Consider the following 72,089-nt stretch of genomic DNA (forward strand, 5'->3'; position numbering starts at 1 on the left):
GATAGTGGCACAAATTAACCTGCAGCTAAGACGAGAGGAGCTCCAGATACAAGCTGAGGCCGAAGCGAGAGCTGCTGAGGCTGCCGCGAGAACTGAGGCCATTCGAGCTGAGGCTGCCGCGAGAGCTGAGGCCGAAGCGAGAGCTGCTGAGGCTGCCGCGAGAGCTGAGGCCATTCGAGCAGAGGCTGCCGCAAGAGCTGAGGCCGAAGCGAGAGCAGCTGAGGCCGCCGCGAGAGCTGCTGAGTTCGCACTCAAAGACGCTCAGTTGAGGGCTGAACAACGTAAAGAGGTAGTTTTAGCTGAATATCGATCAGAGGTGGGCTCTCGGCGTAGCTCTAAGAAGGGCTCTTCTAGGCATTCCAGAAATGAACATCAATCGCAGTTTAATTTACATAACCTTTTCCAAACGCCTGTTCAACCTGTGAGTGGACCAGGGCAATCCACACGTTTTCCAGCTGTTTCAGGAGGTCTCGGGGCCGCGGCTAAGGGTTTTCCGAATGCTGTAGAGCCAAGGTCTGCGAATTACAACCGAACTTCTCCCCCAGAGCGTACAGGTCACGGGGCCGCCATTAGTAGTAATGCTTTGCCCCCTTCACAGTTTTCTGCGCCGCTAGGTTTTGATCGCCCAGCTACACGTAATTTGAGTGGTTGTGAGAGGCGTATCGCGTCTCCTGATTTTAACGTGTGTGAGGATCGTGATCGGGCTGTGCATGTGACTGAGCCCACTCAGCCCAAGGGATATAGCTTGTCTTCTCCCGCTAAATCGAGTTCTCAACAGCAGGATTGCTTTTTTGAATACCAAAATAGTAGGACGTTTTTCGATAAGGCGGCCTTGATTGGTTACGATGGTAATAATATGCCATTTATCTTCTTTAAAAATCGTGTTACGGCTTTAATGGCAGCTTCGCCCTTTCAGGGGACTCGTTTGACTTTGTTACAAGCAGCTTGTGTTAGGACAGCTGCGCAAACGATTGCTTTTGGTTTCTGACACCCCTGGCTTGTCAGAGGAAGACAGGATAGAAATGTCGTTAGCTCGCTTGTCCCAGCGTTTTGGGGTTCGTGGAGGTCTCTTTGCAGAACCGGAAATTAGAAAGTATCGCTATGGTAGCAAATTGACTTCGACCTCTTCCAGTGATCTGAAAGAGTTTAAAGATGAATTATCGCAGTGTTTGCTTTACGCGCAAGCTTATGGTCAGCGTGACAAATTGGAAGGACGTTTTGTTTTGGATTTGGCTAAGCGACTCCCGTTTGACGCTAAGCAGCGTTATCTTGACTTTTTAGGTGATCAGTATGGTGGCACTGATGAGCCTACTTTTCAGAGTTTGTTTGAATTTGTAGTACGGGAGGAAACGCGTAAGTCGACTGATTTTAGCATTATGCTAATGGGCGATTCTGGTGAGTCGCAGCATTTTAAAAAGTTTGGCAAAGGAAAATTGCCTTCATGTCCGGTTAGGCAGACGTCCGTAAAACCCCATGATGATGTGATGTCAGGGAGTTCGCAGTACTCGACTGTTGTTGGCCCACCGCGCGGTGGTGAAGCCAGACGTAAAAACCTACCGGCATGCATTTGTTGTTCGTCACGTGGTCAAGTTGAATATCATTTTTTGTCTAATTGTAAAGAATTTTTGCGCTTGACACCTAAAGATCGGAGAGATGTCATTGTGAAAGCTGGCAAATGCTTGAATTGTTTGCGCCAGCATATGGTTAGGGATTGCGTTCATGCAAATAACTGTCGTAAGTGTGGGCCTAACAACGATAGGAAACACTATTTTCTTCTGCATGATTTTTATGTGACGTCACATGATTCTCTGGATTCTGTTGGCAAAGATGATGCTCGTGCCAGAGTTCCTGTGCGTAATGTTAAGATTGGAAATGTTAAAGCAGCCTTTAACCGCGTTACTGCTGCTCGTGTTTTGAATCCAATGACTGGCAAATCGAAGTTGGTGTATTGTCAGCATGATCCTGGTTCGCAGTTGACGTTTGTTTCGAGTGATTTGGTGTGTGAACTTGATCTTAAACCGTACGATAAAGCGTCGTTTAAAATGGATACCCTGGCTGGTCAGAAATCTACTTGTGCTGACCTTGTCAAACTCAACATCCAGTCGTTAGAGACAGATGAACTGTTTTGTGATAAAACCTCGGTGGTTAACCCAGCTTGGGCTGATGATGTTAAAACTTTACCGCATAAACAAGATTTAAATGGTTTCCGTCATTTTCATGACGTGAATATGTTTCATTTGAATGATTGTAGTACTGTAGATGTACTGATTGGCAACGACAACGCTTATGTGATGTGTGCAAAAGAAGAGCGTGTTGGTGAAAATCGTAGTGAACCGCATGCTTTACTCACTCCTCTCGGTTGGTTGGCTTGTGGTGGTAAGTCACCCTTAGATGAAAGCGTTGCTAACGTGTGCAGAGTGCAGACGTCTTCAGAGTCGGATGTCATCTCTGGCTTTCAGCGTAAAATTGAGTCTCGTGATATGGAAATAGCAGACCTGAATAAAGTCATTCAGGATTTGACTTTGCAAAATGAAACCTGTGAATTGTCTCGCAATGATAAGTTGGCTAGAGAACTTGTTGAACCGAATATTGAGTTGAAAGATGGTCGATTTGAGATACCTGTTCCGTTGAAGGAAGATATTGATCTACCTAACAATTTTGTGTTGGCGTCAGATAGAGTTGCTGCTTTAAGGAAGAAGGCTTTAAAACAACCTGAACTTCGTGATTTCCTTACTGACACCATGAAAGATCTTAAATCAAATGGCTATATTGAGCGTATTGGTGAAGCAGGAAATGTCAAGGGATTTGAATGGTATTTACCATACTTTGTTACGTCACAATTAAAAAAGCGCATTGTTTACGATGGCAAGTCTGAATTTCGAAGAACTTGTGTTAATGATGTAATGTTTTCGGGTCCTGACTTGTTAAACCCTCTGGTAGATGTCTTGGCTAGATTTCGGCTTGGTAGATTTGGTCTCATGGCTGATGTGACTAAATGCTTCTTTCAAAAGAAGTTACCCGAGTTGATAGAATCAGCTGAATTTCACAACGCCCTGAGACAGAGAGAGATAAACTGGGAATTTATACCTCCGTATGCTCCGGCGCAAGGTGGCGCCTGGGAGGCAATGGTTAAACAATTTAAAATTGCATTTTTTCACGTTTCGGACTCTTCAAGTCGTAAGCCCAATTTTATTGAACTGCTTACGTACACAGGCAGTGCCGTTCGGATCGTGAACGAACGCCCTTTAGTACCTTTGAGTGACGACCCTAGGGATTTTACTGTCATCACCCCTGCCTCACTTTTGACCCCATACTTAGACCCATACTGTGCTGTTGGGCAACCACATGATCGTGACCAATTAAGAAGGGATTATCGGTTCAATTTGTCACTTTCTCAGCAGTTTTGGAGTAAATGGATCGATTTTTACTTGCCAGGTCTTCAGGGCCGGAAAAAATGGCTAAAAATGGCCGAGAATTTGGAGCCTGGTCAACTTGTAGTGGTAGGTTTTCTCCAGGACATTGGTAAACGTGGGAAGTATCAACTTTGGAGGGTGCATGAGGTAGTTCCACAAATTAGGAAAGGGAAGCCTGTGGTTCGTAGAGCTAAAGTTGCCGTCTGCAACTATGATGAGAGTACGGGGAAAGTGAAAGTAGACTATGTGTTGAGGGATATTTCGTGCCTCGCCCCCGTAAAGAACACCTAAGTGTTAGGGTTTGAGCCTGGTTTTGTCTGCGGTGGCCGACACTTGTCTGAGCCCAGAACAGTCGGTTATTATCGCAACCATTGTATATAGCATCATTTTTGCGTGTACCTACTACCTATGGTACCAATTTCATGTATCGTCGTGTTTATTCTTATTGCTGTTCATTCTTTGCATGCCCTTTGTATTTGCGTATTAACTTAAACGTGAGTGATTCAAACAATTTGTGTATCATGTGTTTTTATTCATTGGCTCACAATTGTCGTCAATTCTTTTTTAGTTATGCCATGTCAGACTGTCATAACTAGGGGCCGCGATGTTCCAGACAATTGTTCACCTAATCAAACGTCATATAAAAACCGTTCAAGTCTACTGAATATTACGTCATGGAAATTCCTAAAACATGAGCCAAAATTGCGCCATCGTTCGTAAGACCTGTGTCAAACTTGTTGAAACCTGTTTAAACATGAAATATTGCGTCACACGAACTACTGATGTGCCTTTGAGTTATCACAAATTTTTCTGATTCATTCTTGAAGTTGTGTGTTGGGAGTCGGTTGCACATTTAACTGGTTTATTTGGTGCTTGCTAGCTGGACAAATTCTCCGTCTTTTATCCAAGTAATCTGTATCGTAGTGACAGTTTTTTAGAGGTGTAAGGCATTGCATCTCGATTTCGATAGCCGCGGGCTAATTTTACAGGAATACACTTATTGAATAGACGTTTCAAGGAGTGTTTCTTTTCGGTCACTACATGCAGACAAACGGATTCGGGAACTTTATGTTACAATTTTCCCACGAAGAGATTATGGTTTACCGCTGTGACCACTACCTCTATCAGAGCTGGATAGTCTGAAAGCCCTTGATGAAGATATAACTGTATGAGCTCCAATTATACGCAGGCATCCAATAGGCTACGGCAGTAGTTCTCAAACTGTGCGTCGCGACGCCCTGGTGCGTCGTTTCAATTTTCCAAGGGCGTCGCAGAAGAGTTTCGTTTCGTAGCTGAATTCAGTTTATCTTATAAAGATGAGGTTAATCCTTTGATTAGCAGTTTCAGTTGTCATCAAAGTTGTTAACTTCATTAAAACACGCCCACTGAAGTCAAGAGTTTTAAAAAAACTTTGTAGAGAAATGAATGCAGCGCATCGGAGTTTGCTCTTTTAAATTTCATCCAAGTGGCTTTCGCTTAGAAAATCCTTTGAACGCTTCTACGAATTGGTGGATGAACTTCAGGCTTTTTTGTAGCAAGAAAATAATCTACTTGCAGATTGTTTAGCTCAGAACAATTTCTTATTGAAATTGGCTTACTTTACTTGTGTGATATCTTTGCCAAACTGAACATTTCTATGCAAGGGCCAAATAAAAATGACATTTCAGATAAAATTGCAGCATTCGTTAAAAAGCTGCTATTGTGGAAGGAAGATATAGCAAACCTGTCTGGAAGCTCTCGATACTTCACTTTCTTGTCCAATTTGCTTGAAAAGAAAAGTATGACGCTGCCTTCAAATTTGTGAAGCATATTTGGGCAACATTTGTCCAAGCTCGAGTCGAAATTTACAAAATACTACCCGAAAAATTTATCAAACTACGAATGGATTCTTGATCTTTTCGTCCAACCTACTCCACTGTCTTTTACTGCACAAGAAAAAGAAGCCTACATTGACCTTTCTTGTGACAATTCCCTGAAAAGGATGTTTAATTCAGGAAATCCGGCAAATTTCTGGATTTCAATGAATGGCGAGTATCCAGCTTTGGTGAAGAAAGCACTACGAATTATTATCCCATATGTCACGTCATATTTATGTGAAGCAGGATTTTCTGCCTTGGCGGTGATAAAAAGAAAATTTCGATCACCAATAAACACTGAAAGAAAAATGCGGGTGGCAATTTCAAAAATTCTCCCAAGATTCAATGAACTTTGTAAAAACAAACAAGCCCACACGTCACATTAAATAATATGCATTGCTTTTTGTTGTTGTATCAACAAACAAAACTTTAATAATAAGTTTCCTCATTAACTTTTATTTGCTGGTGCGTCGCAAGTCCAGAAAACTTTTCCAGAGGCGTCGCAACAAAAAAAAGTTTGAGAACCACTGGGCTACGGGTCGACTATACACGACCGAAGTAGTCCAAAACTAACCTTCGGCCTTGAGGTTGCAAACTTATGATCCTATTCAAACTACAGCAACAATTGATGATAGCAACAGTCTTTAACTTTCTACAATTTTTAGGCCAGTGTTCGAGTTTTTAAAAACAAAAGTTTGCAATACCAATTACCTTTCGGCTACGCTAACCACTCGGCCACGCTACCTTTCGGCCACGCTACCTTTCGGCCACGCTAACCACTTGCTAACCACTCGGCCACGCCGGCAGCAGTGGCCGAGTGGTTAGCGCGTTGGGCTCGCAGTCGAGAGCTTGCATGTTCGACTCCAGCCACCCGCACTTGCTGTTGATTGATTAATTGAATCTATATCCTCGGACTGGGAAAGCTTCTTACAGAGCTTATTCCTGGCAGTTTCGCATACTTGTGAGGCTTTGAATCACTGACGCAGGCCCGGTCACAGAGATTGACAGAGTGAAGTTTCCGATTGTTGAAGTCTTGTTGCCGGGGAACTATTCCATCCATTAGATGCCGCTGAATGGAGAGCAGCCCTTAAAGTGCGTTGCTCAAGCGCACACCCCTGTTGTTTCTCTGGGCAAGAAACTTTACGATAATTGCCTCTACCCAGTGATCGATTTCGAGTAATGGGTAGTACCAAATTTAAGTCATAAGTAGAGTAGACAACCGGAAACAGACATTGCAGTCGGCTGCAGCGTGGGTCAGGTGTACGTCGGAAGGCGTACACCGATGCATAGCGCTCAAGTCCGCTTTCCCGCAATGCAGAATAAAGATAATTAAACAAACAAAAACCTTTAACCAGGTTGCTTATGAATAAAATTTGTTTTTTTTTGCACCCCCATCGATCAAGAAGTGCATTTTCTCTACCCTAAAAAGTGATCTTGAAAGTGATCTTGATCTTCAAGATCACTCTGTTGGGTGATCTTGATCTTCAAGGTAATCTTGATCTTCAATCTTGATCTTGATCTTCAAGATGCGGTAGTCGTAGCTTAAATAGCAGGTCAGCTAATTCCTCGGTCAGGTCAGGTCAGGTCGTCAGGTCAGGTCAGGTCGTCAGGTCAGGTCAGCTCAATCTCGGGCGTGGGTCCAAAGGTAGCCTACCCCTTGAATACTAGTGCCTGTGCACTGTGCAGCGTAGGCTACATCACAAAATTCCTTGCCATGTGAGAGAGAAATTACTTTATTTGCCTATCTGATTCTATAATAGTGTAGGGACCTGAATGAATTTCCATTGTTTTTAGCTCTCTACAAAATGTAATTCTCACATAACATTTACGTTTCTTAAAAACTCACTGAACCCAACAGTGAGAATAAATAGGCTAGTTGCGTTTCTTAAGAAAACTCACTTGTTGTGCACTGGGATAATTTTGATGAATCATTTTTTACTCAAATAACCTACCACCCGCAGCTTTCTCAAGTGAGTCTGTTAAAATGGCCATTTATTGCTTATTCAGTATATCCGCAGTTCACCTCTGTAATGGAATCTCACTAGCAGGAGTTCAACCTAGTTCGTAAACATTGTTGGAATTTGCCAATTTTAAATCACGTAACTGTTTGCTTTTTTCTTTTCTGAAAGTGGTTTATATACCTCTGCACAAAACAATTTTAACTCAGACTCAGAGAGACTCATAATATTACTGAAAATTAACTCAGACTCATAAGATAACTTTTCAAATTCCAAATCTAAATTCAACTCGAACTCACGAATAAAAGAACTTGAGACTCATCGTGTTACCTTTGTGCCATCGAAGCTTTGTTACGCCAGCAGCGGTTCTGCTGTCATCAGAGGGGAATAAACTTTATAATACAAAAAAAACCGAGAACCCCTGCAATAGTACACCATAAGCTTATATCACCATCACATACAATTCATAAACTTGGAGAAACGCAAAAATGACTCCGTGTTGAACCATTCAATCTGATTTGCCAAAAGCAACGAAAAACCATTTGATCGTTATCCGTTTTTCTTTTCTTTCTTTATTTTTTTATTTTTATTTTTTTATTTTCCCTTTACATCTTAAATTTTTCTGAAGGTGTTGCGACCGTGCCAAATTTTTTTCAACTCAATAACTTACTTTGGTCACAAGCACGTTTTAACGTTCGCGTTTTGTCGCTTCTACCTTTTTCTCGACCTTTGCTAATGTTGGCGTGTATTGTTTTTGATATGATGGTCAGAAATAAAAACAACTGAACTGAACTGAACCCGATACGCTTTGGGCCGCTTGCAAATTATGATTATACTGTAATTCTTATCTGGCATTTTTAAAATAGGAACTCAAAGGTATCGGTATTTTTATCTGTTTAAAACACTTTTTTATGAAACAAAATTAAAATCAATATAGCCTACCCCTATTCAAAGTAACACCATCATCACTCCGTTAATCCAGGTTTCCTTGATATTGTCCTTTTTTTTAGAAAATATCCGTTCATCCAAGACCAAATCCGTATTCTATTCAGCAGAGTTACCAGGTTGGCATATTTTATGCCAAATTCCACAAATTTGGTCTTATTTAAAGTGGTTTGGCATCGAAAAATGCTGTTTGGCATAGCCTATACGTCATAGTTCGGCATATTTTTGGCCGTTTTATTGTTGTTGCCATCAGGGATGCCAGGTTGGCATTTTTCTTATGTTGTTTGGCATGAAAAAATCCTGTTTGGCATTTTTTCAAAATTCTTTCTTCTGAAGAATACTCTCAAGAATGAAGATATCTAGGTTGTGCAATTGCAGCAAGTGTAGGCTGAGCTTTGTTGCAGTTTTATCCATTTTCACGGTCCATTTTTTACCGAATCCATTACATATTAATGAAGAAACCTTTGATTTTGCAGCGTTTTGCCTATTTGGCATTTTTTTAGGCCATTTGGCATTTTTTGACCAGTTGTTTGGCATTTTTTCCATAAGTGGACTTGGCAACTCTGTTATTCAGTATTCAGCAATAAGAATTGGAGAGATAGACGATTCCATTACCACCGTCATTCTGGCAGAATAACTTTTCCGCTTTCCGCCTAAAAAAATTATCCGTGAATAAGTGCTAGGGACAGTAGATTACCGGGACGCGCAACTCCGTTGTTCTGCCAACATTAGAAGGGTAAATTGCCAATTTGACATTTTTTTCACGCTTTGCTGCTGGCTTGCTTTCAACTAAAAACTTTAAATTACTTCAAAACCAACTTCACTCTTTTTATATAACCCATAAAAAATACATTATTTTGTAAATAAATAAAAAAATTACCCTTCTAATGTTGCGGATGAACGAAAAGCGGATGTAGTTACGCATCCCGGTAATCCACTGTCCCTAATAAGTGCGAGGCACAAAATGCGACATGACATAAGTTCGAAAAATCTTAAATAAAACTCTAATCCACAACATGTGCCACTTAAATTTTACATGCATTAGATTCAGTATTAAATTACCTTTCCACGGATGTGCACCAATAGGATGGCATTTGGAAGGAACTCCCAGCAGAACGCTTCAAATATGGAGGATATATTTACGATAAACAATAAAATATTAAGATTTTTGCAGAATCGACACCTCTTCAAACATCTTCAAATAAAACTATAATCCGCAATACGTGCCACTTAAATTTTACATGCATCGGATTCAGTATTAAATTACCTTTCCAGAGATGTGCACCAATAGGATGGCATTTGGAAGGAACTCCCAGCAGAACGCTTCAAAGATGGAGGATATATTTACAATAAACATTAAAATAATAAGATTTTTGCAGAATTGACACCTCTTCAAACATCTTCAAATAAAACTATAATCCGCAATACGTGCCACTTAAATTTTACATGCATCAGATTCAGTATTAAATTACCTTTCCAGGGATGTGCACCAATAGGATGGCATTTGGAAGGAACTCCCAGCAGAACGCTTCAAAGATGGAGGATATATTTACGATAAACATTAAAATAATAAAATTTTTGAAGAATTGACACCTCTTCAAACATCTTCGAATAAATCCATAATCCACAATACGTGCCACTTAAATTTTACATGCATCGGATTGAAGAGGTGTCAATTCTGCAAAATTCTTATTATTTTAATGTTTATTGTAAATATATCCTCCATCTTTGAAGCGTTCTGCTGGGAGTTCCTTCCAAATGCCATCCTATTGGTGCACATGCCTGGAAACGTAATTTAATACTGAATCCGATGCATGTAAAATTTAAGTGGCACGTATTGCGGATTATAGTTTTATTCGAAGACGTTTTAAGAGGTGTCAATTCTGCAAATATCTTATTATTTTATTGTTTCTCGTAACTAGGCTATATCCTCCAGCATCTTTGAAGCGTTCTGCTGGGAGTTCCTTCCAAATGCCATCCTATTGGTGCACATCTCTGGAAAGGTAATTTAATACTGAATCTGATGCATGTAAAATTTAAGTGGCACGTATTGCGGATTATAGTTTTATATGAAGATGTTTGAAGAGGTGTCAATTCTGCAAAAATCTTATTATTTTAATGTTTATCGTAAATATATCCTCCAGCATCTTTGAAGCGTTCTGCTGGGAGTTCCTTCCAAATGCCATCCTATTGGTGCACATCTCTGGAAAGCTAATTTAATACTGAATCTGATGCATGTAAAATTTAAGTGGCACGTATTGCGGATTATAGTTTTATTTGAAGATGTTTGAAGAGGTGTCAATTCTGCAAATATCTTATTATTTTAATGTTTCTCGTAACTAGGCTATATCCTCCAGCATCTTTGAAGCGTTCTGCTGGGAGTTCCTTCCAAATGCCATCCTATTGGTGCACATCTCTGGAAAGGTCATTTAATACTGAATCTGATGCATGTAAAATTTAAGTGGCACGTATTGCGGATTATAGTTTTATTTGAAGATGTTTGAAGAGGTGTCAATTCTGCAAAAATCTTATTATTTTAATGTTTATCGTAAATATATCCTCCATCTTTGAAGCGTTCTGGTGGGAGTTCCTTCCAAATGCCATCCTATTGGTGCACATCTCTGGAAAGGTAATTTAATACTGAATCCGATGCATGTAAAATTTAAGTGGCACATATTGCGGATTATAGTTTTATTTGAAGATGTTTGAAGAAGTGTCAATTCTGCAAAATTCTTATTATTTTAATGTTTGTCGTAAATATATCCTCCAGCATCTTTGAAGCGTTCTGCTGGGAGTTCCTTCCAAATGCCATCCTATTGGTGCACATCCCTGGAAAGGTAATTTAATACTGAATCTGATGCATGTAAAATTTAAGTGGCACGTATTGCGGATTGTAGTTTTATTCGAAGATGTTTGAAGAGGTGTTTTTTGTGTTTTTTGTGTTTTGTGTTTTTTGTCCACAGAAGTTCTACAGAGTCTGCAGAAGATTTTTCCATCTATTTTGACCAATCTCCATCTTTCGGTGAAGCGGTGGCCATGTGCTCCAACCAGTTGTTTTATTTCAATATCTTGGACTGGATCGTCATGCTATTGTTTGATTGTTTATCTATTTTTTTAACGTAATATGCCAAATTGGATATTTTTTTGTCACTTTAATATGGTTTAACGTGTAAAACATACGGTAACCCAAATTTATCATATTACTGGGACATACCACTACTACATCCCAGCTGGCGATGACTGTCATTTTTGCATTAATTCAACGTTAGCCAACGTTGGATCGGTGTGGAAGTGGCGAGTTTAGCTGACAGGGGTCTAAAATTATCGCTTTATCAACGCAACTTTTATCAAAGCACGCTTGATATCTTTAAGACATAACTTCCCTGGGTATAATTGAATTTCCGCAAGATGATGATGTTGTTTTTTGCTAGTTTGTTTTATTTGTTTTTTTGTCATTGTTTCATGTCGTCAAGTTATAGCCTATCTATTTTGTGATTCGTGCAAGGCCTGGTGCGTTGCGCTTGAAATGGCTTTGCCCGTGGTAGGATTTCTTTGTGGGGTTTTCTTTGCCTGCCTTGCTCTTTGTTATGAGCTAAACGCATCAAGACGTGTTCCCCTTACGACCATCAGCACTTTTGATAACGCACCATGGCCGATCTTCATAGCAACTGTCCATACAAATCTTCAATATATCAGCTAAAGTTATGTAGGCTAATAAAGTTATAGCCTATATATGTTTATTTGTTTTGTAACATTTTTTATTTTTTTATTTTCCCTTTATATCTTAAATTTTTCTGAAGGTGTTGCGACCGTGCCAAATTTTTTTCAACTCAATAACTTACTTCGATCACAAGCACGTTTTAACGTTCGCGTTTTGTCGCTTCTACCTTTTTCTTGACCTTTGCTATGTTGATGTGTATTGTTTTGATATGATGGTCAGAAATAAAAAAAACAACTGAACTGAACTGAACTGAGGTGTCAATTCTGCAAAAATCTTATTATTTTAATGTTTATCGTAAATATATTCTCCATCTTTGAAGCGTTCTGCTGGGAGTTCCTTCCAAATGCCATCCTATTGGTGCACATCCGTGGAAAGGTAATTTAATACTGAATCTAATGCATGTAAAATTTAAGTGGCACATGTTGTGGATTAGAGTTTTATTTAAGATTTTTCGAACTTATGTCATGTCGCATTTTGTGCCCCGCACTTATTCACGGATAACTTTTTTAGGCGGAAAGCGGAAAAATTATTCTGCCAGAATGATGGTGGTATTCCATCGGAAACCGGAGATGAGCAGGAGCCGGAGTCCGACTCTTTTCAAAGGGGGCGGATGGGAAGATAGATAGATGATACATTTTACAAGATGCAGAGGTAAATTTTGCCCCAAGCAACAGGATGCGGAGTGAGTTTACCTCAGAAGCAGAGCGGCTGTGCAGCCTAAAAATCTAGACTGCCTCTACAAGTATGCGAAACTGCCAGGATTAAGCTCTGCAAGAAGCTTTCCCAGTCCGAGGATAAAGATTCAATCAATCAATCAAGACTCCGATTATCTTTGCTGGAGGCTCAGCCTCAGCTAGTCAACTTTGCAGCTTACAAGTAAGCTATCAAAAAGCGTTTTGCCATGGTAATATGATGAGGATTGACTAAAAAATGCTACAACTGAGAACAAAGTGTTCGTATTGGACCTGATACAGCTATTTTCCTCTGTGTTATTGTTAGGCAGTGGCTATTTGACCGGCGCCGGTCTTTGAATCTGAAACACTATTTGACCGGTCATGACGTCACTCTATAGGCACTTCTTTCTTTTGAGAATTTCTCTGGATAATTTTCCGTTCGTCATAAGAGGATGTGACCGTGTTTGCCGAACGACGCAAAAATGTAATGCGTCGTTCGGAAAAACGATGTTTTCCGAACACGATGTTTTCCGTGATCGGAAAACACGGTCACATCCTCTTATGACGATCGGAAAATTATCCAGAGAAATTCTCAAATTCAAGAAAATTAAAAAACTCTGACTTTATTACTCATAGTTGAAAAGACATAAAAAATTGGGCTGTAGGCTTCCGAAAATAAAAATTGACCACAAAAATGCAGCAGCCTAACGGTTGAGTCACTTCGGGTCAAAATTTAGTTAAAAATTAAAAAAAGACGCTTCCGCGAAGTATCGAACTCATACCCTCTGAAACACCAACCAGAGACGTAACCCACGCGCCATCCAATCAGTTGAAGATAATCGTCAAGTTTACAAGTTATATACGCACTCTTCTCGTCTTTTGCTTTGAAAGAGAAAAAGAAAGAAGTGCCTATAGAGTGACGTCATGACCGGTCAAATAGTGTTTCAGATTCAAAGACCGGCGCCGGTCAAATAGCCACTGCCTTATTGTTATGCATACAGTAGCCTAATAAAGTAGCTATTTTTACACAGTTGTTGCCATGGTTACAGTCAGGTGTTGCCAGAGTTAGGATTAAAGTTTGGAAGGGTGAAGGTAAGGGTTAGAGTTAGGAATGAAGTTAGGGTTTTGATCTTTGCCCAGAATTACAAAAAAATTTCCAAAATGCAAGTTTTTGTTTTAACACCTTTAAACTTTAAATCAATAAACTTTAACCATGTAAACTTAAAAAAAAAATTACACTATATAGTGTAATAATAGCCTCAATAGTGTTGCCAAATAAGGAATACTGCCCTAATTTGAGAAAAGTCTAAAACTGTTGAAAACAAAAACTTGTATTTTGGAAATTTTTTTTAGTCTTGGGCAAAGACCAAAACCCTAATCTTATTCCTAAATCTAACCCTTCCCAACTTTAATCTTAGCTTTGGCAACACCTGATTGTAACCGTGGCATTAAGTGTGGAAAAATAGCCACTTCCTTAATTTATCAATTTCTTACCGCAATAGTATTTGGGAATCGAGCTTTAGTGGCATGCAACAAGGAAAAGATGAAGGTTGTTAGCTAGGTGAAGTTTTTAAATTTGCATTGGTGAAATTCTTTTAATAGCATCATACAAAAATAATTCATGCTTTCTCTTATAAAAAATTGTTTTCAACTCTACTAGTTACCTTGACAACATCTAAAAACTTTAGTTAGGTTATATGTAGCAACTGTACATGTTTTTTTGTCTTGTATAATTTAATGTTAAACACTGTAGTGTACGCTGAATTCAAAATTGCAATTTTTTTCTATTGATTTTAGATAGGCTAGGATATTCATTTCACATAGCTTAGGCTCATTTTAAAAGGTCAGAGTTTGGAGTGTATCTTGTATGTTCTTCAATTTATACTCAAATAATTGCAATTATGATGCAGACAAAATTTGTTAAGCGCATACTGCTTAAATGTATCAATCATTTTATTGTATTAAAATCTGAAATCCCAAATCAAGTCCTATCTAATGCTAAGTAAAAGTATTGCAGGCCTCAAAACTGAAGGCGGCCATCAGGGCCATGGTCGCGATTAACCTACAAAAACCGACATTTTGTCCGCTGGGTCTCGCCCTTCTGTCGGCCGCATTTGTCCACCGTGAAGTTTCGAGACAATTTTACGCAAGCGGCCTAGTGAATAAAGTACTTTGCAACTTATAATCACAAAGGATTAGGAAGCAGTCAAAGCACCCGATAAATCACACTACACACTATGCTTGAATTGTTAACATTATTGATTGACCAAGCAGCTGATGTCTGACGATAAGCAGGATGCAAGTGACATCACAATGCACTTTATTGATGCGTGTCGAAGTTCTGATGGCCACCATGTGCTGGTGATTGGCCGCCGAACAGCTTGCTTCAGTTGGACATGTTGGGCTGCCGGGAAAAATTGTTTTGATGCCTGTATTGGTTTTACATATTGCTTGTAAAGGAATATATCGGATAAGTGTAACAATATTTGCTTGTCGTTATCATACTTCATTCATTCATTTAATCGTATCATTGTTTTTGTTTACAAACATCTAAACAAAAACAATGAATCATATAACAAATGTCTGGACTTCGGTCAGGCTATAGAACAAACAAAGAAAATAATTCCAGTGCAACAGATCTTAAAATAGCAGCTTGCAACAAAGACGCAGATGGTCAAAACTCGTCTTGTGATGTCACAAAAAATGGTAAAAATACAAGGAATCTGATTGCTGCAGTTTGCCGGAAAATGCTTTGATTGTACAACCGATCGCTGGCAATGCACTGTGTTGTGTAACGAAGTACTAATAGTAATAAACTCATCTACAGTACTGGACAATTTATTATGGATTTTTTTGGACAATTTTACAGCAAATTTCAGAGTTTTTTTTGATTACTGAGAGCACTAAAGTAAATGTAATAGTGGTTCAAAGCAAAGAAGCTGCAATTCTCCAACATCGGTACCATATTCAACATCACGTAGTAATGCCGCATTGTGACGTCATAATGACGTAAGGCTCTAGTACAATGCCAGCGGTTCAGTTGAGCCTACGGTGTAGTTAGAACTGTTCAGTGGACTAATTTAACATGCAATAATTTGCGTTTTTTGTTTGTAGACGGAGTTTCAAGATATTTTAAAAGGTATATACCATAACCATTCAAAGGAATAGGAATAAGCCAAAGACACTAACAGTTCAAACTAAACAGGCTCAACTGAACTGCTGGCATTGTATTAGTGCCTTGCGTCATTATGACATCACAATGCGGCGCTGTTGAATACCGATTGTGTAGAATTACAGCTTCTTTGCTTTGGCGCAACATTACATTTATTTTCGAGCTCTCAGTTATCAGAAAAACAAAACAACTGAGATTTATTGTAAAATTGTCCAAAAAAAAAAAAAATTCGCAATAAATTGTCCAATACTGTAAATTTAATTGGACTTGCAAACAGTTGTAGGATTAAACCACTCAGTTGTGAAGCCCAATGCAACCGAGTTAGCACACGCACAATCGCACATTTCCAACAATAAACCTCTTTTCTTGACCAAACTGGTTAAATGTATCAATTACATAGTCGCTTCAAAACGTTTGGCAAGTGACTGATACCATTAATCGATTTCATCTGTATGTATATTATGAATTATGAGTTCTAATATTTTTTTACAGAACATTTGCAGTTTACTTTGTCATGATTTTTGTGCTGTCATATTAAAGACTTGGTTATGTCTCAACAATCGATGAGTCGAAATAATTCTACTAACTTATCAGGGGTGTTTCGTGCGCCACTGCCAATTTCTTCAGCAATTTCAACGGAAACTTCAACTAAGCCTTTAAGATCTTCCAAGTTTTCCTCAGAGCCATCAATTGCTACTCCCAATGGATCACGAACACGAGTTTCAAAGTTTTCTAGTCACCCCCCTGGGACAATTCCACCTCCTGGTGTCGTAGCAGCTCAAGCACTTAAAGTGGATGCTGTTGCTGCCGCTGCAGCAGCTGCAGCAAAAATCAATGCCAATCTTCGAGCAAAGGGCAAATTATCTGATCAAACATTACTTAAACCTATTGTTAATCCTACTTCTAATTCACCATTAAGTTTAATCAAAATATCTGAAACTAAAAAAGTTTTCAGCAGTTACATTGCCAAAATTGATATCAATGATCTCCCTTTAAATATCCGAACACATTTCACTCAAGTCAGCATTCAAGAGAGCATCAATGCTCAAACAGGAGCAGCCATCTCGACTAAAGGTCAATACCTCACAACTGATGAAAAGAAACATTTAGACGGAATTGAAAAGCAACTACATTTGTGTATTCAATCACTTTCACAAGAGAAAACTGATGCTGCTCTTGCTAAAGTAAAAGAGATGATTGCTCAATATAAACCTTCCACTCATTCTACAAGTAACATTTCTCCTGCTATCATACCTGCTGCAGCACCAGCTGTGCCTGTTCGGCCTCTACCGATTGGACAACCATCTCTTCCAACAGGAAATTTTGTTCAAGAAAAAGTTTTTGTTGGCATGGATTATTGTGTACCTGAATTTGATCTCAAAACAAAACTAATTGGAATGAATTACGCTAACTTTAATTTTGTAGCAAATTCTACTGGTGCTAAAGTAATCTTGCGTGGTAGGGGATCTGGCTTTATCGAACCAACTTCTGGTCGAGAAGCATTTGAATCAATGTATGTTTTTATTAGCCACGTCAATCAAAATGGAGTTGATTCTGCTAAAAATCTTGTTTACAATCTAATATCTACTGTCAAAAGTGAATACAGCAGCTTCATGGCAAAAAAGATGGGAAATCCTCCTCTGGGAAATTTTCCTCCTCCAACTGGCCAATTTCCTTCATACACTCCCCCAGCTCCAGTGAATCCTTACAATAATGTGGCTCCACCTTCTGTTAACCCATATCTTCCAAATCCATACGCAGTACCACCTCCTTCTGTTCCAGCAAATCCATATCCAATCACCCCTATTCGTAATCCATACAATCCTCAAATTCCTCCTCCCCCTATATCTTACAACATGCCTCCTCCAAGTGGTAGCTTTGCATCTAAACCTAATCATGATGTACCAAAAGATGTTAAATCTCTTGAATCTAAACCACCACCAGTTGCATCAGAACCGAAAACGAAACGGCGGAGGTTTCAAGAGGAACAGCCTGACGACTCCAATATACTTGGGTATAAACAATACTCGTCTTCTCAAATAAACAATCCCGATGACTCCAAGCGACTGAAAAAACGGAATGACAAAGCAAACATTGATGAAAAACCATCTGAAATATTAGAAGAAAAGAGAACTAATAATTTACCTTTTTGGATGTCACATGACTGACTGTTATAAGTAATAAGTACTTAGTAGGTAGTTTAGAAGTGCTTTTCCTTCAATCATAAATTGCACGTGGACAAATCATTGCTTGGAGCAAAAACAGGTTTATGAGGTTTTTTTAATTTTTACAATACACTAATCATAATTCATTGTGGCTACGTATTATGCTCTTCGTGTAATATGGATCCAAAAACACAAAGAGATTTTCGAACTGAGCATTTCAAAGGTATATTACTTCTTGATACAATGCATCATTAGCTTTAATGAGTGGTCTTCTTTTAGCAAATTCAGGAGATATATATTATATTACTGTTAGGGCATTGTGAGTCCTATGTGTCAACAATTATCTTACAGTTGTTGAGTAATTGCTTTAAGTCTGATATCCCAAAAACTTTGATGACGACTCTTATAAACACATTGGCATTTTTGTTGCTGCTGTTTTGACTTGTGACAATTTAAGATTGGCAATTCAGAAAACCAGGTCTACATAGATTCGACTCCAATATTAATCAGTTCAATAGTATGGTACCTTTTTATGTTGCCATGCTCCGGCCCCGGCTTTAATTGTTTTTGATCACTTATGCTTTGGGCAACAATATTTTTACAGTAGCATGTGCTAATCAGCATCAAAACTGCCCATTTCACAGTTTTCCTTGTGGAATTGGTCTGGTTTGAGAGTTGTAAGAATAAACAGTAATGTGTTGCGAGTTTTTAGTCAATGATTTGTTAAGGACCTGATTCAAGCTTTAAACATCTTGTCAAATTGACATGTAATTGATCAGTTTAGTCTATCCACTTATACTTTACAATGGTGAAGTTGATAAGCGATTTCATGATATTTATTTCTGTGTGATTTTACAAACTTTGATGTAATTTTAAGTTTTCGAACGATTATTGAAGTTTACAAATATTGAGATAGAAATGAGCCAGAAGATAGTTGCAGATGCATATAATACTGTACTACATAAATTATTTTGAAATACGTTTGGTTTGAACTTCATACCCCCTCCGGCCTCCGATACTAATACCATGGTCAACAGTAAAAACTTTTAAAATGAAATATCCCTAAATGAAACAAGGTTACTGAATTCGATAATTTTGCTTCAATTTGAAGACCCTCAATTAGCTTTAGTTTTCAAGATGTCAAATGCCCATTCCTAGTTACGACAAGCTGTATACATCTTTTTGTTTTGTTGCAAGAAATGCTTTGCATGTGTAATGTGTATTTGTGTAATGTTCCATTCCGCAACACCAATGTGTTATACTACGTCAGTGTATGTAAGCTGCTACTACAATTTAAATTAAAGGACTGATTACGAAAAGCGCTGAAGTCACATTGGAATATGGTAAAATAAATTTAAAGCACTGTAACCATTTGTAGAATCAACACTGAACATATTGTCAAGACATCTGTACTGGGAAAAGTGCAACCTAAGTGTCCAATGGTAGCCTACCTTTTGTGGTGTAAATATCCTGCCTGTAGATTTAACTTTTGTTGTATGAATGCTCAGAGTGCTTTAAATTTGTTTTACACCATACTTTTCATAATTAGCTCTTCAATGCTGTTTACAGTGCCTTCATTTTTCCTATCCTCACTTTTTGTGTTGTGTAATAAATTACAGGCCAGTGAATTAATATTATGTGTCGTGATCGCAGTGGGCTTATTATAAATACTGTACTTATTTGTAAGGTTTTTATATAATTGCCTTTTTTCGTATTCTGCTCTTCCAGACCTTAGCTGCATGCAAAGATATACTACCATTCCATCGGAATGGCCCAATTCAGTGAGTCCGATTCGGTGAGTCCGATTTGGTGAGTCCGATCCCTATTCAGTGATTTTTTGAATTTTTTAAAAAAATTATAGGGTACCGTAGCCTAATTATCATTGCCGTTTTAGGGTTAGAAGTTAGGGTTAAAGGTTAGGAACTCACCGAATCGAACTCACCGAATAGTAGCAGACCCCCATTCCATGGTGGTGGAAATCAAAGTGGTCATTTTGCCAATACTTTCAAATGCATTGTATTGTGATAAAACATCTACAATTCTCCAACAGCCAATACTGTAGTTTCACAAGGTACCAACATTTCTGACAGCAAACTACATCTTGTCAAAACGGCAGCAGCACATTCTATTGCCTCTAAGCATCCTGCCTTTTCCCTTTTGCCAGTAGACCCTATTGAACACGGAATGACCCGTTTCAGAGAATCCGATTTGGAGAAATTCAGATTCGAAGACAGCCTTTTTTTGGAGAAAGCCCTTTTTGAAGATTTTTTGAAAATCCAACAACGCCTTCTGTTTATTTAGAGAATTTTGTTTTTTATTCAACAATATCATTTCTTTTGCATTCGGACAAAGAAAAATAAATTGAATTGAAATTTAGCGAAAAATAAAAAGTGAATTAGATTTTATGCTTCCATTTGGAAATTATGGCTGATACCACATAGGAAGTCCCACATGGACTGAGGTGGAACATTGCTATGCCCATCGAAGCAAACGACAGGTTTCTTGATGCGGTCGTCGGCATCCCTATATTTTTTCAACTTTTGTGGCAGACTATGGCCGGCTATCACCGTATGGTGTGCTATTATCACGTAGGCTATAAAAACACCTTGTTAATCTTAATGTTAAGCAACAGAAAGCAAGATTGTTCAAACTAACTTTTAAATTGGATGATCAACTGATCATTCATTTTATTCATTATCATTCATTTCTCTATTGTAAGCTAATTCCATTCAATATGTACAGACTGTATGATATATAATACATATGCTGCTGTGATTTTACATTTTCCGAAAAAGGCTTTCTCCGAAAAGGGCTGTCTCCGAATAGGGATTTCTCCGAATTGGAATCTCCCAATAGTAGCAAACCCTATTGAACACTTAGTTTTTTTGGTTGTATTCCATCAGTTTGCGATGAAGAATTTAAAACCTGTGAAGGTTTAGTGCAGAAATTGCTATAATTCTAACCTGATTGATTAATGATTAGAGGAGTATTTTTAGAGGTAACGCATGCTTTGCTACAAAATTTTACCAAACTCAATAATGAAGGAAATTTATGATATTATAGTACTGTATGTTGTTTTATTTTTTTTATCTTTGACAAATAGAAAACTAGTATCCACTTCTTGAAAATTGAAGTGAATTTGTTCATTTCATTTAAATTGAGAGCTACCGGTAGCCTATTTGTTATGTTGGTATTATTGATGGTGTTAACATTATCAAATGCTTTTGCTTGCAATACAGTTTTGTATATGTGTCATGCGAAATCTACATGATGTAAACAAAGCTTAAAAATTTCTAAATTTGCACTTTTAGCGATGATGAACTCTATTTAAAGTCTTAAACCATTTTGAAACAAGTATCATAGCGGACATAACGCAAGTTTTGTCTTTCATTTCAGAAACTACAACATAAAAACAGTTTGACTTTGTGCATGTACTATAAAAAAGTTTGGTTTGCACAACTTTACATCATAAGTCTGCTAGTGAATACATTACTGTTTCGTTTTATATTTTGACCAATTTAGTGCATAGCAACATTAATAACAATGCTTTCCATCATTCATTGTCAAAAGAATTATGCATTTTGAAATAAATGTAAAAGGACAGGTTGTTGATTTGTCTAAGTCACTTTATCTATCTAATTCAGAAAACCGATGTTAAAAATTGAGTTGCAAATTCACATTTATGACTTAGTTTGGTCTGTAGCAGAGTTTGTCATGTTCTATGTCACTTTGAGAAGATTATAACAACTGAATGTTTTTCTGTGTGTATTTCGGTTCATTGAAATACCGTACTGTAAGATTGTTTGACACGTGTACCGTGGAAATGCTTGTCTCATTTCTGAGTCAAATGCCCCTGTCATGGTTTTATTTTTTAGTTTCACATAAGACTAGATAATGGCAATATATTAGGAGTGAACTACTTGTGTCGCTATGGCTACTGGTGCACCAGTGATAGACCAGCATCCTGGATTCATCGAAGAAATAGGGAGCGATGAGCTTGAACTTAAAGAGGCAAGTGTTTTGCATCAGTTTAAAATTTGCTTCGATGATAAATTTGTAATTTTACTGTAATATGTGCAATTGTGCATTGTACCGGTAACTGGTATCACATTTGCTTATATCCACATAAATTATTCTGTAGCTCAATAAAGAAGACGACTACTTACAAATTCAAACTTTTAGCTTTTTAAATGTTTTTTTTTTGATTTGTAATAAAACTCATTGCATTAACCTGTACTTTTGCATGATTAGCCTGTACATGAAGTGTCTGCTATCTGAATTCGGCTTTTTGTAGATCATATTTACTGAGAAAGAAAGTTTTTATGAACAAATTTAGTAATGCTTTTCAGCTTTGTACAAAAATGTATAGTGAAATGATCTATAGATCAGGTTAAATTTTGCATTGATCTTTATGCAGATCCAGAGATGGTTTAGAATGTGAAAGATGCATGAAGTTTGAAGAAAGAATGGTTGGTCCTTTTGAAAAGCTAAAGGACGAAGTTGAATCAGTGAATGCCTTTTGCTATGTATGAGATAGATTAAATGCCAGTGGTGGTTACTGGTTATGAAGTGGCAGTGACTGCAAGCGTAAGGTTTGGTTGGGTAAAATTCAGAGTGTCGAGTAGGGTGGTTTGAAAAATATTTTTTTGCCATTTTAACATGGGGGGGTTCTGAAAACCTGGCAAACCTTTAAAAAATAATATTTACACACCTTTTTTTGGTAGGCCCCAAAACCCTGCCACCTACCCCCCAATAAAGGTCACGAAAGGTCAAATTTAGTTAAAAATCCTCTAACTTGCTCACTACTCATAGTAGAAAGTCAGTTTTTGTGTCAAAAGATGCAGAATACCTATGTTTCTATGTGCCATAAAAGGAACTTTTTCTCTAAATGCACTAGTTTTTGCGATAATTGAAAAAAATGCATTTTTTAGGGTATTTGGGTCATTCCATGCCAAACGTTCTGAAAATCAGAAAGTTCCCAGTTTGACCCACTTCGATTTTGCTCTAACTAGGTCAATATGTTATTTGGCATGATATAGCCATGTATTACAAATTTTAGCTCAATATCTATTATAGTTTTGGAAATATGATGCTTTAAAGTTTTAGGTACCCCCTAAACTTTTCCGCATTTGTTTTTTTGGACCATTTTCAATTAACCATATCTTTTGTTCCAAAGGTTATATAAAGTTTATGTTTGGTAAAATGGTTCACTCTTAATATTACATGATTGCATTGTCAAAATGCAATTACTTTGCAGTATAGTGGAATAATCAAGCCTCAAAGTAGCTCTTTTCTTCACCAGACAAATTTTGTGCCATATTTGGAAGTCTAACTTTTTTATGAAAAGCAGGATGGTTATTATATTTATCATGAATGTTGTTTCCTTACCAGATAACAACTTCACCAAGTTTGATAAGTAACACTACATTTATTGGAAAGTTACAATGCATCAAAATATGCACCCAAAGCAAAAAAGCCAAAATAATGCCATCTTGTGGTGTAAAAACACCCCCGTAAAAAAGTGTTGACAAAACAATCTTTTTTTACCTGTTGAAGAACATTACCTAAGGATGAAGAATCAAGGAATATGACACTGCAAGGATGTGTCAAATATTCCGTTCTTCATCACAAATATGTTTAATTGCAGGGGGTTCTTCTATTTCAGCCAAGTTCATGTTTACCATTTTATAGTAAACTTTTGCCTTGTGGTAGAGTTTTGGTCTGTGAAAATGACGTATATTAACACATCCTTGCAGTGTACTCATATTTTTTGATTCTTCATCCTTAGGTAATGTTCTTCAACAGGTAAAAAAGATTGTTTTGTCAACACTTTTTACGGAGGTGTTTTTATACCACAAAATGGCGTTACTTTGGCTTTTTTGCTTTGGGTGCATATTTTGATGCATTGTAACTTTGTTACTTATCAAACTTGGTGAAGTTGTTATCTGGTAGGGAAAGAATATTCATGATAATATAATAACTATCCTGCTTTTCATAAAAAAGTTACAGACTTCCAAATATGGCATAAAATTTGTTTATGATGAAAAAAAGAGCTACTTTGAGGCTTGATTATTCCACTATACTGCAAATTAATTGCATTTTGACAATGCAATCATGTAATATAGTTAAAAGTGAACTATTTTACCAAACATAAACTTTATATCATATAACCTTGGAAGCAAAAGATATGGTTAATTGAAAATGGTCCAAAAAAACAAATGCGGAAAAGTTTAGGGGGTGCCTAAAACTTTAAAGCATCATATTTCCAAAACTATAATAGATATTGAGCTAAAATTTGTAATGCATGGCTATATCATGCCAAATAACATATTGACCTAGTTTGAGCAAAATCGAAGTGGATCAAACTGGGAACTTTCTGATTTTCAGAACGTTTGGCATGGAATGACCCAAATACCCTAAAAAATGCATTTTTTTGAATTATCGCAAAAACTAATGCATTTAGAGAAAAAGTTCCTTTTATGACACATTGAAACATAGATATTCTGCATCTTTTGACACAAAAACTGACTTTCTACTATGAGTAGTTACTAGTTAGCAAGTTAGAGAATTTTTTTACTAAATTTGACCTTTCGTGACCTTTATTGGGGCGTAGGTGGCTCGCATAGGCGCCGGGTTTTGAAAATTGCCGGGGGGGCAAACTTTCTAGCCGACTGATTGCTTACATTCAAAATGCTGATGTTTGTTTGTCAGCATTGATGTTTGTTTGCGTCTATCTGCCATTGTATATCGCCAAGCTTTATAATGTAGGCTCAGGCCTCGAAATTCACGGCGGACATGTCCGCCGTCACAGCATGTGATGTCCGCGGGAAGTACCATCTAGATCGGTCATATTTGTCCGCCGAGAAATAACACAGGAACTAGCGATACAAATCGTCATTGCATAGCACGAACAATTGTTGCAATAATATATTTTCTAGCGCATTCTAGCGCGCATTTAGAAAATGTGAATACTGTATCCCTTAGCTTCCATTCAAGGAGGAAAAATTTCGATTTTTACGTTGCTTCAATGATTGATGACATTGAATCAGCGTAACAAAGGTGAATTCTTCGCTAGGAATCGATAGGAGTACAGGTAGTTCTACGCTAATCACGCGCAATTTAGTTCAAGTTTTACGTCACAATGTCTGGCTTTGATCTCCGAGTAATAATGATACGGCAAGGTTGGTTACTAAATTAGATTATACGAGTAGGCTATTACAGCAAGATGCAACAAAATTTGTTAAGTTTTGGTATTACAGTAAGAAAGAAAAGACCCAAGGAAAATTCACTTTCGCTCACATGACATGCAAAAATAAACTTAAAGAAAAAAGCCTGTGAAACTTTGCACAGCAGAAAATAGTAGCGTTGGTGTAGAAATTTTCCGACTCCTTCCCAGAGTATTGTGACGCAATAAGCCACACGACCTCGTTCGGGGGAAGTTAATCATTTATGTGACGTATTGACCAGCTACACGGCGCTTTGACTCTTTAAGCGCAAGTCGTTGGTCTAATGAAAGCCTTTCAGAGTGACTTTACTGATTTTTTAAAAAGCCTTCTAAAACCGTAGTTATAGTTCTGAAATGGCGAAGAATTATTATCAAAATAAAGTGATTAAGCATGACGATCGACGGCTAAAATTGGAGTGTCCGCCGAGATACCTGCTCAGACCGGACACATTTGTCCGTCGTAAACAAAAACGAATTTCGAGGCCTGTAGGGTACTTCGAATTATATGCTAGGCACTTTGAACTTTAGCTCTTAATACGCGTAGATACTAAACTGAGCAAACTGCACCTCGTTATTGACACTCCCAAGAAAAAACAAAGCGGAAGAAACCAAGAAAAACGTTTTTCAATCATTGTTACTATGCTTCAACGGCACCGTCCATGCTGGCGTTTATCAGCTACCGTACTTCTGTTTCTTTTGTTATCTTAGGAGCAGCGCTCTTGTTGCAACAAGTAGATCTTCTAATTGAGATCGATCCGCAATGAAGGTCAAACTAACGCAAATTTGAACTTACAAGTATTTGCAATAGGATTTAAAAAAAAAAAAATTTGCGGGGGGGCAGCCACCCCGAGCTAAATTCACGGGGGGGGCGCCGCCACTCCGCCTCCCCGGAGTCGGCGCCTATGGGTGGCTGGGTTTTTGGGCCTACCAAAAACAAATTGTGTAAATATTATTTTTTAAAGGTTTGCCAGGTTTTCAGAACCCCCCCACATTGCAATTGCAAAAAAAATATTTTTCGAACCACCCTAGTGTCGAGAGTTGTTACGTGGTAGAAGATTTCTGTTGAAAATGAGAGGAAGAATTTATATTTACTAGTTGTTTGAGATTTCCAATGCGAAATGGAAGTGAGACATAGTGCTTACAGGAAAACAAATTAATAGGCAATTTTAAGAACAACTGAGAGAGCAACGGTGAGGGCAATATGTGGTATGAAGCTGATGGACAAAAGGAATACTGAAGAACTTATGAACTTGCTTGGGTTGAATGAGAATGTTGACGAAGGTGGAAAAAGCAAGTTGAGGAGGAAAGCAGCAAGGTGGGCTTGACAAGAGAGGTTGTGTTAGACAGATCGATGTGGAGGCAGGATGTGAAGGCAGGATGTGAAGGCAGGATGTGAAGGCTCGGCACTTGGAGGTGAATCCGTCGTACCTTTTTAAAAAAAACATTCTGAATTTTTTTCTTTGGCGCTACGGGTCGACCAATGTTACAGGCAACATGTGCAGCCTATTCTTGCATTACTGCAGTATGACAATGATGCAAAAAATTCTATTTATCCAAGGTTATGAACTTGACCACAGGCACACACATAGCTTGCACACACCTCCGGGCCAGAGCCACCATCACCTCCGGCCGGAGCAAGAGTTGAAACAAATGGCTGGAGATGATTCCATCACTAATGTTATTACAATATGGCCTTATTGAATGTCGAAGCAATGAAGCTCTGCTTTGAAATGCAATTTCAGTTTAAAATATTTCTATTTTTTGCTTTCCTATTTCACGTGTCACTTGTTTATATTTCAGCCGGTTGGGAAAGGTTCATTTGGTGTGGTATACATGGCCATATGGAGAGGAATTCATGTTGCCGTTAAAAAGATCGAGTCAGAAGCTGAGAGAATATCATTCATGACAGAACTCCGGCAACTGTCTCGTGTGTCACATCCCAACATTGTATGTTTGTACGGGGCATGTCGTAACCCCGTTTCTCTCGTGATGGAGTTTGCAGAATGTGGATCTTTGTATTCTTGTAAGAATTTTGTTTTGTAATACAATAGTAATTGTATAACAGTATCAGTATGTACCGAACTTCAATACGGTACCTTAATAATTCAATGAACCAGTTGTTTTCAAACTTTTATCACTGCAGCGCAGTACACTCAGAAAATTTGTATGGCCTAGTGTTGCGACCCAACAATGACTTTGTTGAGACTCAAAACTTTGCTTATAAAAATAACAAAGCAAAATATCATCATCATCATTGTCAGCCATTGTTGTTCCACTGCAGGATAAAGGCCTTCCCCATATCATTATAATTTTGTCTGTCTTTGCACGTTTGTGTCCAGTGTTTGTCGAATTGGTAGAGTTCGTCTCGCCATCTTGTTTTCTGTTTCCCTCTTTTGCGTTTATTGTCAAGCGGTATTCAGTCAGTAGCTCTTCTTGTCCATCTGTTGTCAGTTGTTCGCATGATATGTCCTGCCCAATTCCACTTTAAGCAAAATATAGGTCACATCAAATGACTGTGATGGGAGAGCTTCCTTGCTGAAATAAGTTTACCAAATTACATAAGGATTTGCGTGACTGCCAGTTACATCTTCTTCTGATGTTTATTCTACAACTACTTCAGTTCAATCACAGCCATGACAGAGAATTCTGCTTGGCTTAAATAAGACAAAAGGGAAAGTATTTGCAGTGCTTTCTTAGCTAAGCCTGATTGAGTGCTTGCTATTAAGTTAATCTAAAAACGATGTGCCTTCTCCATTCAATTGCTTTGCAAAACTTATGCACTCTTTTACTGGGTCTGCTACTATTCGGCGAGTCCGATTCGGCGAGTCCGTTTCGGCGAGTTCCCTATCCGGCGATTTTTTGAAAATCCAACAACGCCTTCTGTAAATCCAACGACGTGTACGACGCCTTCTGTTTATTTAGAGAATTTCGTATTTTACTCCACAATAGAGGAATATATCATTGTATCACAGCAAAAATTGCTTTGCTGCTTCTTTGTTTGACTCACTTTGGGTTTAGCTATATGCCTTTTTTCTTTTCCTCATTTGAATAATGATATTTGTATTTAACTGTCGAAAGTGGCAGGTTCATGAGGCATTTAGAACAAAGGTTGTTTAGGCTTTCAAGCATGGACTGTCAACATCGCACCGATTCTTTCCATAAATTTATTAAATCACATCTTTTTCCTACCTTTTTTCATTCTTTTGACTGAATGAGAAGGAAAAATAACTTGACGACTTCAGTGGTTGTCTTCACCTGACGACTTAGAATTGTTTAATGTAAAAATACTGTTGGTGCTTACTGACACAGCTTACTTTGCAGTGCTGCATGGACCTGGGCCGCAACCTCATTACACATCGGGTCACGGAATGAGCTGGTGCTTGCAGTGCGCCACTGGCGTTGCTTATTTGCATGGAATGAAACCTAAGGCTCTCATACACAGAGATCTAAAGCCACCAAAGTAAGCTATCACTTTTTTAATAGTCGTTTCGTGATTTGTGGTGGATGCTTGCATAGTTTTTAGTAGTTTGGTAACGTTGTACCAAGATGTAGGATAGTTTTTAGTATTCTGGACTTTGTATTTTGCAGCATGGTTTTGTGTTGTTGAAGGTAATATTTGTTCTGTTTGGTATACGAATTCCGCATAAAAATCCTGTCTTTGTGTTGTTTTAGTGTGTGAAACCTAGAAAGACATTTGTGTATTATTTTTAGCTTGCTGTTAACCAACAACGGAGTTGTCTTGAAAATTTGTGACTTTGGAACGGCTTGCGACCAGCACACTCACATGACCAACAATAAGGTTGCTGTTTGATGCATGAGCGTTTCTTCACATTCTCGTCTGTTTTTACTGGTCCCCAATTTCAACAAAAGAATTTACTAGCCAATACTTTGCTGTGCTGTTTCACGGTAAAACACATGCCTTATTACTGCTGGCGTGAGATGGCATGTCAATGTTTTGCTTATGAACTTTATTATAATATATCAAAGATTAAGAATAAAGCTTCCTTTGAGATTTCTAACGTTATAGCGGGATTTCCAGTAACCTACTTTTTTCCACACATCATTTCAGACTAAACTTCAAGTTCAATATATATATTGTAGAAAGCAGATTTTTTATGACACATTATTTTGATAGGTATAGTAGCCCCTACCCTTTTTAACTTTTCTTTATGGCTGGTTGCACCAAACTTATGGAACTTGGAAACTATAAAATTCTATTTGTCACTACTAGTGTCAAAGACCATGTACACTTGTACAGTATTATATAGGGACAAAAATACTGTTTTGTATAACATAAAACTACCTGATTTATTTAGACCTATATAGTCTTTAAACTGTAAAACCCATTACAAATTTTTGTACACCAATTTCTGTGCTTGATTGTTGCGCATGCCTTGCTTAGTGTAGACTAGATATTAGATAATGTAGATATTTTTTTGAAATGTTTTATAAAAAAATAGTGGAAATAAAACTGTTTTTCTTAAAAATTTGTTCCGTTGAAGAAAAGGACTCTCATTTTTTTTGTAGTGTACCTTTATTTGAAGTTATTTAATATGTACCTTGGTTTAGTTTACATCTTAAATTTTTCAAAATACAAGTACTATCATGTGTAGCATCTTATTTGCAATCCATTTGAGAACATAAACGCTGCCATCAGAAAATCAACAAAAAACGTGTAGATTTGACCTTTTTATCAAGTATTTTTAATCAGGGTTCAGCAGCTTGGATGGCACCCGAAGTGTTTGAAGGCTGCCAATACAGTGAGAAATGCGACGTATTTAGTTGGGGAATTATTTTATGGGAGGTACGTTGCATTGGTAGCAGTAACTGTTTTTAACGTTGTATTCATGAACTCCTTTCGAACAATTGTTTTGCAAATCCCCAAACAACAACAAAAAATTTGGCCATAACAATGGGGGTAAATTTCTAATAAAGATAGATTTTAGTGCTTAAATGGCAATGCGGTTTCCTAAAAGCAATGCAATTTAGGTTTTTCTCAAAAGCTTTTTTCAGAATCACCGCTGCATAGTTTGAGCTAGCTTTCTGTGTTTTAAGTATATTAGTGTCGTTTTCAGGTTTGAAATACATCACTCATCAAAAACGTACCCCCCTGATATTTAAATACAAACCATCAGTACGGTAACCAAATCGTATGAACACCACTGGGGCAAGTGAAAGGTTGAAAATCTCTAATAAAACCCTTACGTACGTGGTACGTCGTTCCACACGTTCTCTTACATAAGAACAAGGCAGCGTGAACTACAACATTTAGTCACAAAACGACCGAGACTTTCATTTATGTGTTTCATGGTAGAAGTTATTCATCGTTTTTACATTTCAAATTGGAATTAATTGATCTATTAGGTGCTCACTAGAAAAAAGCCCTTTGATGACCTTGGAGGGCCCGCCTTTCGTATCATGTGGGCTGTACACACTGGTGCCCGTCCTAATCTCATCCAGGGTTGCCCTAAAAGTGTGGAGCAACTGATGACGAGGTGATGCTTTCAATTCTATTTGTCATAAGAATGATGAAATTTCTTATTGATGCTGTTGTTTATCAGGGTTAATGCTGTGATTCGTGCATTGACGACGCAGTACTGAACATTGACAAGTTGTAAAAGGGTTAAGTTGCAAAACCTAAACACCTTGAAGATTTGTTCAATATTTTTTTTTTTACGTAGCTTTGAAAATATTTTGACAAAAAATTAAAACAACTAAGCTGTGAGAATCTGGCAACACTACCTTTCAATTCGACTTGTACCGTAAAACTCTTCCAGTGTCTTTTCTACTCAATGCATATATACTATTGTGTCACTAATTTTGAAAACTATCAATAGACAAAAACAATCACATCGATATTGACCATGCGTTTTGATGTAGTTTTACTATGGTTTCAATATGATTATTTTGGAATTTTGGGAAGGGAATACAATAGATAACGATATTTCCACACCAGCAACAAGAATTATACACCATATACACAAATCAGTACTTTTTTATATCATTGGAGAATAGAACTGGTTTGCTGGCTATGCCACTCCCCTGAACAAGATTGGGTTTAACCACAAAATCTTGAGTATCGCTCTCAGGCTAAAGTTAAATCCTAGTCTGTCCGAAACAGTGGCATTCTTCACCACTACATCATTACACGTCTCATACCCAGGTAACAAAATCACTTTTTACTTCGATTCAACGGCACTTACTGCAATCTTGAAACGCAGTAAAGAGTGATTTTGTTATTCCAGCTCTGTAAAACGTTTCCTGTTTCAGCTGTTGGTCCGCCAAGCCCAATGAAAGACCCAGTATGAATGAGGTGGAGGATGCGATGAATGATCTCATGACGTTCTTCCCTGGAGGATCTACTCCTTTATCCTTCCCATCTCACGACTACGAGAGCAACTCTGAAGCGAGTTCTGGTTACGAGCTTAGCATGGCTGACAGGTGGGAAGTTTAACATCACATTGCATCAATGTTGTATCAACATACCAGTATTCTGACCCAGCCGAAAAATCACTTCTTTTTGTACATTGATCCAACGCGTAGGCTACAGAATACAGATGTTGATTGTTGAATCAGTGTAAAATGGACTGATTTGTTGGCTAGGAAGAAGCGCGTCTCAAGTTTAAGGGGACACTCCTGATGGAAATAATTTTTTTTACAAAAAAAATATTAAAAACTGTCCACTGTCTGTAGTGACTTTTAATAATGTCTTTTTAAACATTATTTCTAAACAAATAAAAAGAAAGTCAAAAGTCATACAAATTTCACTTTGTGTGGAGATACATGCAGTTGAGAGGTTATTGTTATTTCCTTATTCACTTCCAAAATTGTTTACCGGCAAAAATAGTGAACAATTGTTAATTATGACGTAGCAATAAATGGTAAAAATGTTATCTCAAATAAACAAAATAAACAGTGTAAAATATTGAATTGACATTCGTGACGAAATTGTAACATATCACATAAATTGGGTAATAATGATTTGAAAACGAAGGTGTAAGAAGTTTGAACTATTTAAAGTTTTTTAATTTAAATTTATTTCTGTGTCTGCAACTCTGCACTTTGGAATTTTTGTCTCTTTTGTTGATGCAATGAAAAGCTTTTCTGTCAGGCACAAGTCGCATCTTCTTGATCAACATCTGTATGGCTTTGAACTGGCGATAATTTTCCATTTGATTGTGAATATTTTGTTATGATTTTTCAAAGACCAGATTAATTTAGAAAGTTCGGTATCATTTTTGTATTTTTAATTGTTGAAGGACTTTATGTGGTTTCTAAATCTTGTTTTAAATTGACTTTCTGTGAGTCCAAAATATTTTGTTCAGTGTTTGAATGAATGACAATGACTGTAGCTTGATAGACGATGCAGGTTGCAAAACAATTTCCGTTCAAAGGGGAATTCGTTTCATCTCGGCAATTGCACTTTTTTGCAGGAGAGGATTCAAGATCATCATTTAAAACTTTACACTTGTTGCTTTGTATGAGATCAGAGACGTTTTTTATGCACGAACAGCTGAGTTTGATGGTGTTGCGATTAAACAGTTTAAACTATTTGTGGTTCGGCGTGAAACGTTTTTTAGTTTCGAGGAATAAAAACTGTTTTTCAATGTTAGTTTCAACATTGGCGCTAAACGCCAAATAATCTTAACAATCACTCAGTGCTCAACTGTAGCTTTCTTGGGTTTCAGCATCAAGGACAGTCATATGGGCACCATCAGTGATACCATCAGAAAGCCATCCGTTAAACCCGTTCATCCAGCTGCTCCGTCGCTTAGCAAGGCACGCATGGGCTCCAACTCTCCCAGTGGTGTCCTCCAAAGACCGAAGGTACAACAGAGGAATAAATAGATCCAAGAAATACAAAGTTTTGTTGTTATTATTTCAAAGGGTGGCCAAATTTGATAAAAATATTTCTTGTAAATAATTGTGGTTAAGAAGGCATGTTTTTTATTATTCTAAAGATCTATGCAAATCAACGTAATTTACTTTTCTAAATGAAAAAAACTCGTAATCTAATTAATCTTGATCTTTAGGATTTATCGTTAGACACCAAGTCACTATCCAGGCCTCGTTCACATAACACTCCTAGGACCCCCTCAGATCCTTTTGGTGAGTCGGAATAAAACTAATTACAAATTTGAATCCACTTAGTTTGTTTCATCCCTGGTGGAGTTTTTAGAATGTTTTTATTCAAGTTGAAATTTAATTCTAAAAATAATGAAGCTTTAGTTGGCGCTGCTTGGCTGTTTGCTTAGCATTGAGCACTCTTTTTTGTGGTTTTAAAAACTCATACATGTTTTCCGTATTCTATAGAGCTTGGTCACTTGCGTTTAACAAATAAGTTGTTTATTTTCGGCCAAACCTTTCCAAGCGAAGATGATGCAGACATGCAATTGTGATATTGAGAAAATGCAAAATCAAGAAAATGTCTGGTTTAGCCATTTTGTTGTTTGACGTAAATAGCCCACTCCAATTTCTTGGATACAAAGCGACAGGTTTATTTTTAAGGTTTGCTTTGGGTGACCGCTAAGTAGTTTTAAGAGACCGCAAGTGTTTCATTTAAATACCAAAAAATAGCCATATTTGTTAAAGACATAGCGAGAAACAACCATTACTTTTCTACTGTAGTTGCAAGTCCAAATTTTGGGAAACCGCTGGAGAAATTTGGGGAACCGTTTCGGTCCCCCAAAACACCTTAAAAAAAACACTGCAAAGCGAACGTCATCGCTGGTATAACTTTTTTTTAAAAGAACTTTACTGGTTTTGTATGGTAGTTATTGACAACAAACATTGTGTTTGCGTGACAGATGTGGGAAGAAAAGGCTCACCCGCCGACGGTGCCTTTGTTGACTTTGAACACTCCGGGATGTTTAGAACCCCCGAAAGACCCCACTCCTCAACTCCCACAGCAACAAAGTAGGTCTTGGTGTCATTTTATGTTTAATTTACAATTAAGCAAAGGCGCTTCATTTCCCTGTTTGAGAAGCTTTAACTTCTTTATGATTTTTTTGTCATTAATGAAATTTTTGTACTTCAAGAGTTTTTAATTTCTATAAAAACGTTTTTTGTAAAATATTATTGCAATACCCTAAAATTTAGAGATTGTTCAATCTTCAATGTTCAAGTCACTTTAAGTTTTGCAATTTTCGCACAGGCGACAAAAGGGTTCTGTGCCCTAACGCGACTTTTCGGTTTTGTTTCAATAAATAACCAACCACATTGTAGAGCATGGACGACTTCCATCAGTTTACCAATGCCTACCTAATACCTATATGTATTTATAATAATGCGTCTAGTAATTAGTACGCTATTTCAAAGTGATGGTACAGCTAGATTGATGGGTTTTCAATACATTCTCTACTTGGGATAACAGTGGAATATAAAGACAATTGTGTGCGACTGTGATGCATAAAAAAAGTGCAAGATACTGTAACATTGATCAAGTATGAACATCATATCTGCCTATTGAATGTTTGAATTAAACACTGTGACCGTAATGGCCAACATTGCATAACAATTCTTTAGATCATTTCGACACCTTGGAAAAAACTCTCCAATGATCGATTTGGCCCAGCATGCGCCCTCCCCGGCCTCCGAAGGACATATTTTATCTTCCTATGTTCCTCCTGTTCAGCCTACACCAATCTCTATAGAGCGTATATCTTCAGGTGAGTTTAGAGTCACGTCCTGTGTTTTCATCCAGCGCTTTCTTCCGCGGCTGACAACCTACTTAATTTTTTATTTTGATTATTATTTCATTGTTTGTTTGTTATTTTGATATTTTATAATTTTTTTATTATTTTAAGTTTTTTATGGTTTGTAGTTGATTTATTTTTTATACTAATCAGCAGTAAACCTTATGCAGTACTTTGAATTTGCTTGATTTGATTGTTTTAAAATCGGTTTTGTTTATAACGTCACTGTGTATAGACCAGGAAATTCAGCATGAGTCTCTGTCACGCGCTTACTTGACACTGGAGCTGCATCTTCAACCCCTGCCTCCATCGACGTCTTCGAAAAAGTCGATGGAAATATATCAGCAACATTGTCTTCTCGCGGAAGAATATTTGAGGGTTTCAGTGAGTTATTTAACTTCTGGCTCTTGTCTGTGACAAGCTTGATGATTTATGAACTGTTTGACTCATAGTTATGTTAAAAGTTTGGCTTATAGTTATGATAACAGTTCATTTTATAGTTGTAATAACAATTTGGCATCTGCTAAAAAGAAGTGGTGACGTCAATATGATTGAGAATGGAATCTCGCTCTTTGGCAGACATCTATATCAGTGCTCAAGCAGCGTGGAAAACAGCTCCAAAGAGAATTGGAGCAAGATGAAATAGCTCAACTTGAAGGCAACAAGCTGAAGCAGGAGCACCAACAACTTGTGGAAGACAACACATCTCTACAGAAGTGGTACGACCAGATGAAGAAGGACCTTGCTAGAGTCCGCGAACACCGACAAAATAAAGTTTGCTCCTAACTTCTTGTATCGTTTTGAATGTTCCCAGACAGCAAAATCCGTCATTTTTGTGTTGATCATACATTGATTCTTATCGTATGCAGACGTTGAGTCAATGTAAAAATGACGGATTTTGCTGTCTGGTTTTGGCCACTTGCACAACCAGCACATGTTTGTTTTACGCATCGTTTCAACGACGAAAAGATGTAAAGGAAGCAACGGTTGCGAGTTATGTATGATTGACATGTATTCCAGTTTGCTAGAGAAATTCGTAAGCATAGCCTACTTAATATTATCGCAAAAATCATATTTCTTCGTCATATTTTTCCATAATTTTGTACCAAACATTTGTGTCTAGTTATTATCGATTCAATTTTCTCTTAGCACTTCATTGTTTCGCGCTACTTGCCGTCTTTACAGTAGTTTGTGCTTATTGATACCTATTGGCTTTTTTCTTATCCGTTTGTAATCGACTTTTTCAAATTTTACCCGCTGCAGTATTTCAAACGAAATGTCGCAATATGTGAGTGTTGTTTCAGTCCAATCATATCACTTGACGCAGCAATGGTTTCAACGAATTTGATTGTGAATTTTTGCTTGTTTTTGTTACTTAAGCTCGTCTGCTGTGTTTCAACGTTAACTTACATTGCATTTGCGTTGCTTGGCAAAATATTTATTTCTTTCCAAGTCAACTTAGTATTTCGTCAACGTCAAGAAATATAACTCAGATAGAAAATCAGCCATACTAAGTGACTTGTAGCTTTTGTTGTCATATAGCTTTCGCTACCGTAAAGGTGGCTTCCTTAGTGTCTTATTCAAATAGAGATATCTTATTTGAAATACATGCAACGTTTTGATTTTGCACATGACTTAGGCTATTGTCAAGTTCGGGCGGTGTTGTCATTGATAAAGTTTTAATCTTTAAAAGACACCACAGAGGTGTGTTTTTTTAATGAGGCTAGCAGGAAAGCACCAAGGTTTCTATGCAACCTTTTGTCTCCGCCTAGATACTGATTTTTGTAACGACTTGCGCGTAAATTGACCAACTCTGTCATATGAACTCGTTTTATGAAACCGAATTTTGTAAGTTTTATCGCCTACAATAGGCTAATGACGAACTGTGTATTCTGAAATTTTATGGCTATATAAAAGAAGATGAATGGTGCACGTTGAAAGTATTTTTATTCCTCTTGCCCTTTCTATTATGAACTGAAACCGCAATGATTTATTGAAACAGTGCACCGTTTGAATCGAACCGCGTGCCTTGTGTGCATCGCTTTGCAGACAATGTTTATGTAAATACAAAGTTTATCGCCATTTTGACTGAGCATTAGAAGCTTGTTGGCCTAATTGTCTTGTCGCCTCCATAGCGCTGCCAGCTGAGACTTTGTGAACAAAGAAACGATAGCAGCACAACTGACTTCAACACCATTCGTCATAACATATGACCAGGGAACTGTGTTCCGAAAGCTAGTGCAAATCGCTACAACCACAGCGAACACGCAGCATCAGACTAAAACAGGTCGTTAGTATATCCAGGGCCGTGTTAACCGTTCCCCCGGCCGGAGAGACTCACCGTTGATAAGGGGCCTAGCCTACTCATTTTAGTCTAATGTTTTTAACTGTTTAAAACATAATAAAAACATACCACAGAAGTTCGATATAATCAATAGCAAATTAAGTCATGCAAGGCCGTATTTACTGCTTTCCACACCCCCAACTGAAGGTCCACCTCAAACTGGGGGCCCACTCATATTAGTTAGTGCAGCGTTTTTCGGCTTGTAATTTTACAATTTTTTTCCATTTCTCTAAAAAAATTGCTTGCTCAACTGCATTTCGTTCATCTCGTCGATATTGAGCAAGCATTGTTGGGGATTAAGGGAGTGAAACGTTTTTTGCGTCTAAAAAAACTAACAAAATGATGCAATATTTTGAAGTAAATACTGCTCACTCAAATAGCCTAGTTAATAATAATTAAATTGATAAATTTCAATGCGAATTGAAATAGATTATAAAGTGAAAATGTTATCTGTGAAGATGGGACCACCTCAGGTAAATTTTCGAATGTCTAGCAGCCTAAGAGCCTTTCTTTCTCTAAATCCGGTTACGCGCCTTCCTTATGCACTGGTTCAGTTTGATTGCTTGATTGGCGTTTATTTGTGTTGCGAGTATAATACACACAATCATTAAGCAAGGTCAAAGTAGTACAAACAATTACATAGAATCATTAAGGAGTACAAACAATCACATAGAATCTGTGGATACTGCAACGGGTGGCTGCGAAGTGACCTGGAAGGTCTTCTAGTCAAGCAGCCACCCTCAACAAAAGAAAAGGTAACAAATTAAACATAAACGAAGCAAAAGAATTAACACATAATTGTTGCTGTAGCTGTTGTGTTGTTGTAGCGTGGTGCAAGGAAGCTAATAGTGTAGGGCAGGGCTACTCAACTGGCGGACCGAATCCAGACCTTCTGGGTGTTGATGGTGGACCTTGAGCTTTTGGAAGAATAACCTCATTGCCACGTTTCAGGGCTTCTACAAATTCTTACTGGGAGGAAGAAAGTTTTACTGTGATTATCCTAGTTGCTGGGGGGCTTCGACTCCCAGACTCCCCAACACTTTTTCAGAAATCCAATTTGAGTTACCTTTTACCTGAAAAAGTGGTTTGGTACAATATAATGGGAGCCAAAATAATGGGAGCTGCTGACTCGAAGACTATATGTCACTTCAATGCTTCCTGTCGTCTGTTGTATCGCATCTGTGATCGCAGTGTACTGTTTGTTATCGCAATGGACGCAAATAAAAACATGACTATTATTAATACAGATAGTTTAACTTTCGTTTTTGCGTGTGAAATACTGTAAATTATTCATCCGACCGCTAAAAATATTTAACTTGTCAAACTGGACCTTTGGATTAGTTGAGTAACCCTGGTGTAGGGCGAGACTATTCTGCTCTTGTTACAGATATACCGTAGTTGTGTTTATTATTTTAATAAAGCCTAACTCAGATAACGATAAGAGTGTTAATAAGTTTAGTTCAAGACTTTGAACAAGACTTGAAACAGGTTGAAACAAACAACGGTAAATCAACTTTTGGCAACACTAATGAAAGGATTAGTGCGGAATACCGTACTTTTAGCACTTCCATCAATGTTCATCAGTAGGCATACTCAGTAGGCTACAGTATTTCGATAAATTAAAAGATTAGCCTACAGTGCTGAACGCATGACTCCTTTGTCGTCCATAGACCAAGGTTTTTCGTCAGTGTCTCTTTTTTGCTTGCGTTTCCTGAAGTATTGCTCTATATCCAAGCTTGTCATATCTTTGGTTTCGGGCAAGAAAAAGTAGACATAGAGCATCACCAGCATAGCCATTGCCAAGTATGGAAGCAGTACACCAAAACTCAAACCCGTCTGAAATGTAAAAAGTTGTATTTCAACCTCAAGTAAGTAATTCCTTACAACCTCAAACATAATGTGGAGCTTATATACTCAAGCCACTCGGTGGCCGGTGCTAAAGCTAAAGATACTTCTTCAACTTTGGCCTAGATCAGGGGAACCCTTAGATCGCCAAGATTTCAACAGTTATTGTGCGACGCCAAACACTAGGCTACTAAGGCCTAGGCGTAGGCTACATTAAAATGAGAATATTAGATGCGTGCTGAATTTCTTTTCTTGTCCATTTTGTTTAATGTTTGTTGTGTGTTTGCGTTGTGAGCAAAGTAACAGGGCGTAAGTGTTGAAGCTGATTTTGAGTCGCCGCAAAATACGACTACAAGCCACTGGATGAGATGAAGAAAAAATAGGACTTACGTTTTAGAGAAAGCCACACACGTTATCTTTGTGATGTTTCTTTTGCAAAATACAAAGTAAAAATTCCAAATGCCGGACTCTACTGTCATAAAGAACTTATTTAACTTGTCTAATCAGACGCATTGAAACGTTTTTTTGTCTGCTGAAGGCTAGTTTTACCCCGTTTTAAGAACCGTATAAAACGACAAAGCAAGCAACCAGTGGCGCACGCAGGATTTTCTCAGGGGGAGGGGCATTCGAATTTTTTTCGAATCGAAACGAAAACGAATTGAAAAAACACCCATTTTCCCATAATACCAGTAAGGCTAAGTCATGTTATGTAAGATTTAGCCCACCATACTTAGCTTGCATTGACGATAATATTTTTAGTTTGCAGCAACTAGTTTACTCAATCGGATAGATTTTGTATTGAAAACAAAAAAATGCTTTTGACGTCGCAAATCAAATAATGTTTTACGTAGACGACGTAATTAGCTTACTCAACCCAATGAACCACGCGTGTTGACGGTACGTTCAGTCAGGCGCGAATCTAAGAGTTTTTTTCGGGGGGGGGCCAGAAAATTTGAAAATCAATTAAAAAAAAAGAAAAAGCTAAACAGATATGATTAATGATACTACGACATATACGATATGCTAGAAAGTAGACATTAAAACAACCATTTTCATCAATTGTGATGCCGAGGGACTAATATCAGCTGTTTAGAAGCATATCAAACCATTTGATGCGGAAACATACAATTTTTCACAAAATTTCGGGGGGCTCGGGCCCCCTGGGCCCCCCCATAAATCCGCGCCTGCGTTCAGTGGCGGGATTTTATTACAGGGGGACTAGAGTGTTCGATATAACTTGGCATTTTTTTTTATCAGAGTAGCCTGATGCTATAGGCCTACTTTATAGTCTGACCAAGGTTTAAGGTGGCCGAGGCTATTTGTTGGTAAAATGTAAATATTTACACTCTTTGCGTACCGTATGTCAATTTCCTTTTGGATTGAATTATTAGATGATAATGGCTATCCCTCATCTTCGAGGATGATAGTCCTCGCAATAAGTCTTGCGAATACGCTTGTGCGTGTGTTGATTGACGTGAGCTTGATGGCGCACACTCAATAAGCACACATAAACTTGACAAGGCCATCAGCTTTGTTCAAAGGCAAAGCAAGCGAAGACGATTGGAGATGGTGACAATACAATATCTTCCAGAAATTGCTTCAACTTGCGTTGGTTAAGCGCATTGGCAAGGATCCAATTGACTGTTGCTACGATTTCAATCACATTAGACATCTTGAGTGACTTAGCAACGATATTTTCTTGGTGTAAAATGCAGTGGTGCCACTTGACAGGGTAAGATTGTTCTCTTCACCCCATCTGTTAACAAGCCTATGAAGACATTGATTCTTCCCAAACACGGATCCGAAAGACATTCATCTGTTGCAACTGAACACAGCTTTAACGGTTTCTGATGTGATTCTGGAAGACTGGGCACACAGTTCACGAAACATATCGATCTCTTTTGTTGTGTCGTGAATGGAACGCTGAGAAATTCCTCGCCTGGCGTAAATCTCTTGATGAACTCGGCTAATTGATCTGTATTCGTATTTCCGTAATGTCTTTTGTGCCGTCAAGTGCAATAGAGTACCAGTCACTTATACACAAACTCTCGACTCAAGAAGCCGGTTATGTAGGTCACTAATGCATTCCAATCGTCCAGTAACTAATATTTTTGTTTTTTTGCTGCATCGATGTGGGTTGCAGGAAGGACGGCTGAAGGCCATATGCGGCCCAATGGGCTGCGGTTGAGAATCACTGGTTTATCAGTGTCTTACTTACTATGTCCCCGGAGTCAAGGAATAATTTTCAGTGGAGTGCGAAAAAGCTATAACATTGTCACAGCTCAAACATTTACTTCATAAGAAGTATTCTCGACCTTTTTTCAAGCGTTGGTCTAATATTCGACAATCGTTTGGATTGAATCGCATTAAATCATTATTTATTTTGTATTTTCATATTTTTTAGTCATTAGGATGTTCAAAATTACTTACATACATATAAGGTGTGGCGAAGCTCACGGCTGCAAATGACAGCCACAAACTAAACACTCCAATCGACATGCCAGCAGGTCGCGCTGCTTGATTCAAAATCTCTGGTGCAATCACAAAAGCTACTACACCAGAACCAGCATTGACTCCGGTTACGATACCTATAGAACAATTACAAATATAGGTAGCTGTAACACTCTGTTTTGTTTAACAATGTATTACAATTTGAAACCGTAGCCGGTCGTTTGGTCGACAGACATTTGGTCGACAGGACATTTGGTCGACAGGACATTTAGGTTAGGGTGTGAGTTAGAGTTAGAGTTAGGGTTAGGTTAGGGTTAAGGTTAGTTAACTAACCCTAAAATGAATCGTTCTGTCGACCAAACGTCCTGTCGACCAAATGTCTGTCGACCAAACGTCTTGTCGACCAAATGACCGGGTACCATTTGAAACACACTGTAGGTTATGTAACAAGTAGTTTAGCTTACAGCGAAAATTATCGAAAAAAAAATTGACTTTTGAAATTCTTTGCAAGCTGCATGCTTTTTCTATGCCTTCGTGCGAGGGTTTCACCAAGTTTTCAACACTGCTCTTTACAAACCGCATGAGATCGAGTCTATTATTTCAAACCATACCACAGACATAAAACTTAGCATAGTCTTCTTTATTTTGTTTAGCTTTTATGTAGTAGGCCTACTTTTTTCACTCCAAAGATAAAGATTGCCACAAGCACGATCAATCAAATCATTTTACTGGTTTTATAATAGGCCTAGAATACTCTCTCTCTCCACTTTGCTTCAAAGAAGCCTGGTCTTCATCTCAAAGTATCAGGATAGACCATTTTTTTGCAACGACTCCACCACTTCTCTCTATTGTTGGCATCTTCAAGTAGGCTATAACTTATATGACACTAATGTCCAATATATTTGTACTTACTTGCGTAGCTGATTAACTTACCCATGGTAGCAATTATCGCAATATAAGTGAGCCAAAAAGCTTTGTCTTGAAAAGCCAAAGCTAATGTGTATAGCACAATGGAAATTGCCACCGCAGAGTTTCCAGCAAAGAATAAAGTTTTACGTCCGAATCTTGCACTAAGTAAGCCCTATAGAGGATTAAAATTAAAGAGCAGCAGTGAGCGATATAGCAATAGTAGGCCCAACACACTTGCTAGGCTGTTAGTAGGCTACCACTAGGTAGTTTAGGTTTCATTGTTGCACAGTTTTTATCTTGCGCGTTGAAGCCAATGTGATAAGTGGGCTATGGCGAAAGCGATTTTTATGAATTACAATAGGCACATGCAAGGGAAAACAAAATTTAAACAAACATGCTTTTTACACCTGTGTAGCCTGTATCAGCTTCAAAGCGATCTCAACGTAATTTTGATAGCTGTAAAGGACAGAGGAGCCAATAACTGCAAACAACATTTGCAAGATTATTTCAACTGCAAGGCTAAAAGCATGGCCTTTAACACAGGTACTTACTGCTGTGGCTGTGGCAAGGAGTTGAAACGCTGAAACACCAATCGATACATATGTGGCGTAACTGGGATCAAGACCAGCCGCAAATAAAATGTTGTTCAAGTTGTAAAAAACTCCATTGATTCCAGTGATTTGCACAGAAGCAAGCACAACTATCGCTGATATCAACTGCCACCTAACAGATGATTTTGTGAGCACCTTAAAAGAAATAAAGGAGAAATGATGACATCAAAACTACACTCTGAGCATCCAGCAAAACCACGTCGTAGAGACATATGTTATTGATGGTTTTCTGCTATCTGCACGTTAGTAAATTACGGTTTTTATAACTTTTCTAAACCTGGCAGCTATTTTACATGTCGTCAGACTAATAAAATAATGGCGTAACTCATTTTTTCTTGTTTTGAGATAATCGAAAAAAACTGTCTACACGGTTGTTTTTATCATATTTATTGTACAGTTAAACGAAAATAGCATGTCGACACAAGTACAATGAGCATGTATACTTTGATTTGTTTCATTTTGCATCCCATAATGGGCTGGCATAACTTAGGCCATTTTCTGAATGCACTGACATGACTTAGGCGATTTGATATTTTGACTTAATCAATATAAGTTTTTTAACGGTGACATAATAACAGTGATAATAGGACTAGAATTAACAGCCAAATCCCTCATAGCAACTCCAATCTAACGATAGGAGTTATAGTTCATGCTAGACTGCATATTTCGCTCAAAAACAGTTCACAGTTGGCAAGATAAGCTGAATAAATTATCAGTAATGAGGCAAATTATCAAAAAAGGAGTGGCACAATGTTGGCATAACATGTTTCATAGATTGGAGATCATTGTATTTCCTCAATTTGATTGGAAGATGGCTTGAAAAAATAGGAATCCATGTAGTGTCGTCTAAGTTTGTTTGTGACCGCTGTGGCAGATCCTCCCATTGTGCAGCCTCACATAATGGGACCTTGTACAATGCCTTTTCACTGCTTTCATGATTTCGGCCTCTAAGATCATGAACAATGGGATCTCCAGCTTTTTTTCCAGGCCTAATTTTCAACAAGCATCATCCATCGATTTTCATAAAATCACTGTGTTGCATCCTCTGTACATTGTTGGGATGCGGTCTGATCCTGGCATTCTGGATGATAATTTCGTAATCTCTCGTCGTAAAAATGTTGTTTACCAATTTTCGCTCGATAATACTGTGCATGGTATCGCACTCCATTTGAGTGAGACCAGCCACGAAGTCCTTCTGAGTAATAGTGATGTCATGTTTCCATGCAAGGGCACAGTAGGCACTAGAGTTTCTATTTTGATATCCACACCCATCACTCCAAATAACTATCTCCTCCAGACCGGAGCTTCCACAAATTACCCATCCGAAATGATTGAACTGCAAGAAAGCGAATACTTCACAACGAAAATCACTTTCTGTTTCATTCCAAATAGAGCAATAAGCATCTTTTGATTCAAGATTGAATAGTGTAAAATTGTGTACCTGCAGCTTGGTTTTATAGTAGGCTACATAAATAGGTTACTGCTTGCCTTAGTTTTAGGACACAGAAGTACAGCCTGTAAATCTATTGTCCATACGGATTTTACTGTACTAGCGGACTCTTTGTCTTCGTCTTCTCATCTCAAGCTTCAATCTTCAACTTGATATGTATTGTTCCTTGGTAATCATACTGTATTTGAATGAAACACACACGTCGCACTGACCCTTACGTGGTATGAACAGAGCACCCGGCAGCCCGTTGCAACCAGTTCCCCTGAAGCTGCACGTTTCGATGTTATTGGGCCGCAGTGGACATGGAGCTGGCCAAGAGTGTGTGCGTGGCCCTCGCGTAGTTACGACCACCGTAAATAAACATACAAGCAAATGGCCTAAATTGTTTCAATTTGGACCTGGACCAAACAAAGCCCAATGGCGATGATATCACGGGTACCGGGGACAGGCTTGGTAGAGTTGGAAGCCTCCAGCCTGGTTTCACATATTGGCGGCGGATATATAATGATCGTCTCTCAGTGGCTTTTGCCCAAGTCTTTTCCATCACAGACTGGGCCTCCAAAGCCACATACGACATCACCATCCAAACTCAATTTGAAGATCAACCAATGCTCGGACACGAGCTGGAGCCGACGATGAAAACGGAGAAGTTCTCATTATGAAATACTTCCCTAAAAAAGGCTGTGCTTAATGGTAGTATTCCTGATGATTCAGCAAGCTCTTTAGATTGTGGATAAGAACTTCAGCTGCATGAAGGTATGGGCCCAGGAATGGAACGAGCTGCCACATATCTCTCCCCAGTTTTAAGTTATACCAGCACCCTCCATCCCTCCTGGAGCAGACCTCTCAAGAAAGGCATGGGTCACATTGAACAGGATCAGATGTGACGTTGGCTGCACTGGAGCTAATCTGCTTAGGTGGGGGTTGCATAATACGCCGATATGTGTCTGCGGAGCGGCAGAACAAACAATGCAACACATACTCCACGAATGTTCCATCTTACGGCCCCCAAGTGAAATCATTGGTATTCGACAACTGGACGCAACTACCATATCATGGCTGCACGATGAGGCATTGCCAGTCTAAGCTACTACAAGTCAAACGAGAGAAGAAGAAGCAAGCTCTTTGTATTGCCGATGAGGTTGGGTTATGGTATAGTTCCAGGGTACAAGAATTTCTTCTTTCTGTACATTGTGACCTTTCTACAGTAATGGGAATCTACAGTAGGCAAGTCATTGAGAAATTTCGCCAAAAAGTGATTTTCCTCTTTTCCCACTTTGGCACATTTAAGCTACCTACACATAAAAGTCAATTCAAACGTTTTAAAATCTATGTTTTCCTTCTCCCATCTGTGAAACTCAAGAATGATGGCGAAGAACTCAGCAACGAGCTTATGAAGTCGCTAAGAGTGATATTAAGCTGAGAATTAATTAGGTACCGTATCCAACAATGACTTGCTACAAAAACCTGCCATGGGTGCGAGAAGACTCCGAGAAACGGCGCATTGAGAAGATCTGACCTGTATCACAGTGTGAGGTGATAAGTCGCACTACCAGAGTGCTAGGAAAATGAAGCTTCTCAAAGGAACAGAGAGAAAACAGATAGATTTAAGTAGGGTGGTTACTTGAAAATGGCCAAGATTACGATACATAGAATAGAAAAAACATAATTATTTTGTGCTAAAGTAATCGTCTTGACTTGTGATAAAATGGAAGCTCAATTTAGATCGTCGTCTTCTGACCATCTGCTCTGTTGGAGGAAAGCTTTACTTCCAGCAAACGATTAAAAAGATTTGTAAAATGGCCTAAGTCATGCGTTTGAGTTAGGCCATTTGACATTTTTACGAAAATACCACTTTCCCGTTAATGTAGATCTTAGAAAATTATGTGGCAGATGCGCTACATTTTAGGGACCTACAAAACACTAATATCTCAATTTCGTCAAAAAGTGAGTTACGCCATTATTTTATTAGTCTGACGATGTGCACAAAGTAAAATTAGAAGAGAAAATCCTACCATATTTCAATTTAAAAAATGTGCAACCATTTACATTGCTGCTCATTTTGTGTTGATAATTACATCCGCTACCAAACGATAGGCCGTCAACTTGTTTTTCAGTTGGGTCTACATGGGGTTTTAAAGGCCAATTAGGCTGACCTGAAAAAAAAAATTAACTGTTAGATACCACATCAATTTACTACAACGTAGGCCTATACTTTTGGGTGTTAACAATTAATTATTTTTACGAAATTATTTTTGAACCCACCTGCCAGACAGACAACAATTCTTTTTCAAACTCGGCCTCTGCTTTATATTCATCAAGCTCGCTTTGCACGTTTGTGGTTCCCCGAAGTTTGATGAGAAGATTCTTTGCTTCTGTTTCGTCCTTGAAAGTCAGGTAAGCCGATCTGAAACAAGTTAACTAAATAAAGGCTCGTTGTCTTCAGCTTTATTGAAATTCCACGATGCATTTAGAAATCATCCACGTATTATGTTGTTCTTCATAAAGAAAAGTTTTGTGCCAGTGTTGCGTTTACTTTGTTATTATCTGTTTATTATCTTTTCGTAGTTGATTTCCTTTTGCTTTTATAAGTCTGTGTCTGTAACGAGGTTATTTCACATCGAGATTGCTTTTACAAGGCTGTCAAAGATATATATGTATAAAAAGAAATGCGAGTCATACATTGAAAAAAAACAACAACACAGTCTTCATAATAGGCTAATGTTTGTTAAGCCTACCTTGGGCTCTGAGGCAACCAATGGGCAAAGATAAGAAACACGAGACTTGGAACAGCGGTTATGGCAAGAAGATACGGCCAACCAGAATCAGTACCTAAGCACTAAAAACAACCCTTGTTTAACAGAATTTCAAAAAATTTGTTCTCATATGAAAGTTGATCAATCATAGCAGATTTGTCACAAATTTTTAATACTAATCAGCCAACTCACTTGTTCTAACCCAAAAGAATTTCCAAGTATGAGACCAATAGCGACTGCTGATCCAAACAGGCTAGCTACTGCTCCGCGAATTCTCGGAATGGACATGTCATTTATGTAGGTTGATCCAATACCTTAAAAATACAGCATATTTTTTAGCATTGATATTTGGTTGTTTGGTTGATTATGTGTAAGCTTAGAATGGAACTATCCAGTCTTTTAACGTAAACAAGTCTAGCTCCTAGCTTGCCATTTACTTGACTCGTTGGATATAGGTGGTGAATCCAGTCGCGTGTCAGAGGTACTTCTGGATCGGGGACAATTTTAGGGGCCCGTAACCTTAGCAAAAGGCCCGTAACCTTTGCAAAGGCAAACGAAGAAGCCATTTCGTACTTTTGGGTTACATAGGCTATAGAGCATTTGTTTTTGATGTATCTTGATTTGGAGCCGAGGATCTAATTGGTATCGGGCCCAATGTAATCTCTCAAGGGCTTATTGGTGGTGAGTCCAGTGTCGTGTCTCAACTGGCCTGGATGTTGCGATGAGTGGAGTGTACCCACTCCACTGACCTCTGTTCAATACGGACTACGGTACTCATTACTAGGCCTATAACCTGGAAGCCTAGCTAAACCTCAAACTTGAATCAAAACAATAAAATGATGATTTAGCGATGTTCGTTGAAGGGTGGTAAAAGGCAGAGCCTCTCGACCCAAGGAGTGACGAAAAGAAGAAAAAGTTTACACTAATAAGAAGATGGTTGAAATTGTGACGCATTTACCTTAAATTTAGAGCTTTAAGAATAGTTTTAATTTAATGAAATTCAAAGTAAAAGAGACAAACTTTTTATGAAAATATCAAGTTGCTAATAACAAATAGTTTCAATTTATTGGATGGTTTGGTTCGTATAAAATATCACAATTTCAAAAACACAACGGTACTTCCAGTCAAAGGACCAATATCGTTTGAAATACTTCTGCTGGTAAAACGCACCTACTCCAACTGCACAATACATTCCTATCAGTACTTCCCCAATCATGATAGCTTCGTAAGAAAGCATTAGGACGGACAAAGATAGCAGCAATGTTCCAACAATACTGAGAATCTGTAATGTAAATCATTTTAAGCCTTTTAACACCACCACTAACATCACATTATGGCTTAAGTAGTCTCAGTGCACTCATGAAAGAAAAATCTTTAAATGCTAGTGTTGCATAAAATATACAGTAGAAGGAAAAAATAACTTGACTTCTAAGTAAGCCAGTCTAACGTAGCCTGAGTTTGCAAAAATAGTTCATCAAACGTTGCTTTATATTTTAGCATTTTGTAATAAATCTTATTGTTTTCATCATGGCTCCAGCACTACAGAACAAGACAGCACAGTATTTTTCCATTTCCTCGACATCACAAATTTGGGCTACTGATTTAGCTAATCAAAAAAGATTAAATAGTATTATTTTTTGTAGCTTACGCAATGACACATTTCTAATATGCTTTGGAATAAAACTGACTTGGAATAATATAAAAGTCAATTTGACCAAAACAAAATTGTTGGTCTGTGATAGCTTCAACTTAACTTTTGGTTGTTAAGCGCTACAGTTGATTGTAAAGTTAAATATTGCACAAGTACTTTATGATTTTGTCTCTAACAACTGTTTATTACCTGCGCATAAATTAAACTTCTCCTCTGACCAAAGTTAGTCACTAATGGCTTGACAAAACAGGAACCAATCATTCCTCCAATTGGAAAAGTTGTGGTCGAAAATGTCCACATCAGATCAAGGTAAGACTGGGATATAGGTTCCCCGAATCTTTGCTGTAAACAAGCAGCATTGTTCAAATCGGGTACGTTTTCAACCACGCACAAAAATAATACCATTACCTAGTTTGTTCTTAATTAAGAATATAATAGCCGCCGAATCATTGTCTTGAAGATCTTGGCTTTGGTTTGACCCACAGACATAAGTATGCGTCCATCCCAATAGCTCAGTTCATTGGCGCGTGACTTCGTAAACGAAGAAGCTTTAAATCAAGCGGTGCTGTGAGCTTGAGTGGCGCATTCTATATGGTTAGTAGGGCACATATTAACAACCATATTTTTAGCCACGTACAAATGAGAACAATTTTAACTAGCTTCTTCCAGCTTGACTTCAAGCAAGCTTGAAAACATTGCGTAAATTGCTACTTGTACAACAATTTAGCCTAAAAATCGTTATCAAAATAAAGTCAAAAAACGATTTAAACATTTTTTACCTTAACATAAAAATGACCTGGCCACAAATTTCAGTTCATGGCGATAAGTGTTGAAAAACTACATTGATTGCTTCTTAATGCATAGACTAAAATTTATGCGCTTCTACTGACCGTGTAAGAATGATTGTAAAACTGTCTGATGGGCTGTGAGGCGGCATTCAGAGTTCCGATGCCATATCCATATTGAAGTAGAAAACACATCGGGCACAGAATGGTAGGAATAATGGCAAACGCGGTTAGTTTCTGAAGAAAAATTGTGAACAAAAATTCATAAACAACAATTAAAAAAATAATGTGTTTAGTGCCTACAGTAGGCTATGTCGAATTTTATTATAAAAATATTTTATGGGCCTACAAACTCACTTGCTAGTCGTTGTAATTGTCAATACAAATGATGTAGGCTGTTAACCCATCAGGTAGCCTACATTTTATTTTAGAAAATTATCGAATTGAAACAGTCTCGCTTTTTCATAAAGGCTACAGTTGCGACGTGAATCTTTAAAAATGATAGAAAGATATCAGTGGCGTATCCTGATGGTTTAAGCAAGGGAAGCGAAAAAACTCGTGAGGGTAGGAACGTGCTGAAAGCACGCGAATTTTAAGGGGTCCGGGGGCATGCTCTCCCCGGACGATTTTTGTAAATTAAACTCAAATAATGGATTATTGTACTTTCTGGAAACACTTTTAGGGTAATATTTGTATGAAATTTATTAGCAGATAAACAGCTATTAACTTAGGTAGCTCTTACACGAACGGGCAAAAACTGCGGATCAAATTAGAGAACACCAAAAATTCAGCTTACTACTGCTGTACTATCCAGGATAACAGTGTAAATCTAACATTAGGCTCAAACTTTTCCTGATGAGGCAGATATAACCATAAAGCCTTAGATTTTTTCATTACGCACGGGTACAATACCCAATAGTAAACAATTCTGAAATTGCTTCCACAGATTAGTTAAATGAAACGTAAATCGCGTAAACTTTGCGCTGCTTTTTTGCTTTGTTTCTCACTTGTTTCTTCGCATAGCAAAAACGAGAGCAATGGGTGCGGTACGAATCTCTGCTTCTGTAAGTTTCCAACTTTTTTAAAATTAAAACCTAGCTAAAATCATACGGGGCATGAGTTGGAAACTGTTTTAATTCGTATTCAGGTAAACAAATTACGAAATCGTTTTATTGAAAAATATTATCTTCACTTTTTCCAATTTTGACAGGAGAAGCAATGCTTCCCTTGCTTCCATTGAGGATACGCCCCTGAAAGATATCAAACCTAGAAAGCATACAGCAGTTTACAGTTTTACATAACAAACTCACTGGTTTATCATCTTGTGCCTTATTTTCCATGTTCGTAATATTTAAAGTGCCTCTGACAGGTAAATAAATTCGCTAAATTCACCTAAGATACCAAAAAGATGACACTAAAAACATCCCTGACTAGAAAATCGTAAAAAACATCAACAGGCTACTAAGTTACACGCTTGGAAACTTTCGTTCAGTTTCGGCAAATCTGGCAGTCATTCAGTTGCGAAAATAAAAAGCGGTAACACCGCTGTGACGTCACTCTGGGTAGGAAGGATACATTCTTTTTCTGTGGTGACTTGGTGAGGTATGGTACGACTACTGCAAAACGTGAATGTGTGGAGCTCTGTTGGTCTAAAGCGTGTGCAAAATGAAAATTACCAAAATAAAAACGTCAACTTATTATTACTATCAGGTTTAGATCAAATAGGTTGAGTTTATTTTTATCAAACAGCATCTCAATTCAATTGAAATTGCAGTTTTTCTAAACTTTGTAGGGCTACAATTTTGATAATTTTTGATTTGTCCTAACCTGGCTATAGCCATTTGTAGTAACAACAGTAGGCTATCTTACAAACAGTACCCTTAATTTATGGTTCAGGTAATGCCACAAATTGGTGTTTATGTGACAGTGTCAGTGACAAAGACCGTGTGCTGTCTTTTCACGCTTTCCCACAAAACAAGGTGCTGAAAAAAAATTGTCAAAATTTTCTTCAAGTGTTCGAAAGCGGGATGGGCCATACAAAACTAATTGTAGGCTATATGTTCTCTTCACTTCATTAAGGATGATTTTGTTAACACCACTCAAGTAAAAATGGGCTTGAGCAAACGTTACATTTTGAAAAATCTGCCATAGGCTACTACAGGGGTGGGGAGCCTGCAGCAATAGTATGTGTCAATCTTATGGAAACATTTAATGCAAGATTTTTGGACATAAAGAGTGAAGAAATGGAGTTAGATATTTTTGCCTCTCCTTTCAATGTGGTTGCAACTGATGTTCCTAGTAACTTCCAACATGAAATAGTAGAGCTCCAGAGTGATGGTATGTTGAAAGCGATGTACCAAAACATTCCACTGCTCAACTTTTATCAACGCTACATAAATGCTGATGATTTTCCAGTCATGCGGAAACGTGCTTTGAGATAGGTGTCTTGGTTTGGAAGCACCTACCGTTGCGAGTATTTTTTTTCCAAATTGAATCTAACAAAAAGTCGGCTTCGCTCCAGACTGACTGATAAAAACGTTGAGATTCAGTTTAGAGTTGCAACATCTTCCGTGTCAGCAGACATCACACGACTCACCAAAAATAAAAACTTTCAACCATCCAACTAGCTGTGAAATTATATTCCTCTGGAGGAATTTGCTGAGATTTCGGTTTCAGATGCTCTATCAAGGGATTCACTTTGATTAGTTTCTCATAGCCTTCCTCGTCTCTTTTCATTCATATATGTGCTATCAGTGAAGTGCATGTAACGCAACAGTGTTTCAAATCTGTTGCGTGGCATGCAGTCAGCTATCGGACAGTATCTCGTTCGTCTTTCCCAGTACATCCTTCTTGAAGGCATCTTTACAATACTGATGTAGGAGCACTCCTATAAGCTTTTTCATTTCAGCAATAGATGTAATCAAGACACGTCTGTCTTTTTGATGAGCGTAGAGCTTTGATTCACGGACAATATTTCCAAACGGCTCGTCATCAAAAAACTCTAACAAATACTTCAAAGGATTTCATGTTCAGATAGAATATACCCTTCATCCTCCCACTGAACATCCAAACTGGGTTTAAATACCTCCTTCTTCCTCGTATAGCCTACTGGCATTTTGTGGTTTTACTGGTTGAGCGTTTTGTCGGCTGAACCTCTTTCACACTTTCCTCAACCACTTCAACTGGTGGCTTTACTTGATGAGAAAGTAGGCATTTCTGCATCTTCATCGAACTCATCCTCATACTCTGAAATGTTACCAGCGGGCAAAACTATCCCATCCAACACCAAATCTAGGCCTACATTATTTTCATTAATTGTAAATAATTTAGGCGGCGTAACAGAAAAATAACTTATCTGCATAAAAAAGTAAAAAAAAATCAGAAATTTATTCTATTCCATAGAATTTGGACTCTCTCCATGCCCAATGTAGCCACTTGGCTACATTAAAATTTCAGGTAACATAACTAAGATTAAAAACATAAATTTCAAAATTAAATTATTTGGGCTAGTTATTTGTTGAAAAAACTATGTAAAAACACACAAAAGTGCAATCATTTCTTCAAATGAACACATCTGCAGTGCTCTGACGCTGCCTCATTTTCTGACAATTTCAACTTTTCAATGGTCACCTCATCACCATTTTCTTCGGAAGGGAATTGTGGGTAGTTCGTGTGTCTAATAAATTTCTTTGCTTTTATTGTCTTCACAAGAGATAAAATGGTGGATTAAACCATGACATGGAAACATATTTGTTTTTAAAAAAGTAACAGGGGCCCCTAACAGGGGCTAACTAAGAACACTACAGCCTCCTTACCAACGAAGCCACTCAGTACCTCTCAACCCCACACAACAACAACGTGGAAGAAGCTTACCAGGACTTTTGTGATGCAATAACATCAGCGGCAAAACACTCCATCTCCCGCGGCCGACGAAAGAACTACATGCCCTGCTGGGATATGGAGTGCGAAAGCCTCTACTCCGACTTCCTTCACGCCCCTCAGGGCAATGACACCAACAACTCAGCCCCAGCCCTGCTGGCAAGGCTGGACTCAAAGAGGAAGGAGCGCTGGACAAAAGCCGTTGAATCAATCGACTTCACGCACTCCAGCCGCATTGCACGGAGTACATTGAACAATCTAATGGCAGATCGCGTGCCTCTCGTCAACAATGTCCCGTTTCAGAAAATTCCATCGCCTCATAACTTGTGGAGAACGGGAAATACAAATCGAGAGGCCATGCATCAGACACGTACAAGAAATGGCGGACCTCTGGAGGGTAACAACCCCAGACTGGGACAACATCTCGGGTAAGTTCACCCCGGAAGAATTTTCCGCCGCCCTCCAGCACATAAAGCCAGGTAAAACACCAGGCTCTGACCATCTATGCCCGGAGTTGATACTCCATGCTGCCGCCTCCTTAAAGTCTTGGTTAAAAGACTTCCTTTCCTGCTGCTTGCGCCACCTGAAAATTCCCAGAATCTGGAGAAGAGCCCTTGTGGTTGCAGTTCCTAAGCCGAAAAAGCCCCCAGGGGACCCGAAGAGCTATCGCCCAATCTCACTACTCTGCATCCTCTTCAAGATCCCCGAGAGACTCATCTACGCCCGTGTCGAACCAATAATAGATCCGTAGCTCCCCCGTGAGCAAGCTGGCTTTCGACACGGACGATCAACCGTAGATCAGGTCACACTTATGACCAAAGATATTGAGGATAGCTTTTCGGCTAAGAAGAAGGCTGGCGCCGTGTTTGTTGATCTCACGGCTGCCTATGATACCGTATGGCATAGCGGCCTTACCTGCAAGTTACTCCGTCTGCTGCCTGACAGACACATAGTCCACATGATGATGGAACTTGTGCAAAACCGCAGCTTCACCATCACAACCGGTAGCGGTCGTCGGAGCAGACTACGCCGACGTAAACACGGCGTCCCACAGGGCTCAGTCTTGCCTCCTCTCCTGTTCAACATATACACATACGACCTGCCCCCCACCATTTCCAGGAAATATGCTTATGCAGACGACCTGGCATTCCTGCACTCAGCGGGAAATTGGCGGTCAGTGGAGAGGAACCGCAGCCAAGACATGCAAACACTTTCAGCATACCTCCAGAAATGGAAGCTACCGCTCAGCAAAGCAAAAACAGTGTCGGCGGCCTTCCACCTTAACAACCGGGAAGCACAGCGTGAGTTAAACATCAACATTGACGGGCAATGCCTGCCCTGCCCTACTGTACCGAACCTGCCTATCTCGGCATAACCTTGGACAGGTCACTCACGCACCGCCGACACCTGGAGTCACTGCGCAAAAAACTATCCACACGCGTCGCACTTCTGAGGCGACTGGCGGGTTCAGGCTGGGGAGCTGGTACCAAAACACTTCGCACAGCCACTCTAGCCCTTACTCATTCCACCGCTGAGTACTACGTACCAGCCTGGTGCCGTAGTTATCAGACCCACCAGATTGACACCGCCATCAACGACGCCCTGCGTACTGTGACTGGATGCCTGCGTCCCACCCCTACGAACTACCTACCCATCCTAGCAGGCATCCAACCTGCTGAGAGTCGTGAAGGAGCCACGATTTCTCTCGCTTGCCGCGCCCTGGACCCCGACCATCCCTTCCACGCAACACTCAAGCGACCACCACATACAAAGCAGCGACTGAAATTGAGACGCCCCTTTGTTCTTGCCGCACAACAACTGCTTAAGAACGCAGAAGAACTTGGGTTAAGTGCGGAACACTGGAAGAAACCACACGTGAAACACGGAGTGGCAAAACTGCACCTCCACGCTCCGTGACTTCATACCCCACGCCGATCCCCGTCCACCGGGGATGTTCCTCGCAAGGCTTGCGTGGGTCAGGCTTAACCGCCTGCGAACTGGAGTCGGCCGCTTTCGTTTGGACATGTCCAAGTGGGGCCTGGCTCCTCCATCAGAATGCGAGTGTGGCGCCACAGAACAGACCTCGGACCATATCATTAACCACTGCCCAACCCACCGGCCTCCACACGATGCACATGGACTGAAGGCCCTGGACGACGAGACTGTCGAGTGGCTGATGACTTCCTGCCCTCCAATCTAGCCTAAAAAAGACCTGCTCATACGCCGATGAGACCATCCAGCTTTGATAGAGATAGGCGCAAATGGTTGTCTTGATTTGCATCCATTGGAATAGTTCCCCAATAGTTCACTTGACAAAGAAACCTCAAGATCGAACGGCGCTGGTTCAGCTCTCGGCGGATGTGCTTAACTACGCATTTCAAAGACAGCTCTCTAATCAGCGGCACCTAGTAAACAGAATGATTAACAGCCAACAACCCCAACAATCAGAAACTTTACTCTTTCGGAAACATCCGGGCTCCTCGTACGAATACTATTGATTTGTTATTACCTAATTATACCTAATTACCTAATAATTGACTATATTGTAAAAATAGGAAAGGGGAATAATTGGAAGAACACTTTTGAACTACACCATTTTTCATCAAACTATTGTCTGGTTAATATTCAAAGCTTTTATTCGTATTGCAAAGTATTTGTCGCAAATTTTCATTGGATTATATCAACACTACTCGCACTATAGTTACCCATTTGGCAACCTTGGTACTGCTGTGTCTGGCTGTCTGCTAACAAAAAAGTTCAGAGATCTGAGGTTAGATAAACCATTTCAAACAAAATCAAAAACTATATAAAAAAGGATAGCATCTATTTACACATTTTATGTACTATTTTTTATTCTTAGCCTATATCCTAAACAATTCTTAGTCTGGTTGGTTCACTGCAGTCTGCAATAAGCCACTTCACATGACCGATGTCGACTAGACTCCATTTTTTTTAACCTCGCCAACGTAAACTTTTCAAACATCTAAGATTGGATCAACAAAAGCCAATTAATTTTTAGAATTCACAAAATAGAAATGTAAACAAATTTTAGTCATTTTTTGTCATGCGTTGATATACAATCGTATGCTAGGTTACTAAATAAAGATTTTTCAATTTTGAAATGGCAAAACTAACCAAACTCGATTGTGAGTTGAGACTTCAAATCGACTTTTATCAGACGCATGAGTCATACCAACAGTGGCTAATGGTAGTAGTTACCACTAATTACGTTAATTAGGCTACTTTGTACAACACCAGTTCAAACAAAAATGTCTCTATAATATTTAATAAGTCAACTTAAATTCCAAAGTGATCTTGATCTTATTGACTTTCAAGATCACACAAAAAAGTGATCTTATATCAAGGTCACCAAAATAAAAGTGATCTTGAAGATCAAGATCACGCTCATCCCTGCCTGCAGCTAATTCTTCAAATGTGCACATTCGAAAGTGTTGAGTATAGTATCCATTATCAGCGTTTGTTTTGAATTTCTTTTGTTATCAAGAGATATAATTGAAAATCGTTCCCCTGTTCAAACACTCAAGCCTGTAGAAAATTGTTAATTCCGCATTGTTCATGCACATTGACGTAAGCTAGATTGTCACTTTTATTGTTGTTTAAACATTGCTTTGAGCCTGCTGAATGTTTAATCAATGTGAGCCTATATAGAATAAATTTTATGATAATTCTCTCACACGAATGTACACAAAACGTTCAAATTTACCAAAGCTAAAAAAGTGCATCATTTAGCCTAAAGGTATTTTACTAATAATGAGTGAACTTATTGTTCAGACACGGGCAGGAGTTCGACGACGAAAAGAACGTTTTTTGTGCTTCAAAAGTAACTAGTAGTGGTCAATTGACACCCAATATCTGGTTTGGTTGGTTTTGAATCTTTATCCTCGGACTGACAAAACTTGATAGGTTATTTCTGGTAGTTTTGCATATTTGTAGAGGCTTTTGACACAGTGCCAGGGCCAGTGCCGGATTAAGGTTTTGATGGACCTGAGGCTATATGGTAATCTGAGGCCTATATTTTTCCCCTCATTGTACCAATCACAATTAAAATGAAATAACAAAAATCATACCCGAAGTACAGTAGCCTATTTACTTATTAAACACATTCAAATGACATGTTTTCTGGATTTAGACAAAGCAAAGCTGTAAATAACATCATCGGAGTCTATTTTTTCAAAATTTCGTTTTCAATGCAGAGTAGAGCTAAGGAATGCAACTTTTTCTGACCCATGAATGAACGCAATTGATTCTTTACTCTTGCACTGAAAATGAGCGCTCGCCTGAACAAACAATTAGAAATCATCAGACAAAGATACATTCTTAGTACAACAGATACGTTAGGAAATGCATAAATAAATTTATTTTTATTGATGAATCTAAACCTTTGAGTTTCTTTGCTGCATTCGCTGTTAAAATGGTGTTGTTTTAGTAGTGCAGAAAAATGAATTATCTCTTCAGGCAGTGATTCTTTTAGAATCTAGATCATCTGAATATGTGATGCAATGTTTTAGCACTCTCTTTAATTTTAAGGTTAAACATAGTGTTTAATTCCGCCAGAAACGAAAATCTTATTTGAAGACAATCGTCTGCTGCAATTCAGGACTTCATGCACAAATAATTTTGTCAATGATTGGCAAATATGAGTCTACTTTGAATCTGCTCGATGAATCAAGTGATGTGTCTTCAGATCCACCTTCGCTATCCAAGCATAGCCTACTTTTGTTCGCTTCTTTCTTAAATTTCTTCAATACAATGATGACAGCCACTTAATACTCTACAGTTTTCTTCAAGTTCTTGAAATTGGGATCTTAATGTTTGAACAAAGTCATGTAGACCGTAAAGCAAATTTGTTGCTTTATTCAAAGTAATTTTGCTATCCTGCAGCACCCGACTAGTTTTATGAAACCGTTCCATTATGTACGATCATAACTCCAATAAAACACCGGTTTCAAGCTTTTCCATTGACAAGATAAACCCCTTGGCTGTTTTCTTTAGTCTGTGATTGTTCGTGATTGTCATTAGACATTGCTTTCAAGACTTGAAGAACTTACTGCTTGAGAATTTTTTCTTAGCGCATGTATAGCGTCATATCGTGCCTCCCAACACGTATCAGACAAAGGCTTAATTGTTGGCAAATGAAGTGGTTTCAGTAGGCCTCGCGCCCCCTTGGAAATTAGTTGACGCCCCCCTTGGGAAGGCGTGCCCCCTGGTTAAAAAGCACTGGTTTACACAGTTAGCATTCGTTCTATGATTTTCGTCCTTTATTCTTTCGATCCTGATAATCAGCATGTCAGTTTCTCTTAGTAAGTTGTTATCGGTGGGCCTATTTTTTGGAGGGCCTGGGGCTGACGGGGCTGCAGCCCCAGACCAAAAATAGGCCTCCATTATACGAAGCCTCCATTATACTAATCTTATTATTTAGTTCCCACTTATTCCTTTTGTATTAAATCGTTGCATGTAACGACCTTGTGTGGAGAGTTAGTCCATATAAAACACTTAAAAAACTTTTATTTTCGCCAAACAGAAAATGCAGTACGACGGTTCAAAGCAAAAATATTTCCTTTTGACTCTACATTATGATCCAAGTGTAACTTAGAAAATTGAGTGTGAAAGCATTTTTAGAAAATGCCTATTGTTGGTGTTTGAAAAATAGCGGATAAATTTTCTAAGCACAGTAGCCTAAGTTGAAGGTTTGACATAAATTTTGACCAACAAGTTGAAAGCCTACAGAGCTGTAAGCATGATTTCTTTGTCCTTAGACAAAGATTTTTCTTCCTCGTCCGTTTTTTGCTTGCTTTTCCCAAAGTATTCCTCTATCTCCAAGCTCGTCATATCCTTGGTTTCGGGCAGGAAAAAGTAGACATAGAGCATCACCAGAAGAACTGTTCCCAAATATGGAAGCAGTACACCAAAACTCAAGCCCGACTGAAATGTAAAAAGTTGTTTTTCGAACTTGCACTCTAATAGACGATCAGGAAATACTGGAAAATGCAAATTATTGGGGAAAACAAATTTAACTGATTTTGTTGAAAATATGTGTTAGCCTACTGTGTGACAAAAAAAAATCTCGCAAGTTTTGTACAAATGCTTTAAGTTTAAGTGACGCGGTATTTTTCTTCAAAGGTTTTTATTTTAAATGTGTTAAATTGTGGAATGTTGTAATTTTCTTACAAACATATAAGGTGTGGCAAAGCTCACTGCTGCAAAGGACAACCAATACACGAACACTCCAATCGACATGCCAGCAGGTCTGGCTGCTTGATTCAAAATCTCTGGTGCAATGGCATAAGCTACAACACCGGAACCAGCATTGACTCCCATAACAAAACCTAAAACACAATATTAGAAGTGTATAGTAGACTCAAGTTGTCATTGCAAATGCAAGCTATGTGTGATTACTCTGATCAACAACAGGCACTTTGTATGGTTGCATAACGCCCTATCTTAAATTCTTTCATCCACGCAGCTAAAGTGCATAAATTCAGCAACAAAAAGAAAACAAAGTCCAGCAGGGATGATTTCACTTTCAGTGTTTGGCGAACTTTACAAATATGCTGTAGATTCGCTATTCAATGGCAGCTAATGGTTAGGATTATTTGCAGGCAACAACACTTCATCGGCTAAAAGCAAAAACGTAGAAGGAATATCCAGTCTACCTCAGTAAACCTAGCATCAGTATCATTTAACAAAATAGCTACAGCAGAATGAGCAGATAGTCTGCAATCTTTAAATAAACAAATTTCAAATTGTGCGGAAGTATTTTTTTTTTTAATTTTTGTCAAGACTATCTAATTAAAACTTTGACAAGGCACGTTTTGATGTAAGCTTACAGCTACTATATCGTGTAAATATACAGGTAGCTGCACATGTTTCCTTCTCTGCACTGTAAAATGGGCCAAAAGAGTGTATTTTCTTTCGTCGGATCTGATTTGAGAGTAGTCTTTTGACGACGGGCTGGACACAACACATAGCTGAGTTTTTAAAAAGGAGACAAACTAAACCGTTAACCTTCAATACAATGACAAAAAAACTTACCTAATGTTGCAACTATCGAAAGATAAGACAACCAGGTAGCGTTATCTTGAAAAGCCAAAGCCAATGTGTACAAAATAATAGAAAGCGCCATAAGAGAATTTCCAAAAAAGAAAATGGTTTTGCGTCCAAATTGTGCACTAAGTAAACCCTGCAATTTTTTTAAATGTAAGATTTGTTAAAAGTGAGCAATTAGACCCCACATTAGACCAATCTGCGTAAAGAATAAATATAGCCTACAAATAGCTTACGTAATTTCAACTATTCAAGTCGCCAAATTAGACAATTATGCAGGCATGGAGGAACCACGTGGGCCTCGTGAGCCTGGGCCCACTTTTTTATTTTTCTGGGTGGGCCTGGCCCACCCTCTTTTGAAAGCCAAATTTCTTTAAAAGGGTAGCGAAAACGGCAAATCAGAAAGGGAGTTCCAAAAAAAGATCTTCACTCATTTGCTACACACTAGTTTGATTATCTTTGATAGCTCAATGATGAAATCTTCAAACTTTTCTGTTGAGCCCACTATTGATGGGCAGCACCTGTGGGTGTGGTTGCGTGTGATAGTTGAAGCAACCTATCAATCAATGTAATTATTCTCTATGGTTGAAACAATGATATCATTGTTTACATTATTAAAGTGATTTTTAGTCTCACTGAAATTAATACAGTAGGGCAGTAGGTCTACTGTATGGTAGCCTATACCTGACAATCCCAATGTATAATGCTACCGCAGAAAGGTCTTTTTCGTGCCTTAAACTGGTGAGAAGCAAATTAAGCCAAAGGCACTTGAAATAGGATGTTCTTACACATTTACAAAAACTTGATCAATCAGGTTGATCTCACCTCAATTTGTCAAAATTTTGTTGCTTTCAATGATCGTTGGCAGGGGCTCCGAGAGGGGGGGAAAGTCGGGCAAGTTTTCCCCCTAGCAAAACATTGTAAAGGAAAAACGAGTAGTTTTTTGTTTTTACATTTTCGAGGGGGCTCATTTTTATTACTAAAATAAAAATGTACTAACTCAATAATAAACAAATTCCTAAATGCAGTGCGTAGTTCCAAGTATTTCTCAATCATTGTAAATGTCACTCCAGATGCTTCTCATCAAGAACAAATCATTTTCGTGTTAAGGTAGGCGATGTTGAACAGCTTCAAGACGTAAAATCTAAAGCTGAAACGATTTCTGTATCACTAAACGGTTTCGATTATATTGATAGTTTCAACTTGAAAACTGGTGCTGCTTTGGCTAAGCGTGAACTATTTTTGCTTGACAACTGAACTTTAACTTCAAAATCTGTGTTGGCCAGGCATATGATGTTGTATCTACCATATCTGGGAAAGTGAAAAGTACCAGTCCAAGCAGGATTAAAGATAGTAAACCCTGTATATTTTTTGTTTATGGGTGTTGCTGCTTAAATCTAGTTGGAGTTCAAAGTGTTGCCTAAAGCGTTGTTCAAATGTCATATCATTTTTGGAGTAATTGATCGACTGTAAGCTTGTGGCATCTTTAAAGTTATAGCCAAAGATGGGCGTGATCTTGATCTTGAAGATCACAAGTGATCTTGAAGATCAAAATCGTGATCTTGATCTTGATCATCAAGATCACTTTTTTTTTTGGTGATCTTGATCTTGATCTAAGATCACTTTTTTTTGTGTGATCTTGATCTTGAAGAACAATAAGATCAAGATCACTTTAAAATTGAATTTTACTTCCTACATAGAGGCATTTTTTTAGAACGCGTACTGTAGCCTACAAAGTAGTTAGTGGCAACTACTAACATTAAGCCACTGTTAATATGATATGTGCCCAACAAAAGACGATTTAAAGTCTCCATCAAATCTGGTCAGTGTTGCCATTTCAAAATTGAAAAAGTTTTTTGTGTTGGTCATAATGAAGAAGTCAACTTCCGTGTACTTTATGTTTACGTATAATAAAAAATGATTTAATGTGAATTTTAAAGAAATGTTTGCTTTTATTGACCCAATTTTAGATGTTTCAAAAGTCTAGAATGGCGGTGTTAAAAAATCTGGATTCTAGCCGACTTTGGTCATGTAAAGTGGTTTATTGCAGCAAATCAACCAGACCAAGACTTGTTTAGGGTCTGAGTATGGAGCGGTTTGTCGGACCGCAAACCTCTGAACTTTTTTGATAGCAGACAACAGTATCAAAGTTGCCAGGTGGGTAAATGGTGCAATAAACATTTACATAATGCAGTGAAAGTTAAAACTACTTAGTAACACAAATAAAAACTCCCACATGAACCAGACAAAAATTTGGTAAAAAATGATGCGGTTTAAACTTTATTTTTATTTATTTATTATAAATAAAAAGTATAAAACTAATTGCAAATTTTGCGACTTTTCAGAACTACTGTAATTAACCTCTGCCTTGGGGGTGACGTTGCGATTCTAAGCAAACTACGTCAACAATTGATATAGGCCTATAATAGCAACAGTCACTAACTTATTACAATTCTTAGGCCAGCGATCGAGTAGTTAAAAGTAAAAATTAGCAATACCAACTATATACTAGGGTGCCACAGGCGCCCTCATGTGGCCGAAATCACCTGAACTTTTTTTCTGGTGTGACATTTCACATATTAAGGTACTTTGCAAAGTTTGATTGAGATTGGACAAAAATTGGATGTGCAGATTGAAAACGAAAGTCTAAACTGAAATACAGTAAAATTAGGGGATTTCCCTAGTTTGAACATCATTTTTTTTGCTATTTCTCATCTTTTTCTCGACATTGAAACAAGGTAACTTCAAGAATTAGGTTAGGAGACCAGTGCCAGTATGTCAAGATCTCAATTGAGGTCAAGCATGACAGCTCCGCGCCTGTTACATTGATTCACCATCTTGCAACATTGAATCAACATAGCTGGCTTGACCTCACTCAGGGTCTTGGAATAATAGCTTTAGTATTTCTTCTTCTGTTGAATCAATATTGCAGCACCCAGGAAAGCTTAGTATTAAACCCATGCAAGTTGTGACTTAATCTGGGAGAATATAGCAAACAGCAAAGATAAGGCAGGTAGCCTACTGTAAGAAAGGGTTATGTTACCTTCGCTTCTTGCAGGAAAGGCTAATAATGTTGCAAAACCTATGGTTGTATTGTTTTTTAGGTTATTCTACTAATGATAATTGATACGGTAGTGCTTTTACAAATCGGTCTGGTTAGTATTACAATAATGAACAGCCAGTCTCAGAATGCTGAGAAACAGTATCTTCTTCTTTCTACTATTCCAACGAAAGATGATCAGAAAATCAAGGGAAGTAAACTGCCAACTTATCATCAAGTGATTTTAAGCTTTCTTGCCTGCAGGAGCTTGAATCTCAAAATCCCACAAAAAGGAAAATCCAAATATCAGTAGATGCAGCAAACGAGACAGTGAAGGACATCGTTTTACTACAAAGCTAATATTCCAACAATTCATCCAAAAAAAATGGCTCAAAAAAATTCAATCTTTTTGAGATGAAATGAGTCTTATCTTCAAAATTCAGATCGAATACTTCCATAAGAGTGATGGAAAGCAATCGGAAAGGATTAAGGAATTTAAAAAGAAATTCAATTGACCTTTCCTTTCTGGCCTCGCGATGTAATGAAGAAGATGTCAATTGAGGAAGATAAAGAATTTTTGTGGAGCATGCAAACTACCAGAGAGGCGTCAATGGCAGGGAGAGACAATGCTTTGCGTAAGATGTTGAAACGAAAACATTCTAGAAAAGAAGCAGAAGTGCAAAGGAAAGAAAAAGAAATAAAACGTCAAGAGGCTGAATCCAGCAGCAAAAGTAACATTTTACTTTCTTCTAGCGATGATACCAGTGATGAAGTGACTGCAGTTAACACTGCCGAGCCTTCTACATCCACAGGAAGTAAAAGAAGTCACCGTCGAGTTGTAAAAACCGGTACCGCAATATTTGTACCACACGGCATTTTACGATCACCTGGTTTAGTGGCCACAAGTTTACTAAACAGAATAACACCAACTGCATTATCTGCAACACTACACTCGTTAATCAAGAGTTGTTCTGGTGAAACTATTCGCGTAAACTTAAACCACATGACGGCTCAAAGGTATAGAGTTGAAACGATTTTGAATATTTCTGAACCGGTTAAAAAAGGTTGGATACCTCCTGAAGTTGGAACCATTCATTGGGATGGTAAAATGATGGAGTCACTAACAAACCCTAATAAGCAAGATGATAAGCTTCCGATATTACTATCAGGTATTGGAGGCTCAAAACTGCTTGGTGTTCCTTATTTGCCTGCACAAACATCCGATCCAAAAGGAAAGCAAAAAGCCAATGCAAGCATGGAATTGTTAAACAATTAGAACTGTACTGCATGTCTTGCTGCAATGGTGTTTGACACCACAAGTAGCAATACGGGCCACAAAACTGCGGCCTGTATCCAAACACAAGATCATCTTGGAAAAGACCTACTTTGGGCAGCATGCAGGCATCATATTGGGGAGATAATACTGACGCATGTTTGGGAAGAACTCAAAATAGAAAGCAGCAGTGGACCCAACATTTCCATATTTCAACGCTTTAAAGGCAATTTTCAAACTCTTTCTGATAGCGCATCAGGTTGTTTTCATACATCAAAATCGCACGAGGAAATTGATCTGCTTGCCAGCAAGCGGGAAGAATTGTCTAATGCATGAAACCTCATATTTTTAGGCATTTTTCATAAATTGTTGAACATATACAATTGACACATGGTCTGTACGATTGTAAATTAGTGAGTAAGTTCACCAGAAAGTATTAGAAGTTCAAATACTCCGTAACTGAGAAGAAATGTCTGAGTTTTGATGATTTAGAGAGGATTTTACTATTGAAATTGTGAAAATTTACCTTTAAAAACTATAAACTTAATCTGCACGTCCAAATTTTATCAAAACTTATTGAAATTTCTCACATATGCTTTTTTTACCAAGTGTCACAAATAAGAAAAAGTTCAGGTGTATTGGACGCAATTTTAATTTTTGAGGGGCGCCTGTAGCACCCTACTATATACCTTTACCCAGATTGCTTATAGTTATTATTTTTTGCAACATCATTGATCAAAAACTTCATTTTTTTTTCAAGTACACAAAAAGTGATCTTGAAAGTGATCTTGATCTTCAAGATCACGATCTTGATCTTGATCTTGATCTTCAAGATCACCTATTCTTGGTGATCTTGATCTTGATCTTCAAAATCACCAATACTGGTGATCTTGCCCATCTCTGGTTATAGCCCAGTCAGAGGGAAAATTCTGAAAAATCTAAAGAAAGCTGTTCTATCATCTTTGCAAAGAAAATTGACTTTAGAAGATAATCAAGGCGTGGTGCAGTCAAACCCAAAGCTTTACATTACCCTTTTGCAAATGAAGCTCTAAAGACGTTACTTAAATGCATCAAGTTGAAACCAACAAAAGCTTGATCGGTAGCTGAATCAGTGCTAAAGTAGCCTACAACTAGCAGTTTTAAATTTGTGACTGCTTTGCATTTTGTGGCGTCAGCAATGTACGCGCATTCAAAAAATATTGACGCGGTCAGCGTAAACGCAAACGTTCGAAAAACCATACGCCGTATGCGTCAACGTAACTATGTAAAAAAAGTTGGCTACGTCAGCGTCAACGCATACACTATAGCGTATACTCATTTTGTTTGCTAGGTGCCAAACATTCACACGGTATAAACCACTCGACAGCAATGACGAGTGTCGGCAGCAATGGCCGAGTGGTTAGCGCGTTGGGCTCACAGTCGAAAGCCTGCATGTTCGACTCCAGTCACCCGCACTTGCTGTTGTTTCTCTAGGCAAGAAACTTTACGATAATTGCCTCTACCCAATGATCGATTTCGAGTAATGGGTAGTACCAAATTTAAGTCATAAGTAAAGTAGACCGGAAACCGAAAACAGACATTGCCGTCGGCTGCAGCGTGGGTCAGGTGTACGTCAGAAGGCGTACACCGATGCATAGCGCTCGAGTCCGCTTTCCCGCAATGCAGGATAAAGATAAACAAACAAACACTCGAAACAAACAAGTTTTATTTTGAATTTCCACGAAGAAACACAAGCATCTGGAAGTGTTCATCTGACATTTTGCTGCGTTATGGCGTCACTATGACTTTGCCCATTGAAAACATTCTTTCAACTGCAGCGCTGGAAGGTATTGGCGTGTTGTAGCGAAAAAAAGATATTAAAAAGTATGCGTTGACGCTATACGCTAAAACACAGCGAAAACTTTACAGCGTAGCCTCAAGCGACAACTATCCAAAAAAATGTGGCCGTAAGCGTTAGCGTAAACAAAAAGTCTACGTGCAAGTCTACGGCGTAGAATTTGCGGCGTATACGTACATCTCTGTGTGGATTACGGTCCTAAACAAGATTCACTGATGAATTTAATGAAATTAAAGGAACGTGTAATCTAAGTAAGAGAAAGCTGAGAAGAGAAGGTAACTACTCGCAAGCTAAAGTTGCTGTTGCAATTATAAATTTAAAAGAAAATGATTTTCTTTTTCTGAGGACAGAACGCTTTTATAACTCCACTTAATTAGCTGAATCATTCGAACGAAATGTATTCTATACCGTACATTGCAAAAGATTCGATGGTTGTTGGAGTTGACAAATGTATCAACAAATTTTCAAATTTTCAAGTTCCATGAAAATTTCATCTTATGTCTGATTGTCAGATGTGCAGTGGCAGGCATGTGGGACAAAATAAACCATTTGTACAACAATGACATTTGGATGAGTTGTTACTTTTGACAGAAAGCCACACAGCAAACTTCAGCTGCAAACCAGAACGAACCACCCCATGATCTCTATACAAGAAAACCATTGATTGCAACTTTCGAAACATTTTTCCAAATAGTTAACGGTTGCGATTTGAGAACGTGGTTTTAGCAATTACTGAAATTTGTAAAGAATTGTTTGCGCTCCACTATGACTCAAAACCGATTGAAAAGCCTAACTATACATGTTGTGCATCAATTCAGACGTCGCAAAATTTTATCATTTGATGCTTTGATCCGTAACTTTGCATTGAAAAAATTCCGGGAAGGGTGGAATTAAATCAGGGATGTCCAAAGTACGGCCCGTGAGAGTTTTTGTATGGCCTGCGCCTGTTGTTTGTACAATGTGTTATTTTTGACCTGCAGACACACAAATCATATAAATTCAACTTGCATTTTTTAGAAAATTAATGTAGCTGTTGGCCGCAAACGCTTCAGTATTATCAAATCTGGCTCGCCTGGGAAAAAGTTTAGACACTCCTGAATTAAATGCATGCTTGGTTGAACTATTTTTGTTGCCTGTATTGTGTGTTTACAAAGCTTTCTAGACAAAATAGTTAGCCACAATGGCATGTTTTCTTCAAGTGTAATCCAGTGATTATTGTTGATGTTTACATTGAAGGAAGTTCTTTTTATGCTGAGGAAAGTAGGCTAGCTTAACACAAACATGCAACTCAAGATACAAATTAGTTGTATATTTGCTAAAACGTATTATGGGGCCTATTTTTCGCATTGTTTCCCGACCAGTGCTGACTTCTCTCGGAGGCCCTGATCGTAGGATTAACTTTTTGAGAAAAAATTTTAAGTCTACCGGTAATACAGTAGCAGTCACCTATTGTGACACTTTCATCTAGAGCAGGGGTTCTTAACCGGGAGTAAATTTACCCCCAGGGGGTAAATTTCACCTACCGAGGGAGTAAATTTACTGAATCATAAATTAAAACAAACTTCATTTTTTCAGTTATTAAAAAACTGATAGTGTTGCACTCGATTATTTAAATTCAAATTTATGCTTAATGTAAGTTTTCTTATTTTTCTTTTATCTCCACGCAAGTAGACTACCGGTAGGCCTACCAGTTTCATTTCAGCAGCGTATGTGTGCTACATTTTTGGAAAAAATGGATACTGGAAAACTGGAAAAATTGGATAAGTACTTTCAACAAAATAATATATCCTGGAATTATGTGGGTTTACTTTGCATAGAAGGTGCCCCTTCTATGCTCGGTGCTAAGTCTGGCTTTACAACTCTGGTGAAAAAACGCGCACCGAACATCATTTCTACTCACTGTGCCTTCATCGACATGCACTGGCAAGTAAAACCCTTCTAGAATATTTGAAAGCAGTATTGAAACATGTGGTTGAATGTGTGAACTTTATCAGGGCACGTGCTCTTAATCATCGTCTTTTCAAAGTGGTTTGTAATCAGATGGGATCAGAACACTCTGTTCTCCTTTATCACACCAAAGTTCGGTGGCTCTCTATAGGGGTCTTGTTTTGTCTCGAGTTTTCGAACTACATGGTAAAATCGAGATGTTTCTTAGAGAACGCAAATCCTCATTGAGTAAGCACTTTAGCGACAACAAACTTATTGGTGCATTGGCTTACTTGACAGACACTTTTTCAAGTTTGAACTAGCTCAATATGCAAATGCAAGGAAAAGTGTTACCATTATAGATGTAGGCTAGGCTACATGATAAACTTCAGGGCTTCCAGACAAAATTAGATCTGTGGAGTAGAAGAGTTCAAAAAGGAGTTTACGCAAATTTTCCAACATTTGATGATTGGAATGTCAGTAGAAGTCGTAACGAGATTTCTGATCTCGAAGTCGAAATATGCCAGCACCTTGCCGCCTTGAAAAAAAAACCTTGACGGTTACTTCGAAGGTGAAAGTTTTAACAATACTGCTCTTCGGATAACTCATCCCTTCGAAGCCAAGTTAGAAAGTATTGCTGACGATGATCTTTGCAAAGATGAATTGATTGATCTTCAATGTTCAACAACGCTTTGTTCCAAATTCTTATTGTGCAATGGTGACTTTTCCAAGTTTTGGTGCGGATTAGTCGAAGAGTTTCTTACGCTGACTAAGCGTGCATTTGAAGTTATTATACCTTTTCCAACTACTTATCTGTGTGAAGCAGGGTTCTCTTCATGGTTGACTATTAAAACAAAACATCGATCTCGCTTAGTTCCCAAAGACGACATGCGAGTAGATCTTTCAACGACTGTTCCAAGAATCTCCAAAATTATTCGTGAAAAGCAAGCACAAAAGTCATTTGAGTAGACATTATTTTTCACAGGAACCCATCAAGAACAATCGTGTCTTCGGCAAATAAACAGCTTGTTTTTGATTATTGCCAAGGTAAATCCAGACAAAAAAGGATGTCTTGAATTTTTTTCCTTGGTTGACTGGACACGATGACATCACAAGAGGCCACCAAAACGGTGGGGGTAAATTTTACTTTTATCATTTGGCCAGGGGTAAACGAGACAAAAAAGGTTAAGAACCCCTGATCTAGAGTGACACTTTAAGGTACCTTGGTGTTGTTTAGTACCAGGGTTATATTTGTGTAGTGGTGGTGCAGATATTGTGTATGCACAAATAATACTGCAGGCTGTTACTTCCGGATAATTTTGCTATCTGTTTAAATACGTGTATATCAGTACTCCTGGTATTGGAACTGTGTGGTAATTAGCTGTGCATTGTTGATGCCAGTATTATATTTGTGTACTGGTGCTGCGGCTGTTAGCCTACATATGCACGTACTGTATAATGCTGCAGATTATTACTCCCAGGTGGTATCATACTGTAAGTGTGTGTGTATTGTTGCCTTTTTATTTGTGTGTAGGCCTACATCACCATATTTTGTACAGCACTAAGGAGCAATTTAACAATTTGGTAAATATTTTGGCCAAATCGGGACCAAAACATGAAACATTTTCGCTAGTTGGCACGAAAGGCAATCATGAAAGCACAATGCATAAACGATTTGAAGTGTTAGGAATGCAACAATGTTATGGGGAGTCTGGGGGGAAAAGCCTCCCGGAAGTTGGATTGACATTGACTGCTGCGCCTTTGGCTCCATCTACTTTTAGAATGGTTCCTCCATGCCTGCCATTATGTAGGCCAAGATACCTGTTGCAGTAAGACGAAAACAAAGATATCATCGGCATTTAACGAAATGATCCATGAGTAATTTACGCAAACCTAAAGACCTGTTCATTATTGATGAAATGAATTTCAATAAATAAAATCTCACTGCTGAAAACGTTAAATCTTATTTACATAGAAAGACAGCGAAAGCTACGAAGCAACCAACTTATGACATCAGATTCTATACTCACAGCTGCGACAGCGAACAAGAGTTGAAACGCTGAAACACCAATCGATACATATGTGACATAACTAGGGTCAAGACCAGCAGTGATGAAAATATTATTCAGGTTGTACAGAACCCCGTTGATTCCAGTTATTTGCACAGAAGCAAGTACAACTATTGCTGATATCAACTGCCACCTAACGGATGATTTTGTGAGCACCTTAAAAGAAATAATAGAAAAATGATGGCAATGAAACTTCAGTCTGAGCATCCAGCAAAACCACGTCGTAGAGACATATGTTATTGGTTTTCTGCTATCTGTATGTTAGTAAATTACGGTTTTTATAACTTTTCTGATCCCGGCAGCTATTTTACATGTGCACAAAGTAAAATTAGAAGAGAAAATCCAAAAAATCCGCTTAATACCTCAAATTTCAACTTGAAAAATATGCCACCTTTTACATTGCTGCTCATTTTGTGTTGATAATTACATCAGCTACCAAACGATAGGCCGTCGACTTGTTTTTTAGTTGGGTCTACGTGGGGTTTTAAAGGCCAATTAGCAGGCATGGAGGAACCACGTGGGCCTCGTGGGCCTGGGCCCACCTACTTTATTTTCTGGGTGAGCCTGGCCCACCCACTTTTGAAAGCCAAATTTCTTTGAAAAGGCAGTGAAAACGGCAAATCAGAGAGGGAGTTCCAAAAAAAGATCTTCACTCATTTGATACACACTAGTTTGAATATCTTTGATAGCTCAATGATAAAATCCAATCTTCAAACTTTTCTGTTGAGCCCACTATTGATGGGCAGAACCTGTGGGTGTGGTTGCGTGTGATTGGTGGAGCAATCTATCAATCAATATAATTATTCTTTATGGTCTCTATGGTTAAAACAATGATATCATTACATTATGCACGTACTGTATAATGCTGCAGATTATTACTCCGATGTAGTATTATAACTGTGTGTGTATTGTTGCCTTTTTATTTGTGTGTACATCGCCATATTTTGTAAGCTACAGCGCTATAGAGCAAATTTGTAAATTTTATTGGCCAAATTGGGCCAAAAATGGAAAATTTTGCTTGTTGGGCACGAAAGGCAATCATGAAAACAATGTATAAACGATTTCAAGTATTAAGAATGCAACAAAAATATTGGGGGTCTGGAGGGCGAAGCCCCCCAGAAGTTGGATTGACTTTGACTGCTGCGCCTCTAAGCTCACCTACTTTTAAAATGGTTCTTCCATCCCTGCCAATTAGGTTGACCGGAAAACAAATTAACTGTTAGCTACTACGTCAATTTACTACAACTTATATTTTTAGGTGCGGTTATTTTCATGGAGTTATTTTTGAACCCACCTGCCAGACAGACAACAATTCTTTTTCAAACTCGGCCTCTGCTTTGTATTCATCAAGTTCGCTTTGTACGTTTGTGGTTC

General features: G+C 38.3%; 3 protein-coding genes across 3 annotated transcripts; 2 read left to right on the forward strand and 1 right to left on the reverse strand.

Annotated features, from left to right (window-relative positions):
* Window positions 1-16,287: 16,287 nt before the first annotated feature.
* LOC145787190 (KH homology domain-containing protein 4-like) lies at window positions 16,288-18,186 on the forward strand. The gene has a single exon (XM_082598913.1). The coding sequence runs from the start codon at window positions 16,288-16,290 to the stop codon at window positions 17,905-17,907; it is 1,620 nt and encodes a 539-aa protein (XP_082455039.1). The 3' UTR covers window positions 17,908-18,186.
* A 397-nt stretch (window positions 18,187-18,583) lies between these two features.
* LOC145787558 (mitogen-activated protein kinase kinase kinase 7-like) lies at window positions 18,584-36,900 on the forward strand. The gene is made up of 13 exons (XM_082599323.1): window positions 18,584-21,915; window positions 26,930-27,152; window positions 28,451-28,589; window positions 28,841-28,928; window positions 29,841-29,933; window positions 30,494-30,624; window positions 31,400-31,570; window positions 32,818-32,956; window positions 33,163-33,238; window positions 33,937-34,045; window positions 34,655-34,797; window positions 35,060-35,208; window positions 35,404-36,900. Exons 1-13 carry the CDS (start codon window positions 21,835-21,837, stop codon window positions 35,608-35,610), a joined length of 1,749 nt encoding a protein of 582 aa, XP_082455449.1. The 5' UTR covers window positions 18,584-21,834; the 3' UTR covers window positions 35,611-36,900.
* Window positions 36,901-38,800: 1,900 nt separating this feature from the next.
* Window positions 38,801-50,966, reverse strand: LOC145787191 (solute carrier family 2, facilitated glucose transporter member 5-like). The gene is made up of 12 exons (XM_082598914.1): window positions 50,937-50,966; window positions 49,732-49,863; window positions 49,031-49,183; window positions 48,361-48,472; window positions 47,383-47,504; window positions 47,173-47,273; window positions 46,700-46,841; window positions 44,111-44,320; window positions 42,925-43,119; window positions 42,398-42,545; window positions 41,444-41,601; window positions 38,801-39,004 (listed from the first exon to the last, which is right to left on the reverse strand). The coding sequence occupies exons 1-12, from the start codon at window positions 50,964-50,966 to the stop codon at window positions 38,801-38,803; spliced, it is 1,707 nt and encodes a 568-aa protein (XP_082455040.1).
* Between the last annotated feature and the right edge of the window lie 21,123 nt (window positions 50,967-72,089).

Source organism: Aplidium turbinatum, chromosome 18, assembly GCF_918807975.1.
Source record: "Aplidium turbinatum chromosome 18, kaAplTurb1.1, whole genome shotgun sequence".
NCBI lineage: Eukaryota > Metazoa > Chordata > Ascidiacea > Aplousobranchia > Polyclinidae > Aplidium > Aplidium turbinatum.

What these genes read in the sequence shown, in the direction of transcription:
- LOC145787190 (XM_082598913.1), top strand. Translation starts at nt 16,288, where the DNA reads ATGTCTCAACAATCGATGAGTCGAAATAATTCTACTAACTTATCAGGG.
- LOC145787558 (XM_082599323.1), top strand. Translation starts at nt 21,835, where the DNA reads ATGGCTACTGGTGCACCAGTGATAGACCAGCATCCTGGATTCATCGAA. An exon ending in AGAGATCTAAAGCCACCAAA is followed by an intron (nt 28,590 to 28,840) that starts GTAAGCTATCAC and finishes TATTATTTTTAG; the next exon opens with CTTGCTGTTAACCAACAACG. An exon ending in GAGCTTAGCATGGCTGACAG is followed by an intron (nt 31,571 to 32,817) that starts GTGGGAAGTTTA and finishes CTTGGGTTTCAG; the next exon opens with CATCAAGGACAGTCATATGG.
- LOC145787191 (XM_082598914.1), bottom strand. Translation starts at nt 50,966, where the DNA reads ATGGAAAATAAGGCACAAGATGATAAACCA. An exon ending in AGGCACAAGATGATAAACCA is followed by an intron (nt 49,864 to 50,936) that starts GTGAGTTTGTTA and finishes ATTTTTCTTCAG; the next exon opens with AAACTAACCGCGTTTGCCAT. An exon ending in TTTACAATCATTCTTACACG is followed by an intron (nt 49,184 to 49,731) that starts GTCAGTAGAAGC and finishes GCTTGTTTACAG; the next exon opens with CAAAGATTCGGGGAACCTAT.